The following is a 71,416-nucleotide window of genomic DNA, read 5'->3' on the forward strand; positions in this document are numbered from 1 at the left end:
TCCACCAGAGGAATCACAATCTATGGCAGTCAAAGCCTTATGAAATTGCTTTCTTTTTAAAAAAATTTTTTAACGTTTTTTTTTAAATTTTTGAGACAGGGAGAGACAGAGCATGAACAGGGGAGGGTCAGAGAGAGGGAGACACAGAATCTGAAACAGGCTCCAGGCTCTGAGCTCTGAGCTGTCAGCACAGAGCCCAACGCAGGGCTCAAACTCACGGACCGTGAGATCATGACCTGAGCCGAAGTCAGCCCCTTAACTGACTGAGCCACCCAGGCACTCCGAAATTGCTTTCTTAAATAGTAAGACTGGAAAGTCAAAATGGCTTCTCAATCCATGGGTTGCAGAATGGATGTTGTGTTAGCAGGCATGCAAAGAATATTAATCTCATTGTGTGTCTCCATCAGAGCCCTTGGGTGACCAGGTACGTTGTCAATAAGCAGTCACATTTTGAAAGAAATCTTTTTTTTTTTCCTGAGCAGTAGGTCTCAACAGTGGGCTTAAATATTCAGTAACTGTGTTGTAAACAGATGTGCTGTCATCCTGGCTTTGCTGTTCCATTTAGAGAGCACAGGCAGAGTAGATATAGCATAATTCTTAAGGACTCTAGGATTTTCAGAATGGTCACTGAGCACTGGTTTCCACTTAAAGTCAGAAGCTGCATTAGCCTCTCAAAGGAGTCAGCCTGTCCTTAGAGGCTTTGAAGCCAGGCATTGACTTCTCCTCTCTAGCAATGAAAGTCGTACATGACATCTTCTTCCAGTAGAAGGTTGTTTTGTCTACACTGGAAATCTGTTGTTTGGTGTAGCCACATTCACAAAAGATCTTAGCGAGCTCTGGACAACTTGTTGCAGCTTCTACATCAGCACTTGCTGCTTCGCCTTGTGATGTTACGGAGATGGCTTCTTTCCTTCAGCTTCCTGAACCACCTCCGCTAGCTTCAGACTGGTCATCTGCCGCCTCCATGCCTCTCTCGTGGCCTTCACAGAATTGAAGGGAGTCAGGGCCTTGCGCTGGATTAGGCTTTGGCTTAAGGGAATGTTGTGGCTGTTTTGATCTTCTCTGCAGACCATGACAGATTTCTCCATATCAGCGTAGGCTCTTTTGCCTTCTTATTTGTGTGTTCACTGGACTAGCACTTTTAACTTCCTTCAAGAACTTTTCCTTTGCATTCACAGTTTGGCTGTTTGGTATGACAGACCCAGCTTTCAGCCTGTCTTGGCCTTCGACATGCCTTCTCACTAAGCTTAATCATTTCTAGCTTTTGATTTAAGCTGAGAGGCATGTGACTGTTCCTTACACTTGGAAGCCACTCCCTCTCTCTCTGCTCCTCCCCCCTTTCTCTGAATAAATAAACTTATATTAAGTCGCCTGATCTCAATGCTGTTGTGTCTCAGGGAATAAGGAGGTCTGGGGAGAGAGAGAGAGAGACGGGGACATAGCTGGCCAGTGGAGCACTCAGAACACACACAACATTTATCGATTAAGTTTGTCGTCTTACGTGGCTGTGGTTTGTGGCATCCCAAAGCAATTACAATAGTAACTTCAAAGATCACCAATCACAGATCACCATCACAAATATATTAATGGAAAAGTGTGGACTATTGCAGGAATTACCAAAACGTGACAGAGACACAAAGTGAGCAACTGCTGTTAGAACAATGGTACTGATAGATTTGCTGGAGGCGGGGTTACCAGAAAGTTTCAACTGAAGCAAAACAAAGTGAAGAATAACAAAATGAGGTATGCGTATTTTGTATTTCCAACCTAACAAATTGCCACATACTTAGTGGCTAATATAACACCCACTTATGGTCTCACAGTTCATAAATCAGAAGTTCTGTAGGCTTGGCTGGGTACGCTGCTTAGAAGCTCAAAAATCAAAAATCCAGAGGGCAACCCACATGGGCTCTTCTGTGTAACACTAGGGAAGAATTCAGGTTCCAAGATCCTTTGGTTATTGGCAGAAATTATTTCCTCCTCATGGTTTCCATGTGCCCCTAGTCACCTGTCTCCAAAGAGAGTCACAGCATGGGAAGAAACCCTCAGGCCTCTCATCTCTAACTTACTCCTTGGTCTAAGACTTCATCTGGTTACATTGTGCCCATTCGATAAACCCTTTTTGTGGTCACTTTATCACCTACACGCAGAAGCTTAAGGACATCTGCAAAGTCCCTCTTGTAAATTTTTTTTAACGTTTATTTATTTTTGAGACAGAGAGAGACAAAGCATGAACAGGGGAGGGTCAGAGAGAGGGAGACACAGAATCTGAAGCAGGCTCCAGGCTCTGAGCTGTCAGCACAGAGCCCGATGCGGGGCTCGAACTCATGGACCGTGAGATCATGACCTGAGCCTAAGTCGGCCGCTTAACCGACTGAGCCACCCAGGCGCCCCTGCAAAGTCCCTCTTGTAATGCGACATGACATAAACCTCCCAGTTACAACCGTGGGTGGAGATGTATTGGCCACATTATGAGACCAGTGATTTTTCTCAATGAAAACATAGGTTTAAAATAAATTTCAGTAAATCTACAAAAATAGTACAACTCTTCAAATGGTTTCCAATAAGGGGAAAAAATAAAAGGAAAAAGAATACTTAGAAATTTAAGTTTTACCTTGCTCTGTCTCATATTTTAATAAAGCACATATTATATTCTAGCAACAGTGGAACAAAGGGATTTTCACCATTAACTGTGAGGTACTCAAGGTCTTCAAGACATAGGTAAAGCCAGATAAGGGACATTCTGACACCACTTTCCATCACTGAGTACCTGATACTGGTTAAAGGTGGCTCCTGGCCAAACTGCCATGGTCACACTCTTTGCTTCCCATCTTAAAGGAGCAAAATGAGGGCACCTGGGTGACTCAGTCAGTTAAGCATCTGACTCTTGATTTTGGCTCAGTTCATGATCTCATGGTTCATGAGCTTGAGCCCTGCTTCATCAGGCTCTGCACTGTCAGTGCAGTCTCCAAAGACTGGGATTCTTTTTCTCCCTCTCTGCCATGCCCCCCTTTCTCTAAATAAATAAATAAACTTAAAAAACATATTTAAAAAAAAGAGCAAAATGGCTGTGGCTTGTAGTACACCCCAATTCCTGCATGCAGTTCTCCACTACATATTCAATTTCAGGTATTTTATGCCTAAGTTTTTTTGCCTTGTGAATTAAACCTAGACTCTTTCCAAGATTAAGTTGTGAGTCAAATGTAAATGAGGGAATTAATGAATGTGGTGAGTGAATTAGCGATATCCAGTCTTCCCCTGTGACCTCCATCACTCCAGGCTCCATCTGTCCCCACCCTTTGGCTTTCCCCACTCCCACTCACTTGACCTTGAACGTCCCCTAAAACTCCATAGGACCTCACCACCATATGATCCTTCAAAACTCCTCTATTGTGCTCTGAACTCAAATCTCCACCCCTCCTGCCCTACTGCATTCCAGATATCACAGACGAGCTTTCTTCACCAGCCATCACCCTTCTGTTAGCCCTCCAGTGCTGCCTTTCCCTAAACATAAATCAGTCCTCTGTTCTAGAGATCCCAGTCTGTTTCCACTGAACTCGGTGCTCCTGGAACCTAGCAGCCCTAGGCCCCAATCACCCAGCTTTCTTCTCTCACCCAACAGCCTCACACACCATCTCAACCATGAAATCCCCGCCCCTTTCCCTGGGCTGTTTAGCACATGGTGGAAGTATCCTCCCAATCTCCGTTCATCACTCTTCCGCCATTTTGCCTCACTCTTCATTACCATGGCCCACAGCTCTACCTCCCCTTCTACTCTTCGCCACTGTTTAGGGCTCATTAACCACCACCAGGACCTGCATGCCCTACTTCTAATACCCCCTCACCCATCACAGTCTTTAACCTCTCAAAGATGTAAAGTCCCTTTTACCCACTCTCCTTAACCACCTTCTCCCATTACCTGCCCATTCCCATTAAGCCCTTCTTTCCCGGGACCCCAAATCACTTATTCACCCAGCACACACAGTATCTTCCTACCCTTAACTTCTCTGCACAATTTGCCCCTCACTTAGCGAAACCTACACTTTAACTGCTCTATGAATCAACCACTCCTGTATCTTTTAAACCCCTTTCCTCTGCTCCTCAATTTCTGTCTCCCCACATCCCCATGCTCTCTAAACCATATCTATACCCCCATCCTGTGCCCTTGTTGTAGGTCACTCTATCCCACATTCTCGTTCTCTGTCACACATGCAGAGCAGCACATCCCCAACACCCCAACTTTACCACTGTGTGCCTCAACCTGAAGTGGCCTTATCACAGCATCTTTGAAATGTTACAGTTAGTAAATAACATCACAGGGATGGAAGGATGTAAAATGAGCAAGATGTGTCCCCTTTGCAGGTATCTAGAGTTCTGGAGCTACCACTGTTCTACACGTGAGCCCCTTTTTAAGACTTATTGGGGATTATTAGGGCTGTGTGTCACAGTCACATTAGGAATGTGACTGTGGCTGATCATGAGTTTGTCACCGAAAGTACATGCGAGTGTGAATGTGTTTAAGAAGTGTATATTTGAGTGTGTTGATATGCATGTGTGTAAATTTACAATTGTGAAAGTGTATGTGTGTGTAGGGGTTATCATCATTATGTCTCTAATCCCTGATTTGTAAATTGGGGAAACTGGATAGTGTAATAGTGTTAAATACTGGATTTGTTTCTTAGGCAAAAAAAAAAAAGCAATGGATTAATTGTAGAAGTTCCACCATTGGCGGTCTTGAAGTAGTATCAACTTATTCCATAGTTTAAAAATTATACAATCAGCCTGAATAACCATCTGATTTTAGTGCTTGTCTTCTAACAGACACCTATAAATCTCTAACGTTCCATGGATATTGTTCTGTTTAGACTTCCTATTGGAAGTTTTTATAGACTTCTTCTATGGAAGAAAAAAAATCCCGTATCACCTAAACTACCAAATTAATTGACACTGATTTCTGGGGGGAAAAGAGTTCAATGTTTTCTAATATAAATGATTATTATGTTCTTTTTTTAACCACATTTTTTAACTGCTTTAAAAATCCTTCTGAGGTACATTGTCTGGTTTATGTTCTCGTAATTTAAATGATGGAACAGAACACTGGCCTGAAAATTAGTTAAGGCTCACTTCTGGGATGAACAACTCAGGGGAGCAGAGAAGCCCATGAGACACCTCAGCCTTACTGCCAGTCCCACACGTGTTGTCAGACCTTAGTATTTCCTGCTCCCTCCCTATGAGACCCTGTCTGCTTCCAGGCATTAAGGAAAAGAAAAAGCCCTCTTAACACTTGCAAAGGTCTTTTAGGAGCTGATAACTAGAAACTTGTCATTATTTTCAGCAATTAGCAACTGGGGGAAAAAGTCTGTCACAAATATTCTCAGTTCCCCAAGCCTGTCCTCTCACTGTGGCTACAGGTGAAAAGATAATTCTGCAGGGAGGTGAGATCATAGAACTGCAAACCCATATCTTACGGTCTGGCTGCCTCCCTCCCTATCACACAAATCCTGATTGTCGTGACCAGCACACTGAGCCCACCGTCCTGGCGGCTGGAGGGAGTCAAGTGAGTATTTTCTTTATCATTCTGAGAGGCAGAGTCTGCAAGCACAGTGGGGTACCAGGAGTCTTGGAAAGTGATGGTCTCAGAAAGAGAGAGTCTTCTGGTTGAGTGCCAAGGGCGCACAGGAAGGAGGAATAATTCTGAGGCATGAGCTGAGCTAGTAAAGGGAGATGGGTTCCTAGACCTGATGGCTCCTGATGTGATTTAGTGTAATCCTAACTGACAGTGACTACTGGTGTTTAATCCAAGTGATAAGGAAAACAGACTTTAAAGTACTTAAGGACTGTGTACAGGAATCATAGACTACATTTTCAGGATTTGTAGCAGTGTGACTCTAACATCTGCATGCTTGTAATAAGGATTAAAATAAATCTACAGGAATCCTCTAAACTAGTGTAAAACCAGTGCATCCAAAAGGCAATTTCTGATATAGGAATGATTTCTCTAATTCTGGGTGTATGAAGAGCTATGGAGACAAGAATTGTTTCCTACTGAATATATCCTTGGTCTATTGAGTTTGGTGAGACTGTTGTCCCTCTTCAAATTAAGGGGGAAGCAATTGAAATAGTAACGTTACAAAATGGGTTTCAGACAGCAACTATTACCCGGGAAATATCTTGTGATGTATTCTCTGGTTTAAAACTATTCTTATATAGGGGCGCCTGGGTGGCGCAGTCGGTTAAGCGTCCGACTTCAGCCAGGTCACGATCTCGCGGTCCGTGAGTTCGAGCCCCGCGTCGGGCTCTGGGCTGACAGCTCAGAGCCTGGAGCCTGCTTCTGATTCTGTGTCCCCCTCTCTCTCTGCCCCTCCCATTCATGCTCTGTCTCTCTCTGTCCCAAAAATAAATAAAAAACGTTGAAAAAAAAAAAATTAAAAAAAAAAAAAAAAAAAAACTATTCTTATATTAACCCCAAACTCTACAATCTCAATTTATATAATACACACACTTTTAAGATAAGAAATTCTCTTGTGTAAGTCTTACATTTTGATTTTTCACAAACCTTATCTTATTGCTAATACCTTTTCTTAAGTGGTGGTAAACAGAGCAGCTTAAGATTTGAAATTAGTAATATTGAGTTTCTATTCTATACCAGCTTATCACATATTGGCATTTCAAGTCTCACTATTTAAGGCATGACATGGCATTCAATGATTTCTATGGTAGGTGTCATAAAAGAAAAATAGTGGATCAATTGCCAATACGCTAGAAAGCTAACGACACACTTTTCTTTAAACACAATTTGTCATGGAGCAGGTCCCTAGAATTATACTACAGTCAGTGAGTCTACATTTGATTGAGATATTTAAATATTCATTATTGTTAGTGGTCCACACAAGAAATCTTTAAACATAAATGAAAAAATGTTAGAAAAAATACTACTTATCTAAAATAAGATCACAAGGTATGAGAATGTCTGAATATATGCCTGTATTTTGAATGTTTTTTTAAAGTTTATTTATTTAAGTAATCTGTACACCTGATGTGGGCTCTAACTCACAACTCCCAGATCAAGAGTCACATGCTCTTACAACTGAGCCATCCAGGCATACCTATAGACCTGTATTTTTTTTTAATATTTATTCAATGAGAGATTGAAAGAGAGAGAGAGAGAGAGAGAGAGAGAGAGAGAGAGAGAGAGAGAATGAGAATGAATCCCAAGCAGGTTCCACACTCAGTGCAGATATCCTCAGATCACGACCTGAGCCAAAATCAAAAGTTGGATGCTCAAGCGACTAAGCCTCCCAGGTGCCCCTATACACCTGTATTTTGAAGAATACGTCTAATTAGCTTTGTTAAAACAGCACTGTGTTTAAAGGCACTGTCATCATACCAGCCCAGTCAGGTTCTAATCTCCCCATTCCCATTCAAATGTCAAAACATTTGAATTTGACAAATCACCAAACTTTCTCTGCCTCCTTATCTTTTCCATGAAAATACTGACTCTCAACAACTTGTGAAGAATACAGAATGTACTACATACACAGCCTTTATAGCAATGATCTATGTTACGTAAAAAGCTCTTCTAGTGTTCTAAGTTCAACCCTTGGAAACTTGTTAAAAAGTAAATATTCTAAATAATTATTTTTAAGTGGGAACTCTAAGTGGAGAACATTGGATTTTAACCAATGTGACACACGTGCCTCACACCTCCTGTTCCCATGCAGGAACCTGGCTCAGAAGAAGAATTTCACTCCCTGGGATTTTACAGAATGACCACCAGGGATTTGACGATGGCAATGATCTTTTTCTTACAAACTACAGTTGGAATTCTGGGGAATTTCTCTGTTTTTTACTATTATCTCTTCCTTTATTTGACAGGATACAAGCTTAGGTGCACAGACTTGATTGTTAAGTATCTGACTGTAGCCAACCTCTTAGTTATTTTTTCTAAAGGAATCCCTCAAACAATGGCATCTTTTGGGTTGACACATTTTCTCGATGATTTTGGATGCAAACTTGTTTTCTTTGTTCACAGAGTGGGCAGGGATGTGGCCATTGGAACCACCTGCCTCTTGACTGTCTTCCAGGTGATCATGATCAGTCCTGGGGACTCCAGGTGGGCACAGCTTAAAATAAAAGCTCCCAAGTACATGGGCACCTCCAACATCTTCTGCTGGGTCTTGAATATAGTGCGAAGTATTGTGGTTCCTTTTCATCTAACTGACAAAAGGAATAACATAAACGTCACAAAGAAAATAGATCAGGACTACTGTTACGCGATATCTTCCGACAAAATCGCACAGTCATTCTATGTGCCATTGCTATTATCCCATGATGGTTTCTGTTTGGGGCTCATGCTCTGGGCCAGCGGCTCCATGGTTTTCATCCTGCACAGCCACAAGCAGCGGGTCCAATACATTCGTAGGAACAATCTCTCCCCTAGGTCCTCCCCTGAGAGCAGAGCCACCCGAAGCATCCTTGTGCTGGCGTTCTTCTTCCTTTCTTTATGGATGCTGTCCTCTATCTTCCACATGTGTTTCTCAGTTTTTAACAACCCCAGTCTGTGGCTGAGGAACACTTCTACAATACTCACTATGTGTTTTCCTACTCTCAGCCCCTACATCCTCATGAGACATGACCCCAGAGTGTCCACCCTCTACTCTGCCTGGATAAGGAAACAAAACCGCCTAAACTTATCATAAATATGTAAGTTATATGCCTATTCACAGTGGTTATTTATTAACCCCTTTCAATGTGCAAGCACATTTATGAAATATTCATATTATGAGAGAGGGGTAAACGAGACAAACTGAGCTTCTCCTAAATAAACAACATCCAGAGCAATTATAAACGAAATGTGGTATAGTTATCAAGTTAAAATACAGTAGCACCTCCTTATCCAAGGTCTCACCCTCTGCGGTTTGTGTTCCATGTGGTCAACGGCAGCCCACGAGCAGACAATCCTCGTTCTGATTTATGGTCAGAAGCTCCATAGCAGCCTAGCGCTAAATCACAAGACTACCTCATTCCCCTCACTTCATCTCATCACGTAGGCATTTTATTGTCTCACATCATCATAAGAAGTGTGAGGACAGCACAATATTTTGAGAGAGGGGGAGAGAGAGGGAGAGAGAGAGACCAGATTCACAGTATTATTACAGTATATTGTTATAATTTTTATTATTACTCATTATTAATCTCTTACCAAGTCTGACTCATAAGTTAAACTGCATCATAGATATGAGATACGTATGTGTGGAAAAAATATCATATGTATACGGTTCAGTACTATCTGCAGTTTCAAGCATCCACTGGATCTGGAATCTGGAACATATCCCGAGTGGATAAGGGAAGACTGTGATATATTTCTACGTATATGTTGCCAGATTAATATCTTCTCCATCAAATAATATTGGATAATTGCACATTCAGGAACATTAAAATAATTCTTAGTCCAATAACTGCAAACTGCCTTTTCTTTAAATTCTTTTTAATCTGATATTTATCTCACCATGCTGGTTGATTAATTGGGTGAAGTCGCATGCTTTTCAGTTTTCTACTATATTCCTTATGTTTTAGCTCTATCTCTTAATACATGCCCAATTGTATATACAACAATGTTTGATTTTAACAAGAACAATTTGATATGATGCATATTTTTATGATTTGCTTTACATATATGTTGTGGGCTCCCAACGACATGTTTTACTTTCTTATTCTAGCTTACTTCTCTCGTGTTTTCATTTTTTTTTTTTTACATTTATTTAGTTTTGAGAGAGAGAGTGTGTGAGAAACAGTGGGGGAGGAGCAGAGAGAGAGGGAGAGAGAGAATCCCAAACAGGCTCTGTCAACTCAGAGCCCGATGTGGGGCTCAATGTCATGAGACCATGACCTGAGCTGAAATCAAGATGTGGACGCTTAACCAACTGAGCCACAACCAGGTGCCCCTTCTGTGTTAATTTTTAAATTATTGTACAATTTATCCTTTTTCTTTAGAGATTGTAATATTCACGATCTCTTCGTTTTTAACCCAGATATTACAACAAACTTTTAGGGTTTTTTTTCGAAGTTTATTTATTTATTTTGAGAGAGAGGTGCGGGAAAGGCAGAGAGAGAGGAAAAGAGAGTCCCAAGCAGGTTCCGCACCATCAGCCCAGACCCTGATGCGGGTCTCAGACCCATGAACCACAAGATCATGACCTGAACCAAAACCAGGAGTTGGATGCTTAACTGACTGAGCCACCCAGGTGCCCTACAACAGACTTAAAAACTAGTCAAAGTGCCAAGTTATTTAGTATCTTTAACTTCTACCTGGAAAACATAAGGACATTTCAACACTAACATATTTACATCTTCCCAGCTTTTTAACATTTCTTTGCAATGATAAGCCTTGTATCTCCTACCCAGAGACTCATGCCCTCTGCCAGCATCCATGAAACTGACAGGTAACTTGTTGGTTGGCAAATAGGATAAAATGGAAAACTCTCCATGCTTCTTGACAGTTTTGCTAAGGGGAATGATAGAAGAGGGAGAGAGATTTTCTGGAAGAGAAAATGACAAGGCCCTTTGTGGGGCTGGTTAGGGGACGGGAGAAAGTCTCCTGAAACCGGTAGCTAGCGCTCTTCACCGATGTGGGTAAAGTTGCAGAAGAGTCTCCACATCCTCCATGGTGATGAGGCTGGAGGGTGAGCGGCAGGACTGAACCAAGCAGCCTGTAAGAGCTTTGTTTGTCCATTTACCACCTGGCAGGAGGGAAGGCCAAGGAGCCCCCAAACTTGAGGTAAAACTTGGAGTGAATCAAAATACAGTAAAACCTTGGTTTGCGAGCATAATTCATTCCAGAAACATGCTTGTAATCCAAAGCATTTGTATATCAAGTGAACTTCCCCATAAAAAATAATGACAATTCAGATGATTGGTTCCACAACCCAAAAATATTCATATTAATGATTATTACAATACTGTAATACAAAATAAAGAAAATAGGGGCGCCTGGGTGGCTCAGTCGGTTAAGCGTCCGACTTCAGCTCAGGTCACGATCTCGCGGTCTGTGAGTTCGAGCCCTGCGTCGGGCTCTGGGCTGATGGCTCAGAGCCTGGAGCCTGCTTCCGATTCTGTGTCTCCCTCTCTCTCTGCCCCTCCCCCATTCGTGCTCTCTCTCTGTCTCAAAAATAAATAAACGTTAAAAAAATAAAATAAAAAATAAAAAATAAAAAAATAAAAAAACAAAGAAAACATAAAATATAAAGAAAAATAAACAAATCAACCTACACTTACCCTTGCAAACCTTCATGGCTGGTGTGAGGGAGACAAGAGGGAGGAGGGTTATCTATTAGCACAATAGAATCTTTCTCTGCAGGGGGGCTATTGTATACACTTGCACAGATGTTCACTGCACTACAGTATTAATAAGCTTTTCACATACTGCATTTAATGTAACTGGCAATAAGGCATCAGAGGAAAGGGTCTGTATCTGCAGGCAGCCTGACCTAGAATGAAGCAAAGCATTCCTAAGCTCATCTTGTATAGAAAAGCAAAGGACTGTCCATAAGTGCTTTGGAGTGACAAAAAATACACTAGTGCCAGTCGTGGGCACCTTCCAACATTCTGAAAAATCACTGACTTCTGCCAAACACCACAGCCTGAGACTAAGCATCCAGGCAAGGGAGATGATCACCCACAATCCCACAGAGAGAGAGAGAGAGCACTATTGGCTCAGTTGTGATCATGTGACACCCAGCATCACCAACTACTTTTGTGCAAGACATCACTTGTTTATCAAGTTGAAGTGTATTAGAAAGGTTTGCTTATCTAGCAGAACACTCACAGAACAAGTTACTTGGCATCCAAGGTTTTGCTGCACAATCACTTCATGTGGCTGAGCTGCAAGCAGCCCCCAGGCTACGAGAAATAAAAAAGAGCTGCATCTGGTAGTGCCTCGCTTACTGGCAAGGGTGGTCACTCAGTTCCTTGGAACCCCAGACCCCTCCCTCCGGTTTAGCAGGCTTACTGGCAAGGGCACTCAGTCCCTTGGAACCCCAGACCCCTCCCTCCAATTTTGCAAGCTTAAGGAAAAAGCTGGAGATACTTGGGAATTCTGAGGAGGGAAAGGATCTCAAACTTGTGTAGTTCTGTTGCCCAAGTCACCATCCTGAGCGGCACCCAGAGGGAGGATGTGCTAAGTGCAGGAGAGAAAGCATGGAGGTCTGAGAGGTCAAGCAAAACTAAAGGAGTGGGGACAGAGGGAAAGCAGCTTCTGATCCCGTGTGCTGTCAGGTGCTCAGAGAAACAAGAGGAAGCAGGCAGCCCAGGCCCCAGAGTGAAAAGGAGACCCCCATCCAACTACATCAGTCCCCTTGTCTGCCCTGGTGGGGAACATGATCTTGCTGCCACCCCTGACCCACACAAGACTTAAACCCCTTGGCTCATGTCGGGGGCAGGGGAGCCCCATAAACGAAGTGAACTAAGCTGGTCCTATTAGGGCAGAACTCACAGTGAAGGGAAAAGAAAGCCAATATGAACTTAGGGTGGAGCTGATCGGGCTACTCCAGATCTTCTAGCTCTTTATACGAGAGACTCTTCAGCAGAAGTGCACATGGTATATGCTTCTGCTTCCCCACCCCATACTGCCTGGGCTGATCCCCAAAACTCGACTGTATCTTGGCACCTGTGGGGGGTCAGAACATATCGTGAAGGTCTTCACATGCCACGTCCTCTTTTCCACAGTAGAGAGAGGGTGTTTGTTGTGAACACCAAGAGCTTCTGTCCCAATAGCCCAGATAGGGATTGAGTCTTCCATCCGTGACTGTGGTGAATAAAGCCCTGGTGAAACTCCGAGTCCTGTTTTCACTTTAAGGCTTTTTGGAACAATGAGGTCAGTTTATACTGCCCTACTCTTCCAGAAGTTAGGGGAAGTGGGCGGATTATTTTTTTTTCTCCCAATGTTTGTTTTTTTCACATTTTTATTTAAATTCTGGTGAACATACAGTGCAATATTGGTTTCAGGAGTGAGTTTCAGTGATTCATCACTTACATACAATACCCAGTGCTCAACCAAACACATGTCATCCTTAGGACCCATCATCCATTTAGCCCATCCCCCACCCACTTCCCCTCCATCAACCTTCAGTTTGGTCTCTATCATTAAGAGTCTCTTTTGGGGGCGTCTTGGTGGCTCAGTTGGTTGAGCACCCGACTTTGGCTCAGGTCATGATTTCATGGTTCGTGAGTTCGAGCCCCATGTTGGGCTCTGTGCTGACAGCTCAGAGCCTGGAGCTTGCTTCAGATTCTGTGTCCCCCTCTCTCTCTCCACCACCCCCCTGCTTGTGTTCTGTCTCTGTCTTTCAAAAACGAATAAACATTAAAAAAAATTTTTTTTTAATTCTCTTTTGGTTTATTTTCCCCTCCCCCCCAATATGTTCATTTGTTTTGTTTCTTAAATTCCACATATGAATAAATAATATGGTATTTGTCTTTCTCTGACTTATTTCACTTAGCACAGTACACTCTACTTTCCATCCACATCATTGCAAATGGCAAGATCTCATTCTTTTTGATGGCTAAATAATATTCTATTGCATACATATACCACACCTTTTTTATCCATTCATCAGTCAACAGACATTTGGGCTCTTTCCATAATTTTGCTATCAATGATGGCGCTGCCATAAACATCGTGGTACATGTGCCCCTTGGAATCTGTATTTTTGTATCCTTTGGGTAAATACCTATTACTGTAAATGGTGGACTCATTTTTTTTTAATTTTCCCCTTAATGTTTATTTATTTTTGAGAGAAAGAGAGATGAAGCACAAGTGGGGGGGGGGGGAGGGAGAAAGATGGAGACACAGAATCTGATGCAGGCTTCAGGCTCTCAGCTGTCAGTATAGAGCCTAACACAGGGTTCTAACTCACCAGCAATGAGATCATGATCTGAGCCAAAGTGAGATGCTTAATCAACTGAGCCACCCAAGCACCCCGGACTGATTATTTTATGATCCAGAACCTCTGGCAAAGGGAGGCATCCCCCACCTGAGGGCCCCCCTTGGGGCTTTGTTTTATGGACTCCCTCTCAATACTACTAGCTACACTGCCTTTGGAAGTCAATTATTATCTTGCTACTTACCTTTTGCCAAAACTGATGCCTGAACTGGAGAGGCTCTTTGGCTCCCCAAACTGAAATTCCCTCTTTAAATTCCCTCTTGAACTACATGACTAACAACTTTAAAGGGTGCCCAAATCCTTGACAAATAGAAGCGTAATATTCAAGGAACAAAACTAGACTGCCCCAACAACGTCTCAGTAATATCGGAAACAACTGAGAGAGAGCTCTCTTTGGTGTAAACGATATGCCCCCTTCAGGCACAGGAAGGAGAGTCTTGGGGAAACTTTCTATTACAACAACCCTCCCTCCTGAACACACAGTGACTTGAATTTCAGGGGTGAGGGGATCCATTCGTCTTGTTGCTGTTCAAGACAAGTCTGGTATAAAAGCACCCTTTGCTTCTTAAAACTGCCACCTACCGCCCTGAGTGGTCTGCCCCTTTCTTCAACTCTCCCTGCCCTCAGTACAAGGGCTTGTTTCAGATTTCACCAGGGAAGATCCAGAGAAAGTTTCAAACTGACAGCCATTTACATCCAACCATCATATCTCAAAACAGAAACTCATGGATGGTTCTCCATGAAGACCACCTGTCACTCTCCGGAAAGAGCACTTTCTTTGCTGCCCTTTTGGAAGATGAGAAGTTAGTGATGTGGGAAACAAAGGCAAATGAAAAGTTTCCTTACAACTTACAACCTGTGAACAAGTCCTTGAGACAGGCAGAGTGACCTTCTGCTGAGAACTCAACTCCTCCATGAGGACACTTTGCTAAGGGCAAAGGCAATCTTAGCCTGGCCCCCCAGGATCCCAGAAATCTCCTATAATTAATCAAAATTCCTTTGGAAACTTCCCTTAGCTCTACCCCCAAAAGATATAGGCTGGCAATCATACTCCAAGCTTATGGCCCTGTGTTACACATTTGAGGGGTCTCATGACTCAGGTTTTACTACACAGTAATAAACGACCTTTTCCTAAGAGTAGCTAGCCCCTCAAGGTCCTGGAAACCTCGTTTCCAAAATTCCTTAGAGACTTACTCTATCCCCAACCCCCTCCCAACCCGAAGGCATATCTCCAGTCACTCTTCGCAGCTCCAGTGCAGCAATTCCTGCTACAGGTCCTGCCCCTGTGCTTTAATAAAACCACCTTTTTGTACCAAAGACATCTCAAGAGTTTTTTCTGGGCTGGCGGCTCCAAACCCCAACACTTCAAACCCCACCAGTGACTTGCAGGAAGCACCACTAGGAGTCTCACTTTGTTGGGGGAACAACACGCATTTATTCACCAGAGTGGTTCTTACTGAGCATCTCCTCTGGGCTCACACATGTGTTAGTCAAGGGGCACTGTGAACAGGGCTCTGACTGGAATCTCACACGTGTGTGCAACACCCAGGACTCATTCACATAAGTGATTGAATACTGGTGAATATAGATAAGGAGTCACCTTCCTGAGTGTGGACCATGGTGGGTAAACCTAATGGAGGAGAGGGGAGTAGGAAGGGGATGCAGACCAGCGGTTCTGAAGGATCTTTGATCATCTGTTCACTTGTGCTCCTGTAGTTGGGTGGTTTTTACCTAATGAATGTGGAGCTCATAAAGGGCCTCCAGGAATGGACAACCAAATACTGAAAGGGATTCACGTACCACAGATTCTATCCTGAAAGACAGAATCCTTTCAGCAAATGTTAAGCCCTTTGCTTCACTTTTTCTGTGTCCAGGTATCAGGATCAGAGAATATTTGTGAAAACTCCCCCCACCCCCAGTTGTTAATTACTGAGAAACAATTACAAGTTTGTAGTTATTTCCAAAGACTGTTGCAGCGTTTAGGAAAAACTCGTCCTTTCCCCTGGAGGCAGACAGGATGTCCCATGGAGAGAGCAGGAAATACCTGTGGGACTGGGAATGAAACTCTGCTATCTCATCCGATTTTCTGATCCCCAGAGAAATTTTTCTACCCCAAAAAGAAGGGTTCCCCATTTTCAGACACCTGGCCTGCAGCATCATTAAATTATGAGTAGAGATATTTAGCCAAAGTTCCTGGGAAGGATTTTCAAAGAGATACAAGTAAAAGGAAGAACACCATGACAATAATTTGCATTAGAAACCACCGGATGTTTTTCGTTCTTTTGGTTGTTGTTCACTATTAATTTGGAAGTGTAGGGGAGTTGGAAATTCTTTAGCATAATTTATAACATTGATCTCTCCCCCCAACCTCTAGTAGGGATATAAAGGACGAACAACATCCATCAGAAAAATATAAAACGATCTCCTACAAATAAAAGCACATGGATCAGATGAGTTAATGGGCAGATTCTAGAAGGCTGGGATAAGCCCGTGCTGCTTACTCATTTTAATGGCATTGGGTGGTTACATTTTTCTGCACCTATTTTTTGCTGTAATCACCTGTGGTCGCTTTTTTAAATTAAGAAACATAAAAGGAGCTCAAATTAATTCTTTGGGTTTTTTTTTTTCCTAAAAAATAAACATACAATTTGATGTCCACTATCTAGTATTCCCCATATTCAAGTCAGGGATTAGAGGCATAACTGTGCACAACCCTTACCGCACACACACGCCCAAATACAAACACATTTCTATATAAATGACAACACATATATATGCAAAAAATATATTTGGATACAGGCATATACCCTCACATCTTCCTCTGTAACTCACGCGGACCATACTCACACATTCCCATTTACATTAATAAAGCCACACACATGCCATCAATTGTGTATCTTGATGATATGGTTCTATACGGGAAGGGGAGATATATTGTAAAGCACTGGCCCATGGGATTAATGGAGGCTGAGAAATCCCAAAACCTGGGGGCCTGGGCGGTTCAGGTTATAATCTCGAAGTTCGTGAGTTCGAGCCCCACATCTTTCTCGCTGCTGTCAGCGCAGAGCTCGCTTCAGATCCTCTGTCCCTCTCTCTCTGCACCTCCCCCACTTGTGCAGTCTCTCAAAAATAAATAAAAACATTAAAAAATTTTTAAAAATTTTATTTTTGAGACAGAGAGAGACAGAGCATGAACGGGGGAGGGGCAGAGAGAGAGGGAGACACAGAATCTGAAGCAGGCTCCAGGCCCAACACAGGGCTCGAACTCACGGACCATGAGATCATGACCTGAGCTGAAGTAGGACGCTCAACCGACTGAGCCACCCAGGTGCCCCAACATTAAAAAACTTTTTAATAAAGATCCCCAAATTTGTCGTTGGTAATCTGGAGACGCTACCTCTCCAAGTCCAAATGCAAGAGAAAACCTGTGTCCTGGCTCAAAGGCACAGAGAACAGGTTTCCTTTACTCAACATACTTGTTCTGTTCAGGCCCTCGAGGAATTGGGGAGGGGAATCGGCTTTAATGTACGGATTCAAATGTCAATCTCATCACACACCCTCACAGACACACAGAATGATGTTTAACGCAATATGGGGACACCCCATGCACCGGGCAGGCTGACACATAAAACTGCCCATCACAGCACTTAAGGCCACAGCCGTCCTGCCGCTCAGAGAGCTGTGTGGTGATGGGGCAGAGTGTGCAGAGAGGAGGCCGCTGGGTCCCGGGCGACTTCCTAGAACACCTGTCACGTCTGAACGGCAGCCCCTAGACATCCTATTACAGGAGATGGTAAACCTCCTACGGATCCGGTCACCATGTTCCAGCTGCTCCTTCCTCCACAATCCTAACTGCCTGTGCTTCCGACCAATGGGTCATGGATTCGAGGTTCCAAACGCCACCCCCCACCCGCCTTGGGTTTGATGAACTTGCTAGAGCTGCTGACAGAGCTCAGGAAAATAGCTCACACACTAGATTAGGTGTTCATTGTTAGAGCAGAGAACTCGGGAATAGGCAGATGGAAGAGACGCACAGGGCCAGGTGGGGGCACAGGGCCAGGTGGGGGCACAGGGCACGGCGCTCCCACACCCTCTCCAGCCAGGGAAGCTGCCCACGTCCCATCAGGATCCCCGTCAAACAGACGCCAGCCCTTCCCCTGCCCCTTGAGGCACATGGGCCCGAAAGATCACGCACAGTTCCTCGAGATGACGTTCTAATCACTCGTCCTGGCATCAGCAGTAGGAATAGGGGTGCGGGCTGGCAGCCTTGGGCCACGACGTGAGTGGGCTGTGGGGACAGCAGCAAGCAATTTCATGCCCCGCAGCGCGCGCGCTCGCTCGCTCTCTCTCTCTATGGCAAAGCGGCGTCTTCTTCCTACAGGAAGTCTTCCCCCGGTTGTAATTTTTTATTTGAGGCAGATTCTGCAAAAGTTGCCTCTGACAATGCTTGCCGGCCCTTCAGCTGCCTTTGTGGACAGATGGGGCCTGGAGTTTCATTCAATCGCTCCACCATCTGTTTTCTGTTTGTGTTTGTTTGCCGCAAAAAGCCTTACTGTCTCCATCTGGTCCGCAGCTTGGGCGAGGGCTCCAGGTGGGCTGAAAAGCTGCCTCGTGGCTGCAGGCTCAGGCTCAGGCACGAGTCCTGGCACCTGGGGGATGCCAGAGGGGCCCCTAAAGGTCTGTGGGCTCCAGAGGCTCCAAGTCGTGCCTGACCATGAGCCTTTCCAAGCGATTCTTGCGCAGCCCAGCCTGGGGGCCAGCGAGCCCACGGAGGTTAGTCAGGTGGTCAAACATCTTGAAGTTTCCCCTCCCGATCTAGGAAATGGATCCTCAGGACATCACAGAGATGGGGGGCTGAAGGAACCAGCCGAATGAAGTCTCATTCAGCACTGCCATGAGGATAAAGATCCTCTTTTGGAAACCACTGCAAGGCAGTGGACCATCGTCAAACCACATGCTGCTATTGCTCTTACTGTCCTCTTTAGTTCTGACTCTTGGGGAAGCCTGGAAATGGGAGACATATGTAAAATATAGACAAGATCCCATGGGTAATATGTGTATGTGGAGTGATTGGGGCCCTTATACTAATCATGGGATGAGGGGACTTTACCAGAGGAAATTGAAAGGGGGTTTTCAATCACCTTGTATTGGGTTCATTTATAATCAGAAATATTATTCTGTAAGTCATCCTACTAGTACTAGATATACTGCTTGGAAAGTTCCTTGGAAATTAGTCAAAGATATGTTTGGATGTTGCCCGTGGCAATGTATTGTGTTCTAAGTTTATGACTAATCCTAAAGGTTGCCATTGTGAAGTGTACAATGGATTAGAAGACAACCTGTACCCTAATGTGTATAAATAAATTGTAAAACTCTGACTGCGTCAATATGAACACAACAACATTGTAAAGCTTCTTAGAAAAGTTATCATGACCCTGAGAACCTGGTGAACTTTACATGAGAATTGTAATAAGATAAATGACCCTGTTTGTGACATTGTTAAAGATTTCTTTTCATTGTATCTACCTTATGTAAACTGAGGAAATAACCTTTGAGGAACTTTCTATGAACTTTGTACCTTCCCCTTTCCCTGGAAATAATCATGTTAGACTATATATGTCGGTGCACACATGCCTGTCTATGCCTATCATGTAGAATTAGTCATCCCCCACCTGTTAAGACTCCGGTCCCCAAGTGATAAATAACTCCTTCGCTACCTGCAATAAAGGCTGATGTGCAGAAACTGAAGTGTGATTTCCTTCGCCGACGTCCACCCATCCCAACAGGACCCTGACTGCTGGAGCAGGTCTCCGGCAGGGGGCCTGTGCGAGGACAACCCAGGTCACGCAGGTTCGAGAGGGCCTGGTTCTGTTCTTGTCCAGGACCACAACAGCTGGTTTCATGGAAATCAGTGATGCCATTGATTACACGCAACTGATCCAACCGGGTCAGGATGGAGCAGTTGCACAGAGACAGCGCAGCTTACAAAGACTAAAACGTTTACTATCTGGCCATTTAAAGAAGAAAAGTAAACGGCCATTTCTGATGCAGATTCACATTTGTCACGTACGTATAAAACTACAAAACTTCAGAAATAAAAGGACACAGAAAAGTCCATTTTAGAGTCAAGCTTTAAGCAAGGGGGACACAAGATTGGGCTCAGCTGAAAGGAAACCAGCAATCATTCCCAGCCACCAGGTGTTGGATTGAAAACAGGGTGAATAGAGAGATGAGGGCTTGTATTGTAATGTGGTTGAGGTTACAATTTCTCTTGTTAAAATATTTTCCTTGATGACTTTAACATTGAAGTTACAGGGTGGGGACACTGCAGGTTAAAATGTTTGTTTGTTTGTTTGTTTTAGAAACCCACAAGTTTCACTTGCTGCGTGCTCATAAGTGAAGGGAGCACCACCCCCTGGGTGGCTGCCGTGTTAGGCTCCAGGAGAAGGCTGTGTCCTAAAAAGTACGCGCAGTGCTACGATCACAGACCTCAGGCAGTTCTGGCAAGAGACATCAACGGTCTTCCCATGACTTCATTATTTCACCCCACCCTAGGAATTACTGAGGTTGTCCTAGAGGAAATGGCCCAGGAGTTCCCCAAAAAGGTCATCCAGATTATGGATCCGCTATTCATATATGAAGATCCCTAGGGAATTTTTTCTTTAGGTTGGTCCTAAAAAGAAGTATCAGTCATCAAAAGTATACAAAATAGGTTTACATAGGTCTGGACTTGAGTGTTTATTTATTTTTGAGATGGAGGGAGAGAGAGAGCGAGCAAGCGATCACGAGCAAGCAGAGGAGAGGCAGAGAGAGAGGGAGACACAGAATCCTAAGCACCTCCAGGCTCTGAGCTGTCAACACAGAGCCCGACTCGGGGCTCAAATTCACAGACTGGGAGGTCATGACCCGGGCAGAAGTCAGCTGCTTAACCAACTGAGCCATCCAGGCACCTGCATAGGTCTGGAGTTTTAAGTCTTGGAGATTTGAAAAAAATCTGAAATCCCAAATTGTATATTATTTTTAATTTTTTTAATATTTATTTTTGAGGGAGAGAGACAGTGTGAGCAGGAGAGGGGCAGAGAGAGAAGGAGACAGAATACAGAACAGGCTCCAGGCTCTGGGCTGTCAGCACAGAGCCTAATGTGCAGCTCGAACTCACAAACTGCGAGATCATGACCCGAGTCAAAGTCGGATACTTGACCTACTGAGCCACCCAGGCGCTCCTGAAATCCCAGATTTTAAATATGTGCAATAGAAACTTACACGCCTCATAAATATATCCTCAGCATTTTACACCATCATGGTAAATATATCCCCACCCCAGAAATTTTCTATTTTCTGCCTAAAAGCATTTTGTCTCATCTGCAGGAAGCACTACTTCATTCATTTCAGTAAGAATCAGAATACTGGCATCTTGATTGTCCCCAAATGCTAAAATCTAGATCACCAAAAAACAATAGCTTTACTGAGATATTTTCAAAAACCAAGAATAACAGCTCTACAAGGACTTTTAAAAATATTCAAAATTGGAAATATATATTGAACATAGGAAATTGAACATTTCCTGTGATGAATATTTTCCATTCTATCAATTTTTCAATAGTATATGGTTACCAAATTTATACCGAACACTTTAAAACTATTATCTGTTGCTACCTTATCTCATTTTTACTGTTTCTCTCAATTGTTAAACCTCTCCCAGTAAATTCTAGGCTCAATAAACTAGGTTCAAACTCAGTCCCAAAAGTTCACTAGGTATTTTATACATTATTCTAATCAAATGGGAATTAAGGTGTCTCATGAATGTGTGGTTTTATACATTAGTGTAATAATACAATTTATAATATAAAAATGTTCGTAATATAAACAGTTAAATGACATCTAATGTGTAAGTGTTAAATTATTACTTGAGACCTTTTTATTTGTGTAATTTTTTTTTTGTAGCATGAAACCCAGGAACAAACCATCAATTTCTTGATGTTAAAAGTTATCCAAGGAATATTTTCTTAATGTTCTAGCTCCTTGCCATTCAAGGGGTGATCCATAGACCCCAAACTTTGACATCACTGGACCTTGTCACTTGTTAAAATGTGGAATCTCAGGGCCCACCCCAGACTTCCTGAAACAGGGTCAGCATTGTAACAAGATCCCAATACAATCTTGTGAACGTTAACATTTGAAATGTACATTTTCCACTAACCCGACTTCTCCCATATGTGAAAATTAGGGCTTGTTGTCTGTATGATACCAAGAACACTCAGTACAGTAGGTAGATATGTGTGTTGCCTCTTACACTGGCCACTTACCCATCTAGGGCAACCTGCCTCTTTCTTTGGTCCCTCCTGGCCCTCTGTACAGGGGGCTGGTTTCAGATCTTAGCTGGGAAGCTCTCAAGTTGGCAAACCAACACCTGGTGTATCCTCTCTCTTTCCATTGGCACCTGTACGTCTACACTAGGAATCAGGGCTGTCAGGAAGACAGAATGACCTAAAGTATATAAAAAACCACTTAGTTCGGCTCCTAACATGGACCAAATGCTAGCAGCGAGAAGGATGTTGTCATCATATTACAAATATTACTGTCCTTCATACAGTGTTTAGACATACTATGGAAAAGAAATCCAATATCAAATGTATATTTAAATTTTTATTATTTACCTATTTATTTATATAGAGAGAAAGAGCACATGTGCGCAAGCAGGGAAGGAACAGAAAGAGATGGAGATATAGAGTCTGAAGCAAGATCTGGGTTCTGGGATGTCAACACAAAGCCTGACACGGGGCTTGAACCCACGAACTGCGAGATCATGACCTGAGCTGAGGTTGGGCGCTCAACCTACTGAGCCACCCAGATGCCTCACAAATGTATATGTTTTAAATAGTTACATGTATGAAGAACTTACCAAAGTCAACACCCAAAAATCAAATGATCCAGTGAAGAAATGGGCAGAACACGTGAATAGACACTTTTCCACAAAGGACATCCAGATGGCTAACAGACACATGAAAAGATGCTCACCATCATTGTCAGGGAAATACAAATCAAAACCACAATTAAATACCACCTCATCCATGTCACAATGGCTAAAATTAATTACTCAGCAAACAACATGTTAGCAAGGATGTGACAAAAGGGGAACACTTTGGTACTGTTGATGGAAATGCAAACTGGTTCAGCCAGTCTGGAAAACAGTATGGAAGTTCCTCAAAAAATTAAAAAGAGAACTACCCTACGACACAACCCAGAAATTGCACCACAAGGAATTCATCCAAAGGGCTACAAAAATGCTGATTCAAAGGGGCACATGTACTCCAATGTTTATAGCAGCACTATCAACATTAGCCAAAGTATGGCAAGAGCTCAAATGTCCATCAACTGATGAATGGATAAAGATGTGGTATGTATGTATGTGTACACACACACACACACACACACACGCACACTGGAATACTAATTGGTGATGAAAAAGAATGAAAACTTGCCATTTGCAACAACCTGGATGAACTAGAATATATTATGGTAAGCAAAAAAAAAGTCAGAGAAAGACAGGTATCATGTGATTTCACGCCCTATGTGGAAATTGAGAAACTCAACAGATGAACAAAGGGGATAGGAAGGAAAAATAAGACAAAAACAGAGAGGGAGACAAAACCTTAAGAGACTCTTAAATACAGAGAACAAATTCAGGGTTGCTGGATGGGGGATGGGTGGAGGAATGGGTTAAATAGATAACAGGCAATAAGGAAGACACATTTCCTATTGGTCCATGGGTGTCATATGTTAAAGGTGAATCACTGGGTTCTACTCCTCAAGTTAAGACTACGGTGCATCTCCACATCTCCACTAAGGTCACACAGAGCACTTCACTTGTGACATTTCTGGGCCCCACAGGTGGGCAGTTTTCCGAGACCAACAAGCAAGCCTCCGACACCAGCTGGGTGTCCAAGAATTCAGCTCAATTCTGCCACCATCTACCGGAGACAGCAGCAGGTTCCAGGGTGAGGGTTCAGCGCCAAAGGCCACCCCCCACACACATACACACTTCGAATGCCTGTTATCACCCGGGGTTCAGAGCAATGGGCGACAGACCAGAGGTTCCAACAACCCCTCCTTGAGTTTGATTAATTTGCTAGAGCAGCTCACAGAACGTAGGGAAACACTTACATTTATCACTCTATTAAAGAGCTGGGATGCGTCGCCCTCCTGGTATGGGTGTGTGCGCCAGCCTGGAAGCTCTCCAAATGCTCCACCTTTAGGATTTTATGGAGGCTTCCTCACGTGAGCAAAATGGATCATTAACTCCATTTCTAGCTCCGCCCTATGGGGAGAAGGGAGGTGGGGGTGGGGCTGAAGGAAGATGGTGGCTTGCTCTTTCTGGAGACCAGCCCCATCCAGGAGCCCACCCAGAGTCACCTATTAGCGCCTATTAGTGATAATGCTCTTATCACTCACAAGGATATTACAGGGACTTTAGGAGCCATGTGTCAGGAACCTGGGGCAGGTTCCATATCCATATATATATATATATATGTGTGTGTGTGTGTGTGTGTATGTGTATATAGTCTATATATATACACATATTTTTCAAGTTTATTAATTTACTTGAAAGATCATGCTCACACAAGTGGGGAGGGGCAGAGAGAGAGAGAGAGAGAGAGAGAGAATCCCAAACAGGCTCTAGGCTCATTGCACAGGCCAATGTGGGGCTCGAACCCACAACCGTGGGATCATGACCTGAGCTGAAATCAAGAATCAGCCACTTAACCACTGAGCCATCTCTACATATTTTTCTATTATCTCATGCCACATTTCAAATCCGACCCAGCAAATGAATATCCCCAGGAGTGAACCAGTCATTATGGTAGTTAAAACTTACCAGGTGATTCTGATGTGTCAATTCAGAACCATTCCATTTTCACTCTTCAACCTGCATTTGGAACGCCTGGGATTGTTACTGAGAAACCCCAGATCCTGGTTCAGTAGGGCTAGCTTGTGCCCGAGAGTTTGTATTTCCTACAAGTTACAGGTCCTTGGATTAGACTGTGCATTCCCTTTTGTCTTTAAAAGTCCCTGACTTCTCCCTTGTGAGACACTATGGGGTTCACACCAAGGTCCTCATTACTCAGGTGAAATTGGATGAAGAAAAAGAAACTGACCTGAGGTGTAAGGAAAAATGACAAAAGTTGTAATACACGTTCCATTTCAGACAATTTTATTCATATTGAAAGAAAGTAGTCAAACATAACATTGCAACCATTTTTAGTAACAAAATGTGCAAGGTTAAAAGAATATTCCCATTTCCCCAAGGCAACGAGAATTTCCACTGAAATTCCTTCAAAGTCAAAATCTCGATAACCAGGAGAGGGCACTCTTCCGGAGGGTTCAGGCCTTCTCCACCATCACAGAGAGGCCTTTTCCCCAGTTACCCAAATACTAGTCATTTATCCACCCACACAGATGAATGAATAGCTTTCTATTCACGTTAGGGTACAACATAGCTTCCCCTTGTTGACTTAGTTTCTTAAATAACATCTGATTTACAAAGGCCTGCCCATGACAATTTCATACGCTCCATTCCCACCATGACTTAAATGTACAAAATGTAAAGGTGATGTCTGTCCGGTGACCCACAGTGTCACCTGGAGCCCCAGCAGGTGCACAGGCACCACCGGCAGAAATGCCGACTCACGGGACGCAGCTGTTCCTGCCTCTTTTCCCACCTTTCAGCCACTTCCAGGGTGGGACATTGGCCACACTCAGTCATTCTCAGCAGGGGAAGAGACCAGGAGGTCCTCTCAGTGGAACACCGGGAACGTGTCTCTCCGAGGCCTCTGAGATGGGAGGGCTCTGTCCAGCGGGTGGAGACTTCTCCAGAGGGAGACAGAACAGTGGAAAACCTGGAGCTCTGCCACGCCCTGTCCCATCTCATGTCCCATCCTCGCCCCTGCTGGCCTGGAACATGCCTGGGTGGTCAGGGTTAGGGGACAGCACAGGTCTGAACGGGGCTCAGACCAGGTGAGTCAGGTGGAGCCTGGCGTTCAAGACTGGGCATTAGGACTGGTATCTTCCCAGTCACTTGAAGTATCTGTTTGGATACTGGGGGGAAGCTGCGACCGGGACAACCCCCAGACCAGGTCACTGAGACCCACCCGGGAGGGGGGTTAGAAGAAGTTGAATCTGGCTTTCTTTGGAGGGTTCTGGGAAGGCTGCATGGGGACCTGGGGAGACCTCTTCCCCTGTGCCTGGATGCTGACTTTGGAGCTCTGGCCATGTGTTCCCGGCGCAGGCTGTGGGCGGGGCTTTGAGTCCACAGGAGGATGCTTGGCTTGTGCCTGGCGGTGACACACAAGACCCAGCGCAGGTGTCTTCCTGGCCGACGGGGGAACATCACGGGAGGAAACCTCAGGCCAGCCGGCTGTCGACTTGGAAATGAGAGCCTGGTCCCGGCAGGAGCTCTTTGGATCTTCGCAGGGCAAGTCCGCCCCGCATCTTCGGGCTGGTTCACAAGCACGCACTTCAGGGGCTTTATAGAGGGGCCGTGTAGGGCAGGACGACCGCCTGTCAGCTGTCCTAGCAGGTGGCTGACACGTGGGGACAGGGCCCAGGACAGATGGCTTCGTATTGGTTTGGACGGGCAACGGCCTGGTGGGGCGCTGTGGGAGAAGGAACCTCATATTAGACACCTCAGGAGTCAGGACAAGTTGGGATTCTCTCTACGTCAGGGAGAAAAAAAGGAGCAACCCAATTTAAACACACAACTCATGCAACACTAAGTGTCACCGAAAACGACGTGCTCGTAGTCACTGCACATTTGCAGAGATCCGCTCCTCCGAGGTGGTGGGGGGAAACAATTACAAGGCCCATCTGGTTTTTGCTGCTTATCAGATACGACAATCGAAACTCCCCTTGTCTTTGTTGTTAAGATCCAGGGAACACACAATGTGCAGAGTATAAATGGCAACCATCCTTTTCAAGGGTAATTTGGGTATTTACAAAAGTTTAAAAGAAGCCTCATCTTGGGCGCCTGGGTGGCTCAGTCCGTCAAGCGGCCAACTTCAGCTCAGGTCACGATCTCCCGGTTCATGGGTTCAAGCCCCGCCTGCGGCTCTGCACTTGTGGTGCAGAACCTGCTTGGGATTCTCTGTCTCTCGCTCTCTCTCTCTTTGCCCCTTCCCCACTCATGTTTGCTCTCTCTCTTTGTCTCAAACTAAATAAATAAGGAAATAAATAAATAACTTTTTTAAAAGTCTGAATTATGAAAAAGATAAAAATAAATAAAAGAGGCCTCGTCTTGACATAGGATCACAGAAGGCATCCGACAGAACCCTTCACCTGTGCACAGAAATGCCCCCACCAGCGTTTGCTGGCTGACTTGCACAAAATCGGGAAAAAATACATTTTGCAAATAAAGAAGCTGGGATTTGAAAACTCCTAGGACGCCTGTGCGGCTCCTACAGTCCAGCCCGGAAGTGAACGTGGCCCTGCACCCCCCAGCAAGTCACAGATGGAGACAGAGCTCAGAAGCAGGAGCGAGCAAGACTCACCCGCAGGTGGGCGCCCGAGTCCGCGGGTTCGCTGCAGGCGCTCTGCGGCTTCCGCTGGGGTCTCCCGGGTAATTTCCGGGGCAGGTCTTTCTCTTTCCGCTCTTCTTGCCTGCGGAACAAATCACGGGAACTGTCGGATGCCCCCGACCCCGGTCGCCACCACTGACTGGGAACCAAGAAGACCCCGGAGCCCAGTCGTCGGCCTGGTTTAGGGGCGACGGAGGCCCCGAAGCCCCTGTGGACTTTGCCAAGGCAGCTCCTTCCGGGACCTCAGCGCAGCCCCCGCTTCCAGGAAGCATCCCCTTCCCCGCCGTGGCGTCAGCATGAAATACTCTCACTTAGACTCCCTGCGCCTCTGCCGCGTGCAACACCCCAAGATAGATATTCCCGGCCCGACTCCTTGGAAATCCCGAGGACTCGAGGGAGCTCTGAGGTCAACCCCGGGCACCGCTTGCCTACTTCTCTCCTGGTCCGTGCCTGACACAGCTGCACGGGGACAGCAGGGGGAGGGGCTCCCCGTCCTCGGGGCTCCGTTGCCCCAATCATTCTGACCCTGCGAGTCCTCACCTCTGTCCTGGTTCCTTCCCGCTGCCAGTCGTGTGGAAGGACCCTGGGGTGTGGCAGTCCTGAGGCCTCCTGGGTTCCAGGTTTTCATTCTTACTGGAGCCCAAGGGCTGGGGGGCAAGGGCCCCACCCCAGCACTTCATGGGGCACCTTCTGCTGCTGGCCAGGTGCCCAAAGGCTCCGCAGTTCTTGCACTTCACCTGGGGATGGAGGGAGAGGGACCTCCGTGAGCCCGCGGAAATCAGGGCAGAAATGAAAGGTTACCAGGACAGGTATTTGGAGTTGAGTGGGGGGAAGGACATAGACCCAGGGCCCCTGGCCAGGAAATCCGAGAAGCTATGGTCCTGCCCAGGGCCCATTTCACAGAAAGTGACCTGAGAGGAAGGAACTTCGTGGCTAAAGGTGATGACTATGAAGTGGATTTGAGTGTGGCACAGCCACCAAGCTGAACGTGACGCTAAATTGGGAGTCAGTTTGCTCCTCAGAGGATCCAAATGGGCCCATCTGCCAGGTGAGGCCCTCACAAACCCGGCCAGCCTTGGATAAGCAAGAATCCCGGAGGACAGAGACACACAGCTTTCTGTTGAAACCCACTCTTTGGGGTCCATGCCTCTCCTCTGGTTCTTGAAACAGCCACGCCTCCGCTTACCCTGGTATTCTCCTCTTCTGGTGGGGGATTCCTCTGCCCCACCGGTCCCTTCTGGAGCTTCTTCAGGTTCTGAGTCATGGGGAGTCTTATGGGCCGCTGGTGTATGTAATGACGTGCCATCTGCCTCATGTCCTTGGGCCTCAGGTCATTCTCCTTCAGGACCTGAATGTTGGATTTCCTATTCACAAGCAAAGGACAAAAAAAAAAAAAAAAAAAAAAAAAAAAAAAAAAAAAAGATGTAGACACGGAGACAGAAGTCCCTCATAGCCTTTTACCTCTCTGCATGGAATGGGTGGGGGACTCACTGATCACTGAGTGACCCCCCAGTGATGGGGTCTTCTCATGAACTGAGGTCCCATTGTGTGCCATTTTGTGACCTGTTTTCCATCATTACGTACTCCCAGAATAGGACACTGCCTGAGAAAAGGCCACTTGGAATAAACATGGTGAAATGAGATTGGCAGCCATGAATGTCTGTACAGGTCCTCCCCGAAAACCTCAGTGTCGCTCAGGCCTGTGTGCTGGGTTTTTGTCCAACTCCTTCCTCCAAGCTTAAAGCGTTCATCCATATTTATCAAAACCAATAAGCAGGCCAACACTATTGAGTTTTTCCCCCTACGCATTTCCAGAAAACTCACAATTTTCATAGAACAACATCTTCCTGAGAAAACCTGCCATTTCCTCTGACAAAGGTTTGCAGAGATTTGATGTGACGCTAATGAACACCTGTGAAATGTCATACGTGACCCCCGTAACCACATGCCAGTTCTCAAAAGAGGCATGCACAAAGTCACACGGGGACACGCAACCTGTGGACGCCCGTGCCAGCTCACATCCACGTGCAAGCTCACAGAGAAAAGCCTGTGCGACGGTGAGGGACACACAAGTCAGAAGCCCCTTCCTCACCCCCCCCCCCTTGGTCTGAGTAGAAGCCTACAGCCCATACCTGCGCCCGGAGGGGATTTTCCCCCAGGCTCTACCCACGTCACTCCTGACATTTGTCCCACCTCTCCTCTTGGTCTTTGCGTCTTTGTGAAGCCGTGAGCCGGTCCACTGAAGGCTGACATTTCTTACTGGAGACACAGCGGGCACCTGGATCCTCTCCCGGCATCAGTGGGAACCGTAGCAGAACCTCCACGGCGGCATCAACGACCCATTTCTCTGTCATCGAGTCAATCTGACAGAAAAGAGAACCAAGATACAATCAGAGTTCTGCACGGAGGAGGAAGCCTTGAGATATGAGAAGATAATAAACCAGCTCCCAATTCTGTGAGTTCTTCAACTCAGTGTTAATCAGAGAGTAAAGGCTCTTTCCTCTGGTTCAACAGTGAGTTTGCCCACGACCTCCACGCGGGGGAGCCCTGTGCTCAGGGAATGCTGGCGGTCCCAGGAGGGAACTGAGATGCCTGTACCCTGCCTTCTGATCACTGCACATCCCTGTTATTGGCCAGCCGGCAAATATCCACATCGCTAATCACGGGCTTTCACCCATGGTCACGGTCATGGGAGGGGAAGCTGCCTCAGCGCTAGACTGGGAGGCCACCTCCTTCCTCCACATGTCACCTGCCCAACCTCTCCCACACTTACATCTCTCTGCGGAATTCCAAGCTGCTTTAAGAACTCTTTCCCCTGTTCCATGGAAAGCCTGTTGGGGTCCATCGGGGTTGGTCAGTCCCAGGGACTCTGTTGCCCTGTGCAGGATAGAAAATGAAACCGCTGAACGCTGCACACCCCTGGACCCCCCCATGCGCAATGCAGCCGGCTCCTACCTCTCTACCCACCATCTCCCCTTTCACCTTTTGTTCCAACTACACGTGCATATCCTTCTACTAGTAACATAGTACCAATGAATGAGAAATAAGACGATAAATTTTTTCTAAACTTCTCCACTAGACTTAACATGTTTTATATATACATGAAATGCAGATTCCATATTTAGAGACCTTATGTAATACACCATAAAACGCTTGGAAAAAAGTGATCACATAATTGGTTTCAAAGAGAAAATTCAAAATGTAAGAAAACCGGATATTTTACATTCTCTAGTTCCCCTCTGGCATAACTGAACACAATTAAATATAACTACATTATTTAACTTCTTTATCAGATGAACTATTTTCAAACTATGCAATATATTTCTGAAATCAGATTCCTTAAAATCAAAAATGAAATTCAAATGGAAATTATAAAAAAGAGAAAAAAGATAAAACAGTTTATGCCAAAACTTAGGAGCAGGGCAAAACGTGGTTTAGGGGTAAATTCCTTAGTCTAAACACGCATATTATATACAAACATAAAATTTATCAGAAGTTTTCATCTTAAGAAATTGGAGCGGGAAAAAAAAAGAAATTGGAGCAAAGAAAACAAAAGGTTACAAAAGGAGGAAAAAAATGAAATTGATGAATCAAAACCTAAATGGGATTGGGAGTGCTTGGCTGGCTCAGATGGTGGAGCATGCAATTCTTGAAATTCAGGTGGTGAATTTAAGCCCCACATTGGGTATAGAGTTTCCCATAAATAAATAAACAAGTAAATAAAATCTAATGGGAAAATGGAGCATAATCGGAAAATATATCTTCAAAAACAGCAATAGAATACATTATCACTGACTGTCATAATAAAAAGACAATAAAATTTATCGTAATAGATTATATTAGGGGGAAAAAAAAGACCAGGGGCATGTGGGTGGCTCAGTCGATTAAACTTCCGACTCTTGATTTTGACTAAGGTCATGATCTCACGGTTGATGAGTTTGAGCCCCGAAATGGGCTCTGCACTGAGACTGTGGAGCCTGTTGAGATTCTCTTTCTCTCTCTCTCAAAATAAATACATAAACTTAAAAAAAAAGAGAGACCATTTTTCCATAGAAACAGGAAGGAAAGGGGTCAGGGAATCTGTATCTAATCTCAGGGAAACGTATTTGAAAACCTGGAATAAAGTATCTGTTCCTTTTCAATTTTTATTTTATTTAAGTAAACTCTGTGTCCAACATGGGGCTGGAACACCTGACCCCCTTTTCACATTTTTAAAAAACGTTTATTTATTTTTGAGAGAAAGAGTACCAGCGAGGGAGGGGCAGAGAGAGGGGGACAGAGGATCTGAAGCAGACTCTGTGTTGACAGCAGCAACCCCGATGCGGGGCACAAACTCATGAACTCTGAGATCCCTGAGATCGTGACCTCAGCCGAAGTCAGACGCTCAGCCGACTGAGCCACCCAGCCACCCCTGTCCTTTTCACATTTCAAATGGCCCAAACTGAGTAAGGAGGAAGCCTTTCCCAAGTACAAATGAAGGTAGAGTAATTCTTGCCTCTCCATTCGACTGGGGGCTTCATAGCTCAGGTACTGCTGTTTTATTTACAGGTTCAGGATCAGGGTTGTGAATTTCAACCAGCTTTCAAACAAGTTCTCATGAATACACTGGCATAAAAGATAAATTACTAAATCACTCACAGTTTTAAAAACCCTGGGTCTGGGTGAACATTCTCTGCAATGATCTAAAAGTTAACATTTCCTTGGGGCTCCTGGTTAAGGGTCTGACTCTGGATTTCTGCTCAAGTCATGACCTCACGATTCTTCAGATGAAGCCCCAAGTCAGGCTCCTCACTGGCAGCACGAATCCTGCTTGGGATTATCTTTCTCCTTCTCTCTCTGACCCTCCCCTGCTCATGCTCTCTCTCCCTCTTGCTCCCTCCCTCTCTCTCTCTCTCAAAACTTTAAATAAACTTTAAAAATAAAAAAGGGCCATCTGGGAGGCTCAGTTAGTTGAACAACCGACTATGTTTGTGCTCAGGGTTCTGGGATAAAGCCCCATGTCTGGCTCCTTGCTGAACATGAAACCTGCTTAAGATTCTCTCTCTCTCTCTCTCTCTCTCTCTGCCCCTCCCCCCAATCACTCTCTCTCTTTCTCTCTCTCTTAGATAAAATAAAATAAGATAAAACAATAAAAGTTAACATTTGTCTAAAAATTAACATTTTTGAAATAGTTTTTTAATCAGTCTCTGTGCTAAAAATTCCATTAGTTAAGGGGCGCCTGGGTGACTCAGTCGGTTGAGCGTCCTACTTCGGTTCAGGTCATGATCTCACAGCTCATGAGTTCAAGCCCTGTGTCTGGCTCTGTGCTGACAGCTCAGAGCCTGGAGCCTGCTTCAGATTGTGTGTCTCCCTCTCTCTCTGGCCCTCCCCCACTCATGCTCTGTCTCTCTCTGTCTCAAAAATAAATAAACATTACAAAAAGTTTTTACAAAATAAAAAAATTCAATTAGTTAAGGAATCCTTACTTCAACACCTAAAATGGCCCTCTCCCCTTATTTCCTCCTATTTCTGTGAGGGGTAAAGGGAGGCCCCAAATAGTCATTGAAACGAACCTGTGATTTTGTGTCTGTCAGTGGCCACTCAGATAACGTAGACGCTGGTCCAATACTACTGGACCCAGAAGGATTTCCGGGCTGACTGAGAAGGTCAGGTCTTCTGCTGGGCTTTTATACAGCTCAGGAATCCCAGGAAATCCCCTTCCACCAATAATCAGCTTAACCTAATTGAGTGTGAGCTTATCTTTGTGTGTGAGCTGGTTTTAGCCGGCTCACCCAGGATGGGAAAGGACGTTTCATTGGAAGAAATGTTTATTGAGTTATTGAGTGCTTACATCCTCAGCACTTTCATTGTATCTCATATGTCTGTGTCTGATACAATACACTATAATTTGGTCTTTGCCATTCCCAGGGATTTTTAAAAGATAAACCTACAACTAGGCAATTTTAACACTATACACAATGCTGAAAATGTTTACACACATGTTGCCAGTGGGAGGGGTTGTGCCTGCATGGGGGCGGGGCTCTATCAGAGATCTCTGAACCCCTGCTCAGTATCGTTTGAGCCACAAATTGCCCCAAAGAATAAAATCTCATTTTTAAAAAATAGTTATGCATATGCCAACGCACTGGCTGATTCCTTCTGCATCTTGCTGCAGATGGTATAAGGTTAGTCTCCCCAAGGCAAGGAGCTCATTGGCATCCAGGGCTTCAAAAACCAAGGGGAAGAATGGCTTTCTTTATGCACGGAATCAGAGCCCCGCTCAGATGCAGAGAATGCCAGCATTCCCGGACTCCACGGCCAGGGCCAGGTTCCAGGATAGCGCAGGCAGGATGCTCTCCGGTCCCCATGGGACCTGCAAACCAGCAGGCATCCCTGGCCTGGGCTGGGAGGGAGATGCGCTGCCATGGAAAGGGATCGCGGGAGGATTTGTTTATGAGGTCGGAGGGGTGCAGAAGGAGATGGGCGGAGCTCAGCAGAATTCACAGGGAGGCATTTCGCTGGGTGGGGTCGCATTCAGGTGGGTTTTTCCACCCACATGCTTCCTGACTCTCTCCTAGGACTGGGGAAAGGGAAGGCTCTTCTGCATTTCAGAGTCCTTCTGCCAGGGGATGCGGGGGCGACGTGGGGGTGGGTATACTGATGACCCATTTCTCAAAACGAAGGGGTGATGTCCAAGATAATCCCATCTGAAGGCGAAGCTCAGAGAATTAGGAGGAGAAAGAGAAGGGGAGGAGGAGGGAATGACTGGTTTCAGGTAAATGTCCCATCCTAGATGGATTAATGTGTTCTCCCTGCCTCTACAAACACCATATTCTTAGACCTTGAAAACATTGATTTCTCTACCTCTGATGTTCCAGCCTAGTGAGTTTTTAAAACCACTTTGTTCCCTCGATTCTCATTCAAGTCAAGGTTGGCTCACTCGAAAAATAAAAACAGATAATTTTTGTGGTTTTATGTATTCTAATGTGAAAATCATTTAGAATGGTTTCCAGTAAATGGAATGTTTTTGCTCTTCTCAAAACTACTTTACACCCTGTTATTTCTCTAAAATTTCTTGATTACAAAGTGCTTCATTAAACCTTTCTTCAGTATCTTCATTCCCTGTCGCTCAGAGTGTGAACCACAGATTGGCAGTATTCGCATCAGAGATCTTCCACAAATGGAGAAGCTTTGGTCCCACCCAGCATTTTTCTATAAAGTTCTGCTATTTAACATGGTCTCCAGGTAATCATTGAGTACATGAAAATTTGAAAAGCGCATTACTTTTTTTTTTGTAAGAAATATACCAGTAAGTTTATTTCAAACTAAAAAAAAATTTTTTTAACGTTTATTTATTTTTGAGACAGAGAGAGACAGAGCATGAACAGGGGAGGGTCAGAGAGAGAGGGAGACACAGAATCTGAAACAGGCTCCAGGCTCTGAGCTGTGAGCACAGAGCCTGACACGGGGCTTGAACTCACGACTGTGAGATCATGACCTGAGCTCAAGTCGGACGCCCAACTGACGGAGCCACCCAGGTGCCCCAGTAAGTTTATTTCAAAGTCTATCTGCATACAAAAGTGTTTATGTTTATAAGGAGTAAAGTGCATTTCTAAGTCACCCTGCACCTCCTGAAAAATACACAACACTATGTATGATTTAAAAAAGAGCTCTTAGGGGCGCCTGGGTGGCTCAGTGAGTTGATTGTCCGACTTGGCTCTGGTCATGATCTCACAAACTGTGAGCCCCATGTCGGGCTCTGTGCTGACAGCTCAGAACCTGGAGCCTGGTTCGGATTCTGTGTCCCCCTCTCTCTATCTGCCCCTCTCTCACTTGCTCTGTCTCTCTCTCAAAAATAAGTAAAAACATTTTTAAAAAATTTTAAAGAGCTCTTAGATATGCATATAGGTGCGTATTAGATAGGTGGACAGGTGCTGGATAGACAGACAGACAATCTGTGTTGCTTCCATGCCTGTATGTTGTTTTTTCCTCAAAAATATTGTACTGATGATAGTTTAGCAACTCTCACATTACCCTCTTTCTTTCCATCAGTATCTAAGACTAAATTAAAGAATATTATTCTCCCAGGGAGCGTGAGTGGCTCAGTCAGTTAAGCATCTGACTCTTGATTTCAGTTCAGAACATGATCTCATGCTTGGTGAGACTGAGCCCCATGATGGGCTCCGTGCGATTCTCTCTCTCCTTCCCTCAGTGCCCCTTCCCCACTTATGTGAGAGCACCGACGTTCTCTCTCTCTTTCTCAAAAAGAATTTAAAATTTTTTAATTAAAATAAGTATTATTTTCCCAAAAAGTTACTTATTGAATCCATCAGATCGCTCATATCAACTGAAATGGTTCTTGCAACCCTTTCCTTTTGTCTTGGGGTAAATTAAGAAGTCTTCTCTTGAGTCTTGCCAAATGTGTTTTCATTTCAGAAAATGTTTCCCTTCAGAATTTTATGTCCATATAAAATTGACAGTGGGAATGCCTAGACTCTCTTTAACCTTGAACTGAAGTGGAAACACTGCTTGGATTTTGTCCTTGAGCGCTGGGCTATGCAGAGATAGATCGGGAGTTTGGGACAGAAGCCCTATGTATCCCCGTTCTCATGGAAACTTCAGCCCCGCTCACACTGCTTCTTAGAAGGATGATGTTCTAATCTTTCCTGAGATTCCCCCTCTTCCATTGTCTCCTCACTGCAGTATAATTGATTCTAAGTGGGAAAAGGAAAATGCTGGCCGCTGAGAGGAGAACTGTCTTACTCGATTATTTTGTTTTACGCAAATTCTGATTTTTTTCAAAAAACAATTCTTCTGTAGGCAGCCGGGAAAAAGAAAGAGGCGCTGCACCCCACACGGGATCTGTGAGGCACTGAGTCCAGCTTCACGTCACCACAGTTAGCACAGTTAGCAGTCTTCTGTCATCAGAAGACATACCTTCAGGTGGACCTGTGGGTGGAGACAGAAGTCCCAGGTCTGCATCACAGAGGAATGGAGCAGTCATGAAGGAGACCCAAGTATGGAAGCTGGAGCCAAAAGAAGGAAGTGGACCCTCCCCTCGCCCATCCTTCTCCAGTCCTGCAGACCCTCCACCTCCCCTCTTGTCATATCGTGCATATATTTTTGTTGACTCTGTTTATTCCTCATGCAACCCCTACATCACAGGGGTCCACCTTCACTCTGTGGAGATCTTGGTTATGATACCATCCTTTCCACAAATTTAAAGGTCAGAAGCTTCACCAAGAGTTGTTGCCAATTCTCAGGGATCAATACTCTCATGATTTTCTCTGTTCTCCCCTTAACCTTCCCCCATAAAACCCATCTTTGCCTCATATCCACACAGACCTAGAACTCAACCCCCAACGTCGCCAACCTGAAAGAATCCATGTGGAGACAAAATGGGCTAGTTCTCCATGTGGTCTTTATTAAAGACTCTGAAAGCGTGATGGTGGGCGAGGAGCCCTGGCACACCCAGCAGTGTAATGAGTGCAAATCCGCACAGCACATTTCCACTTGACCCAAGAAAATAATTCCACATAGTGACATTTCCACTTGAACCAAGAAAATAATTCCACAGCATGATATATTATTTACCATATAGACTCTGCCTATGCCAGAAAGGAGGACATCCAGGACACGTGCAATATCAGACCCCCAACACTCCAACTTTTCCACTTTGTGCCTTAACCTAGAGTAACAATAGTCACATCATTTTTTATACATTGCACATCATGATATCCTTGTGGGTGGTTGCAAAGTGGGAAGTATAAATGATGGATTCATACAGGGGCATGTACTGCTCTCTTCTTGCATACACGGATATGACGGCTAGATACACATACATGCGTGTGAGTGTAATTTTTGAGATATGGTGGGACTGTGGGAGTCCATGTGAGTGTGAGTCGTAGTAGGCATGTATGATTCCGGCTGAGAGTTTGTACATGGGGTGGGCATGAGTTGGTGAGAGAATATGTGTGTCTATAAGTATGGGAGTATATGTGACTGTGTATGTGATTTATATGGAGGTGTGTGCATGTGTTTGTATGTGTGTGCATGTGTGCGTGTGCTCACATGCATGTGCAGTAGAGGCTGCCCACCGTATGGCTCTCATCCCAGGCTTGGAAATTGAGAGGCATTGGATAGTGGGCCTGGATAAGATGTAGATTTATTTGTAGGAGACAACTAAGGGGTAATCTGAACTCCTATTTTATATTTCTTCATGTGTTACAAAAGCAACAGTTCTCATTACTGAAAATACATCAAAAAACAAGTATGGAAAACTGTGGTAACCATCCAGTGCTCTTGAGTTGCATATGTAGCATTTATTTCATAGAAAAGGAACCATCTGAGGCTTAATTTAGACTCCCAAATTAATTGGCATTGAGTGCCTGTCTTTGAGTTTCAACTTTTGAAAACCCTCAGGTATTTTTTCTGGTACCAACTTTTTGCTTCTAATTTAATGGTAGTTCACCTCTGTGGTCTGAAGATTAGGAAGAAATCACTCTTGGGTGCAAGAACTTGTCAGCAAAGCAGATCTAGGGAGAGACACCTACTCGTTCCCAGTCCCTCACCTGTCAGACCTCTGTGTTTTGCTCCCCTCCACGTGAGACCTGTCTGCCTTCAGGAATGGAAAACAGCCTGTACCAGTCATTTCAATGGTCCCTTTGTAGTTATTAACTGGAAATTGGTAATTGGTTGCGGTAATTACCAACTTCAGAAAACAAGTTCTTTATAAATGCTCTCAGATCCCCACCCGGCGCTGTCATGGCCACTAAAGGTGAAATGATAATTGCAATTCTGAAGGGAGGGGAGGTCATGATCACTGCCCCATATCACAGGGTCTCGTGGCTGCCTCCCTCCCACATCCACGAGCCCTCATGACCTTGCACTGAGCTCACCATCCACACAGAGGGATGTTTCTGGGAAAATATTTTCCATTTCAGTCTGAGAAGCAAGTCTATAAGGTATAGACGTCTACGGGGAGTAAATGTGGGTAAGTGATCGTATATGAAACGGGGATTATTCTGGGTTTGAGACGGATCCAGTGTCATAGCCACAGAAACATGAGCTGGGTTAGTAAAGAGAGATGGGGTCCTAGACTTTACCTAATGCCTGCTGGCTCCTGGTGTGATTTAGTGTAATCCACAATGACAATGATTGTGGGTATTTAATCCAGTGAAAAGGAATCCTGATTTTTCAGGTAATTTGGGCCGGAGTTCTTTTTTTTTTTTTTTTTTTTTAACGTTTATTTATTTTTGAGAGACAGAGAGAGACAGAGGGTGAGCACGGGAGGGGCAGAAACAGAATTGGAAACGGGCTCCAGACCCTGAGCTGTCAGCACAGAGCTCGACGTGGGGCTCGAACCCACAAACTGTGAGATCATGACCTGAGCAGAAGTTGGACACTTAACCAACTGAGCCACCCAGGCGCCCCATTTTTTTCCCTGGCCTGTAGTTCTGAAAGCAATTGCTTTCAGCCTACCTTTCAGGAATCAAACACCAACTTTGTAGCATTACTAGAGGTGTGCCTGTAATCCCTCCATGTTTATAATAAGGACTAGGATAAATAAATCTGTACGATCATGCAATCTTGTGAACAAACAGGATATCCCAATGACAACTGCCAGAATAGAAATGTTTTCTCTGAGTATGATGTGCTTAATGGAGACAGTAGTATCTCTGCTGAAAATATCATGGTCTGTGGATTACGGTGAGACTGTTTTCTTCTGGAAGCTATTGAAAATAGCATTTAAGGAAAAGACAGTTCTGTAATAATGTGTTTCAAAGAGAGGCTGTTAGGCTCACGTGTATCCTATGGTGTTTTCTCTGGTATCAGTTGTAAATTCTATAACATCAATTTGTAAAGCACACAACGGTCCTGTATGAGAGTTTATAATTTGCATATGTCATATTTTAATATATTTCAGAGAACTTACCACATGGTTAATAGTTCCTAACCTGGTATTAATAAATAAGCATATGATCTAAAATTACTAACTCTTCAGTTTTTACCTTACTCTATTTTATCCCATATTAGATTTCAACATCCCATACTTCAGGGCAAGACATGAGATTATGATAGGTTTCCTTATACTTTTGTTCTTGACATAAAGGAAAATGCCCCAAAGTTTTTTTCTTTCTGTTTCCATCCTACTCTTGAGTCATTCTTGCTTGCATTCATTCAATTCAATTTGTCACGGGACAGGTTCCCATAACACGAATCTGCAATCAGTGCATCTACATTTTATTAAATCTCTAAAGCTTTATTCATTTTGATATTGGTCTACAGAACAAATCTTTACACATCGTGAAAGTTATTATACCAAAAATTATAAAGTAACATACTATCAAGCTAAAATAAAAAGGCAAAGCTAAAACCAAAACTCTATATATAGATTTTTCGTAGAACACAGCTGTCTAGCTTACTTAGCATAGCATAGCCGTTAGATGCACTGTCTCTGCAAACAACTCAGCCAGATTCAAGTCCACACTTTGCCCCAAGTACGGTATGAATTTAGACAAATCACCTATCCTGTCTGTATTCTCCTTGTCTTTAAAATGAAAGGGATAGTAGTGATGACTCAGAGTTTTGTTTAAAAAGTAAGTTACAACATGTATGAACCTCATAGCAATGGCTCATACGTTGTTATTTGCTTTAAACTCTTGGGGTGCCTGGGTGGCTGAGTCAGTTGCACATCTGACTTCAGCTCAGGTTGCGATCTCATGGTTCTTGAATGTAAGCCCTACAATGGGTTTGCTGCTGTCAGCACGGAGCCTGCTTTGGATATCCCAATGCTCACTCTCTCTCAAAACTGATTAAACATTTTTTAAAAAAAGGTTATATACTCAACTCTTGAAAATCTCTTTAAAAATTAATATTTCTCTTGTTAACCTTTATTGATATACAATTGACATGCCAAAAATCGCACATATTTAATGTATATATTTTGATGAGTTTGGAAATCTGCTTACCTCTTTGATGCCATCACCACAACCAAGGTACTAAAATATCCATCACTTCCAAAACATTCCTTGTGTTCCTGTGTGTGTGTGTATGTGTGTTTGGTCAGAGCACTTCACTTAAAGTATAGGCTCTTTTCATAATTGAAAGTGCACAATACTGTACTACTAACTATAGTCACCATATTGTACAACAGATCTCTACAACTCACTCATCTTGTATAACTGAAACTTTACACACATTGAACAACAATTCCCCATCCCCCCTCCCTCCAGCCCCTGGCAACCACTGTTCTATGCTCTGCTTCTATGGGTTTGACTATTTTAGATTCCGCATGTAGGTGAAACCATACCGTATTTTTCCTTCTTTGATTCGCTTATTTCACTTAGCATAACATCTTCTATGTTCATCCAAGTAGGAGTTCCTTCTTTTTGAAGCTTAGATAATATCTCATTGTATGTATATACTCCACTTTCCTCATCCATTCATAGTCAATGGGCATTTCAATTGCTTCCATAACTTGGCTATTGTGAATGATGCTGTAATGAATGTGGGCATGCAGGTACCTCTTTGAGACCTTGGTTTCAATTCTTTTGGATATAGACCAAGAAGTGGGATTTCTGGATGATGAGATAGTTCTATCACATTTTTTTTGAGGAACTTCTATACTTTTCCATGGTGGCTGCAATATTCTACATTTCTACCAGTAGTGTATAAGGACTCCAATTTTTCCACATCCTTACCAACACTTGTTATCTTTGGGGCTTGGAAGATACTAGTCATTCTAACAGATGTGAGATAACATCTCATTGTGGATTTGATCTGCATTTCCCTGATGATTAGTAGAGTCGACCACCTTTTCATATACTTGATCATTCATATGTTCTTTGGAGAAATGTCTATTCCTAAAGTTGCCCATTTCTTAATTGGGTTATTTGGTAGTTTCTTCTATTGAGTTGTTGGAGATTCTTATGTTTTGTATAGTAAACCCTTGTCAGATGAATGCTTTGCAAGTATTTTGTCCCATTCCATAGACTGCCTTTTCACTTTAGTGATTATTTCCTTTGCTCTGCAGAAGCTTTTTAGTTTTATATAATCCCACTTGTGTTTTTTTGGTTTTGCTGCCTCTGCTGTTGCTATCAGATCCAGGAAATCATTGCCAAGACCAATGCCAAGAAGATTTTCCCCTATGTTTTCCTGAAGGGGTTTTACAGTTTCACATCTTATGTTTAAGTCTTTCATCCAGTTTGAGTTGATTTGTTGTGTATGGTCAAAGATAGGGGTCCAATTTCACCCTTTTACATATGGATATCTGGTTTTCTCAACATCATTTCGAAGGAGAAACTAATGATAAGTGGAGAATATTGGATTTTAGTTGACAAGACGCATGATGCCCACACCTCATATTCCCATGCAGGATCCTCTGGTTCTGAAGATAAATCTCAGTGACTGGAAACCGGCAGAATGGCCTCCAGGGATTTGGTCATAGGAGTGATCTTCTTAACCCAAACTGTGTTCGGAATCTTGGGGAACTTCTCTCTTCTTTACTATTATATCTTCCTCTCTTTCACTGGGTGCAGGTTGAGGCCCACAGATTTGATTGTCAAACACCTGGTTGCAGCCAACTCCTTATCCCTCCTCTGTAAAGGAGTCCCCCAGATGATGGCAGCTTTCGGGTGGAACAATTTTCCAGGTGATTTTGGATGCAAACTTCTTTTCTATCTTCACAGAATAGGCAGGGGTGTGTCCATAGGCAGCACCTGCCTCTTGAGTGCCTTCCAGGCCATCACAATCAGCCCCCAGAACGCCAGGGGGACAAAACTTAAAAGGAAAGCTCTCAAGTACATTGACTTCTCTATATTCCTGTGCTGGACCGTCTACATGCTGGTAAATATCATTTGCCCTATCTATGTGACTGGCAAACGGAACAACGTGAGCATCTCAATGAGAAGGGATTTGCAATACTGTTGGGGGACAACTAATAACAAAATCACACGATTGCTACATGCAGTGTTGTTATCATTCCCTGATGTGTTATGTTTGGGGATCATGGTCTGGGCCAATGGCCAGATGGTCTTCATCCTGCACAGGCACAGGCAGAGGGTCCAGCACATTCACAGCACTAATGTCTCCCCCAGATCCTCTCCTGAGTCCAGAGCCGCCCAGAGCATCCTCGTCCTGGTGAGCACCTTTGTGTGTTTCTACTCCCTCTCCTCCATCTGCCAAGTCTTTATTGTTGTTTTCGATAATCCCAGCTGGTTGCTGGTGAACGTCTCTGCCTTGATCAGTGGATGTTTCCCAACTGCCTGCCCCTTTGTTCTCATGAATGGTAACTCCTGTGTGTCCAGGTTCTACCTTCCCTGGCTGAGGAAGACAACATCCACGAAAGTGATAACAAACGCGTAAATTGTACGTTTTTGCACAGTGTACAGTTGTTACTTCATTCATTCCCAGAGCTGCCAGCATAATGACGCAACAATCACACCCCAGGAGAGTGGTCAGCAAGCCAGAATGAGCATCTGTCCCAATAAAAAACAATCAGTGGTAATAGTAAATGTAAATGAAATATTAATGCAATTATTATGAAAATACTTATGTAACTGAAATTTTGTTCACACTTCCAGTGAAATAGTTTGGAATCTGTGCAATTAAAAAATGTTCCTGAAACAATCTAGAGATTGTGAGGGAGTATTTGAGTCTTGTAATTTTTAATTTGACATACTAAATATATCCAGAAATTAACTCCGCTTGGAATTGTTGGAAAAGTTGCAAGAGAAGTTAACGTGTGAGACGGCCATTCAAGAAAGTGAAGAAAAGAATGTTCTCAAGTAATAATGAAGTAGGATGGGGGTGATGGTGGAGTGCAAATTCAGGTTCAGTTAGGAACATTTGGGACTAAGTTATAAAATTTGTAGTTTAAACCTTAGGGAGACAGTAATCTTTAAAATATGATGACATGGAGGGATATTAGCACATTTAAGGCATTTAACATAGGAATGGACAAAGGGACCTGGGTTGGGACAAAGGAGAGCACAAAAACCTGTTGTCACTGATGAAAAAAGTGAGTGGGTGGTAATTTTAAAAAACACATCAGGCAACCTACTGAATGGGAGAAGATATTTGCAAATGATACATCTAATAAGGGGTAAGGGGTTAATGTTCAAAATATATAAGGAGCTCACACAGCTCAACCAAAAAATAATAATCTGATTTTAAAATGAACAGAGGAGTGGCATCTGGGTGGCTCAGTTAGTTAAGTGTTTGACTTTAGCTCAGGTCATGATCTCAGAGTGTGTGAATTCAAGCCCCACATCAGGCTCTGTGCTGACAGCTCAGAGCCTGGAGCCTACTTCAGATTCTGTGTCTCCCTCTCTCTCCCCCTCCCCTACTCTCACTCTGTCTCTCTCTCTCTCTCACAAATAAATAAACATAAGAAAACTTTTTTTAAAAATGGACATGGGGGGCGCCTGGGTGGCTCACTCTGTTGAGTGTCCGACTTCGGCTCAGGTCAACAAACTCACAGACTGTGAGTTCGAGCCCCGCGTCGGGCTCTGTGCCGACAGCTCAGAGCCTGGAGCCTGTTTCAGATTCTGTGTCTCCTTCCCCTGTTCATGCTCTGTCTCTCTCTGTCTCAAAAAAATAAAGGTTAAAAAAAAATGGACATAGGACCTGAATCGACATGTTTCCAAAAGACACTCACATGCCCAACAGACACATGAAAAGATGTTTCATATCACTAATCGTCAGGGAAATGCAAATCAAAACCACAATGAGATATCATCTCACACCAGTTAGAGTGGCTAGTATCAAAGATATAAGAAATAACAAGTGTTGGCAAGGATATAGAGAAAAGGGAGCCCTTGTGCATTATTGGTAGAAATGTCAGTCAGTGAAGCCACTTTAGTGGCCACTAGTAAGCAGTATGGAGATTTCCACAAAATATTAAAATCAGAAATATAATACGACCCAGTAATTCTACTTTTGAGTATATGCCCAAGGAAAATTAAAACACTAATTTGAAAAGATACACATAATGCCGCTGTTTACAGCATTATTTACAATAGCTAAGGTATGGAAGCATTCTGGGTGTCCATCAATAGATAAAAATGGGATATATATACATGATGGAATATTACTCAACCATGAACAAGAATGAAATCATGTCATTTGTGACAACATGAATAGACCTAGAGTTTATTATGTTCCATGAAATAAGTCAGAGAGAGAAGGACAAATACCATATGATTTCACTTATTTGTGGAATCTAAAAATCAAAAGAAATGAATGAATGAACAACAACAACAAAAGAGACACATACTCACAAACACAGAGAATGAACTGGTGGTTGCCAGTGGGGAGGGTGTAGAGGGATAGATGAAAGAAATGAAGGGGACTAAGAGGCACACACTTTCAGTGATAAAATAAATAATCCATGAGGATGAAGAGTTACAGCATAGGGAATATAGTCAATAATACAGTAACAACTGTGTGAGGCGACAGAAGGTGACCATACTTATCGTGGTGAGCATATCATAATGTACGTAGTTGTCAAATCACTACGTTGTACACCTGAAACTAATATGATATTATGTGTCAACCCTACTTCAATTAAAAGTTTTAAAAAAGGAAAAAAACCCAAATACATGCCATCTGGGATAAACTGGCATGAATCTGTAGAAGGTAGGTTTTTATTTAAGGTGTGAGGATGCCAGTTGGCCATGTTGGAATGAGGGGGATTTGGGAGGAGCACCCTCAAATGTCTAAGGTGAGGAAGTAAGGGGAGGCTTCCACTTTACTGAAATTCACTTCAATGGATAAAGAAAATGTGGTGTATCCATATACAATGGAACATTATCCAGCAACACAAAAGAAGGAAATCCTACCATTCGCAACAACACAGATGGCTCTCGAGGGCATTCTGCTAAGCAAGATAAGTCAGATAGACAAAGATGCATATATGACATATATGATATTGTTGGTATGTGGAATAGAAATAAAACCAAACTCCTAGACACTAGAATGGTCATTGACAGGGATGGGCGCCAGGGGAGATGGGGAGATGGTAGTCCAAGGGTACAGGCTTCCAGTTATAAGATGATAAGTTTCTGGGGTTCCAATGTACAGCATGGTGACTATAGCTAACAATACTGTGTTATATACTTGGAAGTTGCTAAGAGAATAGATTTTAAACATTCCCAATACACCAAAAAAAGAATTACATAACGAGATAAAGGTCTTAACTACCCCTGTTGTGGTATTCATTTTGCAATATATATGTGTATCAAATTGTCACGTTGTATATCTTAAACTTGCACAATGTTACATGTCAACTGTATCTCAATAAAACTGGGAGGGAAAAACACTCATTGTCTTCATGGTGCTTGCTTAACATATTAGAATCCCTTCCATATTGTGGGAGGATGCCAATAGTTTTGCTTCTATTTTTCTTTTCTTTTTCATTTTTTTTTTTTGAGAGAGAGAGCACATGCAAATGGGGTAGGGGCAGAAGGAGAGATAGGGAGAAGAGGATCTTAAGCAGGCTCCATGCTCAGCATGGAGCTCAGTGTGGGGCTTGATCTCATCACCCCGGGATAATGACCTGAGCTGAAATCAAGAGTCCAAAGCTTAGCTGATTGAGCCACCCAGGAGCCCCTCTATTTTTCTTACTTGGACCATTCCTGCTGGGCACTGCAAACCTTGCGCACACTGTGACTGGAGCATGGCAGTGAAATTGGGGTCCTGGCCAAAGTGCTTGGGTGCAGCATGGGGTGCATCAATAAGTCCACCTCCCATCCTAAGGCTGGTTCATGAGCTAAGAGAGAATTCAGTTCAAGTCTTTTTTTTTTTTTTTTTAAGTTTGAGAGAGACAGAGAGAATGCAAGTGGGGGAGGGGAGAAAGAGAGGGAGAATCCCAGGCAGGCTCTGTACTGTCAGCACAGAGCCCAACATGGGGCTTGAACTCACAAAACGACGAGATCATGACCTGAGCTGAAATCAAGAGTCAGATGCTCAACCGACTGAGCCACCCAGGTGCCCCTTCAAATCAAGTCTTTAGATGGAAGGCTGGATGGATCCACATGGGCAGATATCATCTCAGGTTTCCTGACAGGTCAGATCTATTCCTGGATATGTGGGTAGGCGTCAGCCTGGTAGGATGTTGTAGAAAAACACCAGTCAAATAAAATATGTTTTACCCTCAATGAAGAGTAAAAAGACATCTCAAAAAAGGAAAAAGAGACCTAGGACCTATGGAAACATTTCACAGTAAAAGAAATGCAAATGGTCATTTCACATATACAGAGGTATCCAACCTCAAGGGGCGCCTGGGTCACTCACTTGGTTAAGCATCCGACTCTTGATTTAGACTCAGGTCATGATTTCACAGTTGGTGAGTTCCAGCCCCAAATCAGGCTCTGCGCTGGCAGCACAGGTCCTGCTTGGGATTCTGTCTCCCTCTCTCTCTGCCCCTCCCCCACTTAGTCTCTATCTCTCTCTCAAAATAAATAAAAATAAACTACAAAACTAGAAATTTCAGCATACATATTCCTTAATTTTATAATTTTATTTTATATTTTTATATATTTTATATACAATACAACATTTAAAATATATGTAATATAATAATATATAGAAATTTAAACATTATATACTAAATATGTATCTGTTATATATAACATACAAGTTATATATATCATATATATTTACATATATTATACAATTTAAAATATATGTGTTATAGGGGGACCTGGCTGCCTTAGTCAGTGGAGCATAAAACTCTTGATCTCAGGGTTATGAGTTTGAGCCCCACATTGGGTGCAGAGATTACGTGAAAGTAAAATCCTTAAAAATATGTTATATATATATATTTCATATATTTATATAACATAAAATATATATTTTCATATACAATGGGTAAATTTTTATGTATGATTATATTCTATACATATATTATTATTATTTATCATTTTGCGTTCCTGAGTGAGGAACCCTGAAAACTATTGAGCTCTTTGTATATTTCTATTGAATCTCTGTCTGAGCTTGGAGATGGCTGTGCATGCAGAACAAAGAAAAAGACATCGGATTCCAGCGTCCTCGGATTCCAGTTCTAAGAATGGCTTCCACCACCCAGATTCCTCACCTTTGCCTTTTTTGCTTCTGTCAGTCTTGCCAAGAGGCCCGGGGTCTGGAGTTGCTGAGGCTTCCTTGGTTCCAGGTTCTTCTCCTCCCTGGAGGCCGAGGGCTGGGAGACAAGGGCCCCAGCCCAGCCCTTCAGGGGACACCTCCTGGTCCTCGCCATGTGTCCACAGGCCTGATAACAGTTCTTGCACATTATCTGTGGGTCGAAGAGGACAGTGGTCAGTGAGACAGCATCAATCAGAGGCAGTTTTCAAAGGTTCCTATCAGGACAAGTGTTTTGATTTGGGAATTGTTTTTTCTGGAGGGCACACAGACATGTAACCTGTTAAGTGTCTGGAACTTCATGATACAATCGATAGTCATAACCGCAACTCATTTTATTTTATTTAAAAACATTTTTTTATTTAAGTTTTTATTTAAATTCCAATTCACAACCCATTTTAAATCGGGAACCAAGGACAAAAGATCAAAAGGTCTGAAGAGGATGATAGACTCAGCTGTCCTTGCAGCTCAAATTTTGGATGCTGAGCAAACTCCATGGGACATAGTGAATATGTCCAGGATGACTGAGAAAGGATGAGGCGGACCAGAAGCTTCCCCCTCCAGCTGGACTTTTTACTGCCCGAGGAGGCCCTGCTCAAGCTTTGGAGCTCACCGCACCAGCTGGAGACAATCCACTTTGATTAATCACTCTGAAGATATAAAGGGATTATTTCCTGTTAATTTTCCTCTGCATTTTTATTTCATTTTTATTTGTTTTTTATTTTGCCACACATCTGATACCATCAACTATAATTTGATGAGTGTCATTTCCAAGCATTTAAGATATTTTAACATACATGTACATACTTTTTAAATTATATATTGCTTTCTGAAAGTGCAAGATATGTATATACATCCATAGACTGTTCAATTCTGTATCATGACTTTTCTCCCAATTGTTTCTGAAGAATCTCCCTTTCCCACCTATACCTGTAGTTCATCCTGTTTCACCACTGTTTGCCATTTACTTGGGTCGACAGACTGGACTTTTTGGTTTTAATCTCTGATCCTATTCAAGGGGATTTATGTTGTTTCTAATATTTTCCTTCCACTGGCAATGCTGCCATGAACATACTTGGCCCATGTTCTTGTTTGCTATGAATTCCCTGTTGTTATGAACAGAAAGTGAGGAACCAAATTTCTGCATCATGGTTTTCAGGCATTTTCATATTTAGTGGCCATATTGTCTCCTGAAGGGGTTAAGCCAATCACAACCCACACTAACCCTGGAGGAGAGTCTTCAATTCCCCACATCCTTGGTACACAAGGTAATATCCGAATTTTATGCATGTGAGTTGGTGATGTTGTTTATTTCCATTTGTTTTATTGTCAGCAATGCTGTATGTAACATAATATCATGTTCATCACAGGCTTACTAACGCGTGAGCTGTTTTGTTTTTTTTTTATTCCTTTTTCAATTCACTGTGGATTGTCTTTCTTTCCTTTTAATGGGTAGACATTACTTTTTATATTTCCTGGATATATGTCTCTCTGAATGATGGTACTTGGAAGTATGTGCTTCCATTTTGTAACTGGTCTTAAATTATATTTTCAGACAAAATGTACTAGTTTTAGTGATATAATAAGTATTAGTAATGTAGGAACTTTATTTAGATCCTGGTTCAAAAAAAAAACAATTAAAAGATTTGTTTGAGTAATTTCAGAGAATGTGAATATGAACTGGATATTAGACGACATTAAGAAATTAAAAACTGGGGGTGCCTGGTTGGCTCAATCAGTAAAGCATGTGACTCTTGTACTGAGAATTGTGAGTTCAAGCCCCAGGTTGGGTGCAGAGATTACTTAAAAATAAAATCTTCAAAATAAAAAAAAATTAAGTAAAAAATAAATTTGTGTTGTAATAGACTGGGAGTCTTTTCATCTTTATATCCTTGAGTAGTTATTTATTAGAGATGAATTTTATGGCTCGCCACTGGTTGATTACAGAAATCCTGAATTCCACCATTTGCACTCAAGATTCCAGCTCCATTTCCCACCGAACCCCCATTCCAAAAGCGAAGTTTTCAGTGGATGATACAAGAATGGCAAAACACCGACACATTTTGAGGTGGTCTTAAAAAACAGATTCACTTTATTTTCTTTAATTGTGTGAATGCTTGAAATTTCCATATTAAAACCTTTAATGAGGGCGCTTGAGTGGCTCAGTCAGTGAAGCTCAGGTCTGGATCTCAGGGTTGGTGGGTTGAAGACCCACATGGTGCTGAGCACTGTGAGTGAGGAGCCTGCTTGGGATTCTCTCTGCCCCTCCCCCCACTTGCACGTGCATTCTCTCTCTCTCTCAAAATAAATAAATAAACTATTAAAAAGGTTTAAAAACCTTTAATGAAAATAAATCAATATTGGCGAACTATCTTCACTGTGAATTATTTTTAGTTCATTGCTGGTTTCACTTTTATATAAACATGTGCTATTTGTCAGATGTACTCATAGGTAAGATTGACTTGTTGATGTTCTTACAGTGACATCCAGTCCTTAAAGGTCCAGGCAGAGTTCCCGCTCTCTTTGGCCAAGAATGGAAACACAGGAGAGAAATACGCCCTTTGCATCAGAGGGGTCTGGTGGACATTTTTTTTAAGTCCGATTTTCCTGTGACTTACTCAGAACGAAATTATCAGTGAGAAGAATACTGACAATACATGTTTCCAACGATATGGAAGAAATCTTTCTGATAAACCTACCTAATCCCTGTACTCCTGGGAAGAAGGAACACGAATCCAGCAGGGTCTTAACTAGTCGTGGGTGGGAGTTGGACCAGAAGTAAGACAGGGAGGGGTCCCCAGCCTTCCAGTCCCTCTGTCCCCTGGCTTTATTGTCCCGCTTTTTGTCACCATCACAGGCCCCTGCAAAAGGCTCCCCTTGGCTGAGTGGGGCCCCCCCCAGGAAGCACAAGCGGCCACGTTCCATCTCTCGCGAGAGCCCAGGTTCCCGAGCGGCAGGAAGGTGGAATTTTTCCAGCCAATAGGAGCGAGCCACGCCCTGCGAGGGCGCCTATAAAAGGCAGGTGCCAGGGGGCAGTCTGCACTTGGAAGACCTGGCAGTGCAGGGTGAAGGCCGTCCCCGGGGGCTTTCAGATGGACTCTGGAACTGAAGGCTCAGAGCCCCGCAGCTCATCCGTGCGACACCCCACTGACCGGCCGCCCTGCCACCAGAACTCGTTCCCAGAAAGCGGCTCAGATGTGGAGGAGAAAGCACTGGAAGGGAAAGAGGAGACGTTACTGTCGCCGTTGAGAGAGAGCCGCACCCAAAGGCGAGGTAGGAGTCGGGTGGGTTGTGTGGGGGGGCTGGAAGGAGGGGTAGGGGTCAGGGTTGTATTCGGAAATCGGTGGTAGGGAACATCACCCAGCTCCAGGGAGGCTTTGAGAAACGGGGCATTGATCCCCTGGGACCAACTTGCACAGGTCCACCTCGGACCCTGGCTGAACAGCCTCTGTTGAGAGAACCGTCCACAAATCGGGGTCTGGGATGGACTAGAGGGTTCTGCGGGCCTCGAGAGAGGCCACTCGCGCAAACGGCCTCTTTTCCCCCAGGGTCAGAGCCCAAGACAGGGGAGGAGGATCCCAGGGAAAGTGAGCCCAAAAGGGACAGCTGCATTTCCGGATCAGGTGAGAGCTGGTTTTGCTGCGGAGGGGGCACAGGACGTGGGGCGGCTCAGTCTCCCCGGTCAGGGAACTGGAGCTCGGTGGCACCCTCGCACATCCTGGGCTCTAGGAAGAGCTGGGAACCTGGCCTTGGCTGCCAGCCCCGGTCCTCGCGTGTGCAGGACGGATTAGGGCCGCGAGGGTGTCGGCCCGAGGAGGTCACAAAACCTCTGGCCTTGTCCACAGAATCGGAAGGCTGCTCCAGTTGGGAGGGCTCCGGCAAGAGGAAAGTCACTTCCAGCGACAGCACCTGCCCCCCAGCAGCAGGTAGGATCTTGCTTTGGGGCGGAGGTGCGCGGAGAGGAAGGCAGGTCAAGCACGCGGGGCGTGGGCACAGAGGGCTGTTGAGGGGCTGAATCGGGTGAGGAGGCCCTGGAATCCAGGGAGCTCTGGGGGACCCGTGCCGGGCCTGGCCTCGCCTCGTCCCAGAGCCGGGGCAGGAAGGCTTAGGAGACCGGCGGGGTTCACCCGAGGGGGTGGGGTCCCCGGGAATCCAGCTGGCGGGGCGCTCGGCCACGTGCTGCCTCCGCAGGGGCCTCTCCAGCAGGTGAGCGCAGTGTGACTCCGGGAAAGAGGAAGCGGACGACGCCGGACTCGGGCCAGGGCAGCGAGAGCGAGGAGACCGCGGGTGCCGCCCAGCGCAGGAGACGCGGGGCGCGGGGCGCCGGGCGCGGCCGTCGGAGCAGGTGCAGGTCCCCGGGAGACCGGCCGCCCCCACTTCGGAAGAGGCTGGTGACCGCCGTGCGCGCCCTGTCTGAGGCCGTCCGTCAGGACGTGGCTGGGGCGTGGGAGCAGCGGGAGCGTTCCCCGCTGACCTGGGAGCAGCGCTCAGGGCTCGGGCGGCTCTGGGCGCCTCTGTGCGCGGCCTTGCAGACCGTCTACACCATGGCCAACCAGGCGGCCTACGTCTTCCCTGCAGAGAGCTGGCTCGTCCCAGCCCCGCCGCCGGGCCCCCGGGCTCCAGCTGGGGATACAGGAGAAGCCCGGGGCTCCCCCCGCGAGGGACACGGGGCCTCCCCTCCCGGGGTCGGGAGCGAGGCCGCCCGCGCTCGGGAAGGCACCCGCGCTGCCGCAGAGCTGCGCGCGCAGCCGCGGGGGTGAGACCAAGGCCCTGCTACCGCCCACACTGCGGGTACCGCGCGTGTCAGACTTGGGGCGCTCGGAGCAAAGGCACTGCAAACACCGAGTGCGGAGCTGACGAGCTCGTGTCCGATTTCGTGTTAGGCACTGTAGTGTGTTTTGAGGGTCTCTGGACGGCCCAGCATTATTTCATGATGAGAACAGGTATCGGGGTGTAATTCGTATGTTGTTGCCAACGTCTCGCTAAGTAAACATACTTCTCTCCTCCCCTTTGATCCGAAAAGGCGCTAAGTCTTGGGTCCCCTGCCTCCAGTCTTGGAGGACTGAAGCCACAGGCCTGGGGGAGCATCTATGTGGAGGGATGGTTGTACTGTTCAGTTTGGTGAAGTCACCATGTCGGTTTGTCCTTCGCTTTTCAGTTACTTTATATGAAACCTGGTTCAAGATACATTAGTGTTATTGACCGTATGTGCTTATTCTCACAGCTGGCTCATATGCCAAATTTTAGATTTTCTTCTATTTTGCAGATTTCAAGTTATCCTATTTATGAAAGGATATTAAATCCAAGATAGATGATGTCATTTTATATATATTTTATGTACTTTCCAATTTGTATTTTACACTGGAATCATGTAGTCTTTCATGTATAAATATGCAGAATTTTATGTAAGCAAAATAAACCTTTTTCCGTATTGTCTTGTCCTTTGGTTCCTAATTTCTACATAACAGCGATAAAATAAAAATGCTGCTCATGGATTGTAGGTCTTAGATAATTTCATATTTATCTAGATGGAGTTTGTTTCATGGCAAGTGAGGGTTAGGAAGGAGGCTGTTTTCTTTTCACCTCTACTGCATTTCCACCTTGACTTTCCTACACCTAGCAGCTCTTATTGTAGGACGGGGATAGCAGTCAATTATCCCACTGAATGGGGCAATTCAAGTATAATATATTTAAATCAGTTTGAACCCATGCCCTGGCTTCAAATTATACAAAACAAGTGCCTGCATGTGTACAAAAAATTACAATTGGGAAGTTACATTTGGGGATTGGAGGTGCTATTACCAAAGGATGAAAAATAAAATTTTAAAATAATAAAATAATACAACAAAATAAAATAAAAAACAGAACACCTGGGAATAAATCCAATAAAAATGTATCAAGTGTATATGAGAAACCATATAAGATTTCAGAAACATATGAAAGTAGACATAAACAAATATAAAATCACATCATTGTTCTTAGATAGAAAAACTCTTCATATTATCAAACATCAATTGTTCCTAAGCTAATTTATAAATTTAATTTGTTTCTGAAACAGATACCACCAGTTCCTTATTGAATCCAAGCATGTTATTACAAAAAAAAAAAAAAATCCCTACAGCTGAAAATACAAATAAAAATATGCAAGAAAACTCTGAAAAAGAAAAAAAGATGAGGGTAAACTTTTAGTTAAGCAAGAGCTCCAGAGATCTGTACAACATCGCACATATAGTCATCAATGTATTTGTACACTTAAAAATCCATTAAGAGTGGGGCAAGTGGACATGCACCCCAATGTTTAGAGCAGCGCTATGGACAATAGCCAAATTATGGAAAGAGCCCAAATGTCCATTGACTGATGAAGGATAAAGAAGTGGTATATATATGCAATGGAGTCCTACTCGGCAATCAAGAAGAATGAAATCTTGCCGTTTGAAACAATGTGGATGGAACTAGAGTGTACTATACCAAGTAACATAAATGAGAGAAAAACAAACATGATTTCACTCATGTGGAATTTGAGAAACTCAACAGATGAACGTAGGGGAAAGGAAGGGAAATTAAGATAAAAACCAAGAGGGAGGCAAACCATAAGGGACTCTGAAGTACAGAGAACAAACTGAGGGCTGCTGGAGAAGGGGTGTGTGGGGGGAATGGGTTTTGGGTGACGGGCATGAAGGAGGGCACTAAGACCACTAAGATGACCTATCATATAAGTTATAAACATAGAAACGAAATGAAAGTACCTGAAAAGGATTTTCAGAGTTACAATCAAAGAGAAGAACGTGCCAACAATAATTTACATCAGGGATCACTGGATTATTTGCACAACTCAGTGCCAGTATATTTGGAACTGTACATGATGCGGAAATTTGGTACGAAGATATGCTTTACCAATATTGATCTCCCTAGTGTTAACAGGAAGTCTAAACAGAACAGTATCTACAAAAAGGGAGAAGTTTCTGAGACCCTCACAAATAAAAGCACCAGGATCAGAAGGTGAAATGCGAAGATTCAATAATTCCTTTAACTCTCAGTTAAGCCAATATTCATTTAAATTAAATTAATTTTTAAAAATTTAAATTTAACTTGAGACAGAGAAAGAGAGAGAACAAGCACACAAGTAGGGAAGGGGCAGAGAGAAAGAGAGAGAGAGAATCCCAAGCAGGCTCTGGGCTGTCGGCACAGAGCCTGACATGGAACTCAATCTCACGAACTGTGAGATCATGACCTGAGTCCAAATCCAGAGTTGGATGCTTAACCAACTGAGTCACCCAGGTTCCCCAATACTCTCTTAAATAGCATTGGGTGGTTACCACATCTTTCCACACCTGTAGTTTTGCTGATTTTTCAGTCATCAGCTCTGATTAACTTTATTATTAAGAAACAAGAGTTCAAATTAATCCTTTGTTTTCCCTACCCACAAACACACAATCAAATACTCCCCATATCCAAGTCAGACACTAGAACCATAATGGTGGACAACCCTTTGTTCACAAATACAAATACCGAAACATTACACATAGAGGCAAACACACATGCATATGCACAACATACACCCAAATGCACAGCCATACACATTTACACACTCACATACACTCCATAGCAAACTCACACTCATGCACACGCTCATCAAATACAAGCACACGCTCACATTTACACACTCACCCATATTCCTACATTCCCAGTCCCGTGTATGTAATTACATTCAAACTGTCTTCATGCACATGTGTGTCTCGACGATATGCTCCCATGTTGGAAGAATACAGGAATCTCCTGACCTTGGATGCCTGAAAGCGGGGGGCACTTTCCACCTTTCTAACTTCTTCCATCCATGCAACAACCCCAAAGATGATATTTACCACGTGCTACATCTTAAAGTGCTGGGAGCATTGCCACTGCAGGTGCAGGCAAACAGGGCAAAGTTGGAAGGTTGCAGGTGTGTTGGAGCAGGGTCCAAATGAGGCCAGAGGGAGAGGGTATAGTTAGTGTGCAGAGAGCATGGGAGCATGGAGAAACAGATGCAAAACTCTTCAAAGGCATAAGATGCCACAGTACTTGGTAAATACAGATAGGGACAGAAAAGCAAGGGGGAAATGCTAAGATGAACCCTGAAGTATGGGATCAGAGTCAGGGACATCAGTATGTGCACAGAGTTGGCTGTAGATATGCAAGTAAAATCAGTATGAAAAATAATTCAGTAAGCTAATAGGATATACTATTGATATACAAAGAAAAATAAAAGAGGGCTCATGAAATAAATAGCTTTAAAAAAATAAAATGAAATAAACCCACCAGGTATGAACCTAACAAAAATGTGTAAAGCCAATATGTAGGAAAAAATAAAATATTCCTGACATATACGAAAGTAGAAATAAATGAATGTAAATTTACATCATGTTCTTGAGTGGAAAAACTAAATATTATAAAAGGTCAATTTTCCTTAAGCTAATTTATAAATTTAATTGGATCATGATACAGATACCATCAGTTAGTTTTTCGAATTAACAATGTTACTGCAAAAATCTAACAGAATAATGAACAAAGAAGAATAGGCACAAAAACTCTAAAAAAAACAAAAAACAAAAAAACCCAAAATGGGTATGGTTATCCTTCTGAGATGTTTTTTTATTAACAGACTATTAGGTCAGTGAAGGCAAAAATTGAGAAGTATGCCAAGTGCACAAGAAAAGTTAATAACCGGCAAAAACTAAAGTGGGGACACATCATTAACGCTTGGTATTTGGGAAATGGTAATTCCTTTCAAAATGACCATGAATGGTCTTTTCTTTAAATCCCTCAGCAAGATAAAGGTCAAACAAAAGGGAAGTCTATAGGGTAAAAAATAATTAAAACAAGGTTAAATTCTTCGTAAGACTTGCTTCTTTCTCCCTGAGTAAACTTTTCTTAAAAATCTAATTTTCAAGCATAAAATAGTCTTCCAAAGTAACTGAGAACAAAGTTTTTTAAAAATTGCAATTGCAATGATATTTGGTAACTAAGGAGCTTAATCAATATACAGGTGCAATCTGGTAGTTCTGAAAGGCATTTGGATTTATAATTCATCTCGAGAGGTGTAGATTCGAATATCAAAGAGAGAAAATTGATGACCACCCACATAGGCAGAAATGTTTGTTCCTTTAAAACAACAAGCCGCCCTCCACCCCCCACAGCCCAGGGCCCAGCGGTGAACGCCAGGGAAGGCAGTCCAGCAAACGGGGAGCAGAAGTGACAATTCAGTGCAAAGCTCTGATGGGGAGTTAGTACCAAACTGCACATTGTCCACAGAACAGTTTTGCATTTCGCAATGTAGCGTCCATCACCGACACTGACCACCCCGGTTTTTGCTGCATTAAACAAGGAGCTGTCCCTGTCCAAGTCTCAGTCGCCCCTCAAAGACCCCAGGTCACAGGTTCTCGCACAGCTCCGCCTCACTAGCCGCAGCGCGTCTCCACCGCTGGCTACAATTGTTTCCCAGGGTACTGAGATCAACTTGTCAAATACCACCACTCCCAACAGAAGCGGCCCACCCTTCCCTAACGTTGTACCCAGGCTGGATCCGAACGACACCAGCGAGATTGGAATGAATCCAAAAGCGGAACCCGAAACCGCCGGTCTGCAGGACAGAGGACCAAATGCCAGGCGAAGGACGGTGCCGGAGGCGACACCCGGCTCGCCCAGGCCCCCGCCAGCACCCGCCTCTTCCTAGACAGCTTCGGCCCCACCCCGAGATCGCCCCGCCCGTTCGTCTCGACGCACGCGCATGCGCGCCTTTCTGCAGACCCGGAAGCGGATCCCGCGGAGCAACGATCGAGCTGGCGGGAGTGAGTCTCCATTTTTCTGGGTCTTGCCCTGGAGGCGTTCTTAGTCCCCGCCTCCACATCCAGATTTCGGGGATCGCCTGGTAAGGTAGAATCCTTGAACCCTCTCACCCCTCTCGCTGGGAGTTCGTCCCTTTCGCCTTCGCGGCGTTACCGTAAAACGTTTCGATCCCAGTCGCTCAGTGCGGGTCCCGGGCGTCGGCCCGGGTCCCGAATCTCTCTGAGGCAGGTTCGGGCCAGGCCTTTCTGCCTCTGGCCCTTGCAGACCCCAGTCGCCTTGCCAGTCGCTTTCCTGCTCAGAACCTTTCTCTGACTCCCGATACTCCCCCTCCCCTCAACCGCGTCCGGCACAGTCGTCACTAGGAAGGTGGATGCAGGCCCTTCGCCCCGCCTCAGGGAGGGCATAGTGGGGACAGAGATGGCAGGGGAAGACGCAGGAATCTGCGGAGTTAGAGGGTCATCGGAAAGCGTGGGGAGAAAGAACGGTGGGGATTCAAACAAAGGCTGCCACAGAGTAGGGTGAAACTTTTGGAAGAGGAATAGTGAGGGAGGGAAACGGAAATGGACTAAAGGACAGAAGAGAAACAAGGACACAGAGAGACTTATTCAGAGAACAAAACATGTAGTGATCTCAAACAAAGCACGGGACCCAAACGCTGGCGAGTACAGAAGATAGTTGTGAAGTACTGATTTGTGGCTCTATGATCTTGTTAATCTAAAATTTGGTAAATTTTTTCAGTTGTGCAGAAGAAAATGAGAGTTGTGAAACCTGGTGTTTGAGGCAACTGCACTTTCTAAGTATTGCATCGGAAGATAATTCCATTTGCAACCCCTACTCATCTAGAGGGCAGAGGTCTAGCTCAGTCAGTCAATGGGGGAAGACTTTCTGTAACCACATGGTGCTTTTTACAGTGGCCATTGTTAACAGTACTGTTTCTGTCCCCCTTTTTTCTGTGGCTCATGGCATTCTTTTCTAAACTTGATGTTATCCCTACACTTGTTTTATCTTTAATCTCAGAATCCATTGGCTATCGTTTTAATTTCCAAATTATTTTACCTCTTAATTTTATTGTTCAGATTATGAGTTTTACTTTCTAACCTATCATATATTGGAAGTATTCTGGATGTCTGTTAATGAACTTTATAGTATTTCATTACACATCCGTTAAGGATGTTGATAATCTCTTAACACTCAAAACCTAGTTTAGCCAGTTAATTTAATATTCAACAGTTCTCTTCTTCCCCTAAGTTATCTTTTAAATTACCAAATGCTGAGCCGAAATCTCCAACTAAATAGATGTTCCCCTCAAGTCCCCTCTGCCTTCTCTGTATAGATGTTGAAGGGTGGTCTGGATTGATATGGAACTTTGTTCCAGCAGTGCTCATCTGTTCATAATACAGAGATTGCTCAGAGCTCATCCCCACAGGTGACCCTTTTTCATGTTTTCTAGGACTAGTAACTATTTGTAATTTCATATAGGTTTTCTGGAAAAGAGGAATTAAATGCTTGGGTTTGGTTAAACCCATGAAAGAGAAGCTTCTCTTGTTCAGGAATATGAACAGTAATCTGGAATTAGGATAAGCCCTTTGTACTTAAACCTGTCCAGACCACCTTTTCAGAATTTACTTACACACAGTTCTGCTCACTCTACTCAGATTTCTTAAGGCTAACTTGGTCAAATTACTCCCCTTTGGAGTGCACCCACCTGTAACGTGAGATGATAGGCCAAGAATTCTGAACCTGGGCTAATAAGATCCCTGAAATGATTTTCAGAATCGGGTGTGTGTTTGTCTTTGGCCATTTTCTAGGAGAGGGTGTGCAGTTATCATTAGAGTTTACAGTGTGGTCTAGTTCCAAAAATAATGAAAACCACTAAGAAAGAGGCAGGAGCATAGTCTTAGAGACAGGGATATGCCTCTGTCAGCTCCATCCTCTCTGTGTATCCTGGCTAAATCTTAAACATTTGATCATGTCATCTTTTGACATTAAACCCTCTTACAGGCTTCCCATCACCATCAAGACAAAGATCTAAACTCTCAGTATGGCTACCAGGGAGCTCTGGAGCTGGGGTGACCCTTAAGAGTTATTCCAAATTGATGGCATGGACAGGCTTCTGTATCCTGCATCAACCATTCCTTGGATGCTGGCTGCCTAGGGAGGAGCCAAGAACTTGAATGAAGCAATTCCTTTTGGTCAAGTGCCAGGATAACGTAGACTGTGGAGTGTGTTGGTTTCAGCAGCAGGGAGGGCTTTCTGAAGGAATGGGTGAAAAATGCACCTGTTGGACTCCATATAAGACTTTATTGTCCCTGTATCCCTCCTATTGCAATGGGCAGCAAAGAACTCTTTCTCCCACAGTGAGGTTCTCTCTATGTATTGTGGCAGAGGAAGGGGTTATGTTGATTCCAAACATTAAACAACATACCTTTTGCCACACAGTATAACCTTACCTGAGAAAGAAGACCAGAAGAGGGAAAAAAGGAGGAATGGCTCTTTTCCAGGTAAAAGTCATATTTTTCACTGATTGTTCTTTTTCCTAAAATGTCACACTTTGGACTCATTAATCTTCTCTGTCTCCATAGTATCCTGCCTGAATTATTTACTGACACCCACGGCCTTCTCCCTATTTCCTCTCATCTCCATGTAGATTCCATCTCACTGTGACCCAGTGACATGGCACTTGGGAAGACGCTCCTTTTAGGTGGTCATCCTGTGAGGGATTTTCTCCGCAGGCAGGAACTGGAGATGGGAAGTAGGCTCTGTGGTGTCCATGAGGTTGGGCAGTAAGGATTCTTCACAGACCCCTTCTGGATGCCCTTCAACTCATATAAACCAGAATTAAAGAGATTACTATTATGTAAGTAATGTGTTAGCATGCACAAGTACCTGAGAAACCCTGAAAAATAAGACGACTAATGGGGGAAGTTTGCTTGTCCAATTTCATAATGCCGTTTGACATTAAACAAGGGAATCAGTGTGCTTCTGACTACAAAACATTAATATTTTGGAATAGAATGGGAAGTTCAAAGTAGGAATAAGAAATAGAGAGGGTGTTTTATTTAATTAACATAATTAGTTTTATTTTTTTGTTTTGTTTTTTTATTATTTTTTTTTAATACATGAAGTTTATTGTCAAATTGGTTTCCATACAACATAATTAGTTTTAAAGTGTAGAATCAACCTATTTCTCTTAACACTAAGTGTTCCTTGAATTATTTATAGCACACCCATCTCAAAAGACCATCTCAAAAGAGTACCTTTAGGAACTCTTACACCATACATCTTTTAGATAAAAATGTTTATAACTTAACCAGACATAGGAGCAGAACTTTCTGTCATCAGAGAGGCTGATGCTAAATTTTCATTTTATGAATTATTGTTAAATATTGTTATTTTTATATTTTTCTGTTAAACTCCCCTAGAATATGTATTTTTGTGGTTCATTTCCACACAGGTATGTATTCTGGAAACTAAGAAGTAAAATACCTCCTTCGCTGTCATATCTTCCACCATCAATGATTGTCTTCATCAGGAAGTGGTGTTCTCTTTAGTGCAGATCTTCTAAAAATGCATTTATATATTATAATGTGATTTTAGAAAATATTTTTCTGTAAATGTTTTATCACATTTTCTGCAAATTTGAAATGTTTACATATGATATGTTTGGATGTTGTTTTCATGTTAGTAAACATAGAGATAACTGCTTTTTTTAGATCCTCATTGGAACATTCTGTAAGTGAAGATATGTGAGTCCTTTACAATTTCTTACTGTTACAAAGAATGCCATGGTTGCTGCTTCTGAGCAGGCCGACTTCACTACAGACTTCTAAGGATATCTTATGATTCTGCACCTTAAGCATGATTACCAGATTAATGATGGTCTTTCTGAGGAGACAGACGTTCCACTTACTAAATAAAGATTTTAAATCAACTATCTTGAACATCCTCAGCTAAAGGAAAACATGGAAGAGAACTAAGAAGTAGGGAAACAGTGTTTCAACAAATAGAAAATATCACTAAAGAGACAAATTATAGTAAAGGGAAGGAATAGAAATTCTAGAGTTGAAAGAGTATAAACACCAAAATTAGAAATTCACTAGAGGGTTCATTAGCAGATGGGCAATAAGAATAATCAGTGAACTTAAACATCGATTAACTGAAATTATCAAGCAGAAGAAAGGGAGAAAAAGGCTGAATAAAAGGGGAAAAAAAGAAGAAAATGACCAGAGACTAAGAAACCTTTATGATACTATCAAGAATACTTATATACATATAATAGGAGTCCCAGAAGAAAAGGACAGAGAAAAAAGGTACAGAAAGAATATTTGAAGAAATAAGACCTGAAAACCTAATTGTATCAAAAACAACCTACATATTCAAAAAACTCAATGAACTTCAGCTCTGACAGGTGCATGGAGATCCCTGGCAGTCACATAATCCGTCAAATTTTATAAGACAAAAAAGAGAATGTGGAAAGCAGCAAGACAGAAAAACTTCTCGCATACAGGGATTCTGAATACGTTTAATGGCCTGTTTCTCATCAGAAACTGTGGAGGCCAGGAAGCATTCTCATGACGTATTTAAAATTTGAAAGATTAAAAAAAAAATCTATGAGGAATTCGTTATCAGGCAAACTATGCTTTAAAATTGATAGCATAATTAAGAGCCTCCTGCATGAACAAAAGCAGGTGGAGTTCACACTTACAGACTCAGCCTACGTGAAATACCAAATGGAGTTCTTCAGGCTGAAATGGGTAGTAATTAGTGGTACATAATAATAAAGAACACTAGTAAAGGTAACTATGTAAGTAAATACAAAAGCCAGTATTATATATTTGTTTTCTAAGTCATTTTTTCCTATGTGTCTTAAAAGACAAATGTGTAAAACAATAAGCAAACCTGACTTTGAGTGAGTGAAACATCTGTTCATTTGTTATAAAGTAGTTTTGACAGTAACATAAAGGGAGACTGTATAGCAGCAATTGTTGTATGCTATTAAAGCTAAGTTAATATCAACTAAACTGTAAACTGTAGTTCCCAGGATATCCACTCAGAAAATAACTTGAAAATAGACAAAAATAAATACAAAGGCAATCAAAATGTTACGCACACACATAGACACCAAAAGAAAGGAGGAATTATGAAAGAAAATAGACATACAAACAGCAGATGTCAGAAGTATTTCTTACCAGTTGTAATTTAAAATATGCATAGATTAAACTCTTTAATAAAAGACAAAGGAATTGAGTTTTAAAAATGATTCCACTCTATGTCTATAAAAGGTTCACTTTTTTAAAGTCTTATTTTTATTTTGAGAGAGAGGTTGAGTGAGGGAGTGGCTGAGACAAGGAGAGAGAGAATCTTAAGCAGTCTTCACACTGTCAGCGCAGAACCAAATGCAGGGATGAACTCATGAACTGTGAGATCATGACCTGAACTGAAATCGAGAGTCAGATGCTTAAGCGACTGAGCCACCCAGGTGCTCCAAGGCTTACTTTAGGTACACAAATAGGTTGAAAGTGGAAAGATGGAAAAAGATATTCCATGCAGATAGTAATGAAACCTAGCTGGGTAATTATACAGATATCAGCCCAAATAGAGTTTAAGTTGTAAAATTGTTATCAACGATGTGGAAGGACCTATACTGAAAAAAGTGCTGATCCATCAGGAAGATAAAACAAGTATAAGCAATATGTACATGGAAGCAAAGCCCCCAAATTTTTGAAGCAACCATTGAGGAGATGGTTCTATATAGTTGGAGACCTCATGCTCCCTTTTTTTAAATAATGCATAGAACAACCAGACATCAATAAGAAAGGAGTGAGCAATGCTGTAAACCAGCTAGGCTCCGCAGACACATACAGAACACTGCATCCAACAAAAACTGAAAAATTAGGAGTAGAAAGGAACTTGCTCAGTCTGAAAAAGTGTATTATTAAAATTCCATGGCTAACTTCATATTCAATGAACAGCTGAAAACTTCCCCTTAATATCAAGAACAAAACAAGTGGGGCGCCTGGTTGGCGCAGTCGGTTAAGCGTCCGACTTCAGCCAGGTCACGATCTCGCGGTCCAGGAGTTCGAGCCCCGCGTCAGGCTCTGGGCTGATGGCTCAGAGCCTGGAGCCTGTTTCCGATTCTGTGTCTCCGTCTCTCTCTGCCCCTCCCCCGTTCATGCTCTGTCTGTCTCTGTCCCAAAAATAAATAAACGTTGAAAAAAAAATTAAAAAAAAAAAAAAGAACAAAACAAGTGTGACTCATTTTGCCACCACATGTCAACACTACTGGAAGTTCTAGCCAGAGAAAACACAGAAGAAAAATAAATACAGTATGTCTTAATTGAAAAAGAAATCAAACTATATTCATAGTATACATGATCTTCCACTTAGAAATAAAGAATCCTTAGACTTAGAATGAATTCATTGAAGTTACAAAATACAATATCAACACTCAAATTTAGTTGTATTTCTTCTGTACAGTAGCAATCAACAAATGGAAAGTAAGTAAATTCCATTTACAAGAGCAAGGAAATGAATAAGTTTAACCGAGGAAATGGAAGATTTATATACAGTGAAAACCAAAAAGTTGCTGAGGAAAATTAAAGAAAACTTAAATGTCAAGATATCCAGTGTTTGTGGATTGGAAGACTGTAAAATGTGAGTCCTCCCCAGAGCAGTATAAAGTAATACAGTCCTCAGCAAAATCCCAGCAGCGTTTTTTGCCCAAATGGGAATCCTGATTCTAAAACTCATATTGAATTGGTAAGGATGCCACATAACCAAAATAAACATGAGAAAGAACAAAATTTGAGGACCTACAATTCCCGACATCAAACCTTCTACAATAACTTGGAGTAATCAAAAGTATAATTGCATCATAGGCTAGAAATATTGATCAAAGCGATAGAACTGAGTGTCCACAAATAAACCCATACATTTATAATCCATTGCTTTTTTACAAGTGTGTCAAAAACAGACTGGAAAAAGAATAGTCTTATAAATCGTACAACTAGTTGTCTGTGTGAGAATGAAATTGAAACTACCTTGTACCGTATAAGGAAATCAATTCAGAATTAGCGATTAAATGTAAGAGCTAAAACTATAAAAGTCTTAAGTGAAAACATAGGGGTAAATCTTTAGTACCTTAGGGTTGGCAGTGGATGTTTACACATGACCCCAAAAGCAAAAGAGAAAAAGACAAAGTAGATAAGTTGGTCATCATCATAATTAATCATGTCTGTGCATTGAAGGACATTATCACATAAATGAATCGGTTTACTTAATGGGAGGAGATAATTTGCCAATCACATATCTACTAAGGGTCTAGAACCTAGAATATAAGAACGTATACCTTATACATTTCATTATACATTAACGTACAATATATGAAGAACATATACAAGTCAACAACCAAAATAAAAAGAACCCAACTTAAAAAATGGTCAAAGGATTTTTTTTTTAAATTTTTTTTTCAATTTTTTTTTCAACGTTTATTTATTTTTGGGACAGAGAGAGACAGAGCATGAACGGGGAGGGGCAGAGAGAGAGGGAGACACAGAATCGGAAACAGGCTCCAGGCTCCGAGCCATCAGCCCAGAGCCCGACGCGGGGCTCGAACTCACGGACCGCGAGATCGTGACCTGGCTGAAGTCGGACGCTTAACCGACTGCGCCACCCAGGCGCCCCAAGGTCAAAGGATTTTAATAGCCATTTCTCCATAGAAGATACACAAAGGAAATAAGCACATGAAGAGATGTTCAGTGAAAGGAGTCATTAGTAAAATGCATATCAAAACCACAATGAGATATCATTTCACACCCACTAGGATGACTATTGTAAAACAACAACAAAAAAAGTGTCTGTAAAGAGGTGGAGAAATTAGAATCATGACACACCGTGTTAGAAAGTAGCTGCTGTGGAAAAGAGTGTGGCAGATTCTTAACAAAATTAAACCACGTGACCCAGTAATTACACTTCTAGGTATTTATATAACCAAAAGAATTGAAAACAAATATCTAAGCACTTACTTGTACTCGAAAGTTCATAGCAACTTACTAATATTAGGCAAAGTTGATAACAATGAAATGCCCATCAGTAGTTGAGTAAATATGGTCTAGTCCTGCAGTGGAATACTCTGCAGCCAGAAGAAAGGAAATGTTCCACTGATATATACTATATCATGGATGAACCCCAAACATTATTCCAAGTGAAAGAAGGCAGATGCAAAAGGTCACATTTATGATACCATTCCATTCACATGAAAAGTCCAAAATCGGTAAATCCATAGAGACAAAGCATTAGTGGTTGCCAGGGACTGGGCAATAGGAAGCACCTGTTAATGGGTAAAGGATTTCCTTTGGGGATGATGAAAATGTTTTCAGTCTAGACAGAGGTGATGTTTGTGCAACATTGTGAATGCACTAAATGCCACTGAATGGTACTTTAAAATGGCTAATTTTATGTTAACTGTAGCTCATCAAAATTATTTTACACGGAAAGGGAACACTCACTCCAGCCTAGTCTTTACACATCTCTGCTTCTCTAATTTTGTGTCAAATAAGAACACTTTACCTGTCCACTTGGTGAAGTGTCTTTTCTTTTCAGGGACGGTTGACATTCAGGGATGTAGCCATAGAGTTCTCTCAGGAGGAGTGGGAATGCCTGGACCCTGCTCAGAGGGTCTTGTACAGGGATGTGATGTTGGAGAACTACAGGAACCTGGTCTCCCTGGGTGAGGATAACTTCCCTCCAGAAGTCGGTAATTACTTTTTATGTCTTTGCATTTTCTACTGAGAGCCACTGTTTTGATCATAGGAGTTTCAAATTCCTGTTCTTAAGGGAGTGATTGCAGCTGTTTTGATTGAGAATGGAAAGACTTCATAATGTGGCAAATTGATTCTAACTTCGTTTTCTTCAGAAGTTCTGCATTCCTGCATGTTTAGTTGGGAGGTGATGACAGGCACTGGATGTTATATGTAAGTGATGAATCACTAATTACTACTGAAACCAATATTATACTATATGTTAACCAACTAGAATTTAAAATCTGGGAGTTTGGGAAATAGGATTTAAAAACCCTTAAATTCTTAGTAAAGTCAACTCTCATTGACATCTTTAAAGATAAGGGTCAGAGAGAAGTTATTTAAAGTTGGGGGAAAAAAGGAAACCTTATAGTCAATTTTCATAAATATCTGATTCTGTGGTCTTACCCTTGTGCTTTTGGTTAGTCGTTCTTGGAAAAGAACCAGATCTCTGCATTCCTACAATAATCCTTAAGCATTCTGGCAGTTAGCTGATTAATTTTCGAAATATGTTTTACACCCACATAAAATGAATGTCCTTTTTTCTTTGCTGAACAAAGAGCTGGGAATGTATTCTGGAAGAGCAAAGCAGATCATGTTCTGTTTTTCTTTATAAATGGAAATCTCTTCTTGAGCTGAATATCATCTCCATTTTGAAAGAAGGGAAAGATCCCAGGACTGTGGAAAGTGAACTGAATATATGGGAAAATCCAGACAGGTGGGAATGTGTTGGGATGTGAGCACGAGTCAGAGCTCAGATGGGCACAGAGTAAGCAGCTCCAGTAAACATTGTTTGGGAAGGATCTGTGGGAAAATAAAAGTTTATTTCTTAGGAGCTTTCAAAAGGAAATCCCCTGCCACCCCTACACACTTCTCATTCTGTTATTCAGATGAGTAAATCAAATATGTACAAGGTTAAACTCCAACTTTTAGAACCTATAACACAGTTACCTGGCCTCTCTGACCATACTGGTTCCGAGCTTTCAGAGGGACTGGGATGGCTGTCCCTAAGGACTCTTCCCTGATCTCTCTTGGTTCTCATTCCATACAGGTCAGAGCTGAGGCCTCTGTAGTGCAGACCCCAGGACCTATTCACTTTCCATTTCCATTTTGTATCCTTGGGAGAACTTCTAAGGAGACAAACAAAATGTAATCAATGTCTAATAAAGTAGAGCTAAAGTTTATGTCTTTCTTTCCTGGGCCATCCTGGCTTCTTGAGGTCGGGTGCTTTTGCATTAATTAGGAGGAAGTCGTGATGTGGATAATTCCAAAAAGTGAAATTCCAAAATTAGATGTAGTTTACATATAGCACAGCTTAACTGATATCTCTAGTTAGCTTTTCTATTGAAAAAAACCTGTATTATTCCATAGATGTTTATTGTATTCTTAGTATACAGAAAGTACCATATTGATACATATATATACACACATATATATATGTATATATATATATATATATATTTTTTTTTTTCCTGCAGGAAGGGGGAGTTGTTTTAAGAACTCGACGCAGCAGCAATTTTTGTTTTGTTTTTAAGTAATCTCTGCACCCTTTTGATCCCTTCACCCATTTGTGCCACCATCCCCTCAACTTCCTGCCTCTAGTAACAACAAATATGCTCTCTCTATCTAAGAGGGGTTGTATTGTTTTTTTAAGATTCCACATATAAGAGAAATCATACGGTCTTGGTCTTGTACTCATTCTACTTAGTACAGTTTCCTCAAGGTCTGTCCCTTTTGTCACAAATGGCAAGATTCTACTCTTTTTTATGGCTGGATAATGTGTCATATACACACATCTTTATTTACCGATCAATGGACATTTAGATTGTGTCTGTATCTCAGCTATTGTAAATAGTGCTGCAGTGAACATTAGAATGCTTCTATCTTTTTGAGTTAGTATTTTGATTTCTTCAGATAACTACTCAGAAGTAGAATTAGCGGATCACACAGTAGTGTGTGGCCACACCAATTTTGGCTCCAACCAATAGTGCACAAATTCTCCACCCATCACCAACACTTGTTTATTTCTTGTCTTTTTGATAATTGACATTCTAAGAGGTGTGAAGTGAAACCTGATTGTGATTTTGATTTGCATTTCCTTGATGATGAATGATGTTGAGCATCTTTTCATGGTCCTGTTGGCCATCTCTAAGTCTTTGGAAAATGTCTATTCAGATCTTCTGCCCATTTCTTAAATTGGGTTATTTGAGCATTTTGGGGTAATATTTTAGATTACCAGTCCATTATCAGATACATGATTTGCTAATATTTTCTCCTATTCAGTAGGTTCCCTTTGTATTTTGTTGAAAGATGTTCTTTTGCTGTGCAGACACTTTTTAGTTTGATGTAGTCCCACTTACTTTTGGTTTTGTTGATTTATCTTTTGGTGTCAACAGTCAAAAAAAACAAAAACAAAAACAAAACCATCATTCCCAGGATCTGTGTCAAGGAGCTCTTCCTATACCCCTATCTTATAGGAATTTTGTGGTTTAAGGTCTTAAGTTTAAGTCTTTAATGCATTGTGAGTTAATTATCGTGTATGATGTCAGACAGTGGTCCAGTTTCACTCTTTTGCCTGTGGCTGTCCAGTTTTCCCAAACCATCTATTAAAGAGATTGTGCTTTCCCCGTTGTATAGTCTTTTCTTCTTTGTTGTAAATTAAGTGACCATCTGTGTGAGTTTATTTCTGGGCTCTATTTTGTTTTGGTGATCTATGTGTCTATTAGATTTATGCTAATACCACACTGTTTTAATTACCACAGATTTGTAATCAGGGTGTTGAAATCAGGGAATGTGATGCCTCCAGCTTTGTTCTTCTTTCTCAAGATGCTTTCACTTTGCAGGGTCTTTTGAGGTTCCATACATATTTTAGGATTTCTCTGTTTCATGTGTAGGTTTTTATGTGGACATAAATTTCAACTTATTTGTGTAAATACCAAGGAGTGCAATTGCTACATCACATTTGAGAGTATGTTTAGTTTTGTAAGAACATGCAAACTGTCTTCCAGACTGGTACACCATTTTGCGTTCCCACCAGCAATGAATGAGAATTCTTATTGGTCCACATTCTCACTAGTATTTGTGTTAGTGTTCTGGATTTTGGCCATTCACCTAAATGTGTAGTGATAACTCACTGTTACATATTTACCTCAGTTAAATATATGACTTTTTTTTAAAAAACATTTTTGAGAGAGAGCGTGATTTGGGTAGGGACAGAGAGAGAGTGAGAGAATCCGAGGTAGGCTCCAGTCTCAGAGCTGTCAGCACAGAGCCCGACATGGGTTTCAAAAACCATGCAATCATGACATGAGTCAAAGTCGGACCTTCGAACGATTGAGCCACCCAGGCCGCCCCTATGGCATTCTTTAAACTGAGTGTTTTTGATATCTTGAGAACGTATTTTTTTAAGTTACTGCTTTAGTCAGAGAGATATCATTAACTTGATTTGTCATAGGTTTTTAAATAATGATACATTATTTTTGTGAGCTTGTGTGTCTCAGTCAGTTAAGCGTCTTGACTCTGGATTTTGTCTGAGGTCATGATCTCACAGTTCCTGAGTTCGAGTCTGGCATTGTGCAGTGTGCTTACAGTGTGAAGACTGCTTGATATTCTCTCTCTTCCTGCCCCTCCCGTATTCACAAGCTTGCTCTCGCTAAGTGAATAAACTTAAAAAAAAAAATTCTTGTACATGTCTCCTGGAACATGTATCTATTATATAATTCTTTTGATTATATACCTGGAAAAGGAATTCTTGGGATATTTAGTTTGATAATTTTTAGGGCAAATACTGAAATAGATGTAAGCCTACAGTCTTCTTATAATACCATACTGTCTCCCTGTTGAATGTTTTCTACTGTTACTTCATACCCGTAGTATAAGTTCTTACAGAATGAGTCACTATTATGCCTGTTGCTAAATCAGTTCCTTTTTCTAACATCAGGCTTTAAACTTATAACACAATCATATTCCCATAGATGTGCAAGTACAAGCACTGTCCCCACATTTATAGAAAGAAAACTTAAAAACATTGTAAATAACAATAGTGTTTGAAGTCTATGCTTGAGAAACTTCCTGTATTCATTATAAAATAATATTTTGGTGTTAATTATGGAATTTAGTATAAAATATTTACCTTCCAATTCTATTTGATAGGGAGTTCTGCTGGATTTGCAATCAAGGAATTATCACCAATACAGGACATTAATAAAGGAGAATTTTACCACTTAGTGATATTGGAGAGAAGTGAAAGTCATGACATCAAGGATTTTGATCTCAAGGAAGTCTGGGAAAATAGGCATGAGTTTGAAAATCACTGGGGATATGATGCAAGAAATTACAAAGAAGTGCCTTTGACCCATAACAAAAATGTCACATGGAGAAAAGATCAAAAACTTAATCAGCCCTCAGTCACTCTTCCTCAAAAGCAGTGTGCTTCTGTAAGAAATAATACATACCTGTATTTCATGGATTATGAGCCATTTGTAAGGAATGGATTAAAAATGGACAATAATACAAGTGGTGCTGGAAACCAGTACATAGACTGCTTGGAAAACAGAATTGGATTAAGTTTACAGGCACACCTGGCTGAACTGCAGACATTTCATAGTGAGGAGAAAATGTATGAATGTAATCCAACTGAGGAGTCTGTCAGCAATGGTTCCTCAGTCTCACCACTTGAAAGAATTCCTCCCAGGACCCAAAACATTTGGAATAAGTCTAGGAAGATTTTTAAATATCATTTGTTACCTGCACAAGACAGGAAAGCACACACTAGGGGAAAATCTTACAAATGTAATGAATGTGGGAAGGTTTTTAGCAAAAGCTCAAACCTCATGAGTCATGAAAGAATTCATTCTGGACAGAGACCTTATAAATGTAATGACTGTGGCAAAGCCTTTACGGAGCACTCACATCTTACTCAACATAAGAAAATCCATACTGGAGAGAAACCTTATAAATGTGATGAGTGTGGCAAAGCGTTTAACCAATGTTCAAACCTCACTAGGCATCAAAGAATCCATACAGGAGAGAAACCATATAAATGTAACATATGTGGCAAGGTCTGTAGTCAAAATTCAAACCTTGCAAATCATCAGAGAATGCATACTGGGGAGAAACCTTACAAATGTAATGAATGTGGTAAGGCTTTTATCCAACGTTCACACCTTTG

At 42.8% G+C, this 71,416-nt stretch overlaps 4 protein-coding genes and 2 pseudogenes across 7 annotated transcripts in view; 5 read left to right on the forward strand and 1 right to left on the reverse strand.

Moving 5' to 3' along the window:
- Nucleotides 1-7,766: 7,766 nt before the first annotated feature.
- Nucleotides 7,767-8,699, forward strand: FELCATV1R6 (vomeronasal 1 receptor felCatV1R6). Its single transcript, NM_001167478.1, has one exon. The coding sequence runs from the start codon at nucleotides 7,767-7,769 to the stop codon at nucleotides 8,697-8,699; it is 933 nt and encodes a 310-aa protein (NP_001160950.1).
- A 17,079-nt stretch (nucleotides 8,700-25,778) lies between these two features.
- On the reverse strand, nucleotides 25,779-30,353 carry LOC109494585 (protein FAM90A27P-like). The gene is made up of 6 exons (XM_045046919.1): nucleotides 30,282-30,353; nucleotides 29,702-29,871; nucleotides 28,695-28,872; nucleotides 28,049-28,245; nucleotides 27,482-27,590; nucleotides 25,779-26,590 (listed from the first exon to the last, which is right to left on the reverse strand). The coding sequence occupies exons 1-6, from the start codon at nucleotides 30,351-30,353 to the stop codon at nucleotides 26,099-26,101; spliced, it is 1,218 nt and encodes a 405-aa protein (XP_044902854.1). The 3' UTR covers nucleotides 25,779-26,098.
- Nucleotides 41,912-42,356, forward strand: FELCATV1R-PS41 (vomeronasal 1 receptor felCatV1R-ps41 pseudogene; annotated as a pseudogene).
- On the forward strand, nucleotides 42,666-42,853 carry FELCATV1R-PS25 (vomeronasal 1 receptor felCatV1R-ps25 pseudogene; annotated as a pseudogene).
- LOC102901847 (protein FRG2-like-1) lies at nucleotides 50,622-53,058 on the forward strand. 4 transcript variants are annotated; one of them, XM_045046285.1, is made up of 4 exons: nucleotides 50,622-50,899; nucleotides 51,175-51,249; nucleotides 51,472-51,552; nucleotides 51,833-53,058. In XM_045046285.1, exons 1-4 carry the CDS (start codon nucleotides 50,719-50,721, stop codon nucleotides 52,384-52,386), a joined length of 891 nt encoding a protein of 296 aa, XP_044902220.1. In that variant the 5' UTR covers nucleotides 50,622-50,718; the 3' UTR covers nucleotides 52,387-53,058. The 4 variants fall into 4 exon arrangements, with proteins under 4 accessions (XP_044902220.1, XP_023105479.1, XP_044902221.1 ...); XM_023249710.2 differs by having other exon boundaries at nucleotides 50,623-50,899; nucleotides 51,818-53,058; XM_023249711.2 differs by lacking the exon at nucleotides 51,175-51,249 and having other exon boundaries at nucleotides 51,818-53,058.
- A 4,323-nt stretch (nucleotides 53,059-57,381) lies between these two features.
- The window catches only part of LOC102900483 (zinc finger protein 677), a 20,653-nt gene continuing 6,618 nt past the window's right edge, over nucleotides 57,382-71,416 (forward strand). The window contains exons 1-4 of the mRNA XM_045046211.1: nucleotides 57,382-57,530; nucleotides 59,888-59,949; nucleotides 66,050-66,203; nucleotides 70,399-71,416. The exon at nucleotides 70,399-71,416 is cut by the window's right edge and continues 6,618 nt beyond it. Of these exons, the coding sequence (XP_044902146.1) occupies nucleotides 59,935-59,949; nucleotides 66,050-66,203; nucleotides 70,399-71,416 (1,187 nt within the window). The 5' untranslated portion in view covers nucleotides 57,382-57,530; nucleotides 59,888-59,934. The remainder of the gene's footprint in view (nucleotides 57,531-59,887; nucleotides 59,950-66,049; nucleotides 66,204-70,398) is intronic.

The sequence above is a fragment of the Felis catus genome, chromosome E2 (genome assembly GCF_018350175.1).
Source record: "Felis catus isolate Fca126 chromosome E2, F.catus_Fca126_mat1.0, whole genome shotgun sequence".
NCBI lineage: Eukaryota > Metazoa > Chordata > Mammalia > Carnivora > Felidae > Felis > Felis catus.

Coding starts and splice junctions, on each gene's coding strand:
- LOC109494585 (XM_045046919.1), bottom strand. CDS start 30,353: ATGGACCCCAACAGGCTTTCCATGGAACAGGGGAAAGAGTTCTTAAAG. Junction 28,873..29,701: donor CGCAAAGACCAAGAGGAGAG/GTGGGACAAATG, acceptor GCTTGTGAATAG/GAAATCCAACATTCAGGTCC. Junction 26,591..27,481: donor ACTCGGGCGCCCACCTGCGG/GTGAGTCTTGCT, acceptor CTTCTCCCACAG/CGCCCCACCAGGCCGTTGCC.
- LOC102901847 (XM_023249710.2), top strand. CDS start 50,719: ATGGACTCTGGAACTGAAGGCTCAGAGCCCCGCAGCTCATCCGTGCGA. Junction 50,900..51,174: donor GAGCCGCACCCAAAGGCGAG/GTAGGAGTCGGG, acceptor CTTTTCCCCCAG/GGTCAGAGCCCAAGACAGGG. Junction 51,250..51,471: donor CAGCTGCATTTCCGGATCAG/GTGAGAGCTGGT, acceptor CCTTGTCCACAG/AATCGGAAGGCTGCTCCAGT.
- FELCATV1R6 (NM_001167478.1), top strand. CDS start 7,767: ATGACCACCAGGGATTTGACGATGGCAATGATCTTTTTCTTACAAACT.